Raw genomic sequence first — 62,817 nt, 5'->3', positions numbered from 1 at the left:
AACGTGAAGTAAGAGAGCAATATCTTTTACGTTGAAGAGTGATTCCCATTGTTACTTAAAGTAATTTTTAGGCATGTCTGACAACTTTTCACAACATATAGGAAAAAGAGTATTCTTAGTTTCTACAATTCCACAAACACTAGCAAGAAAACCAGATGTCTTTCTAATAGATCTATAATGGTCATCAAAATCTACAATGATACGCAATCCATCAGGCACATCATGAATTTCCTTAGCCTTCACTTTAAGTGCCTTAATTATATTGTGTTCTTTATCTGCACAAAATAAATATTGATTACATATTTGACATAATCTTGAAGATGACTATTAGTTAATTGAATCATATGTATATAGCTATTGCCTTTATCCACCAATAGTGGGTTGAATCTTGATCAACTTCAGAAGGTTGAGTCTCTGCTTTCGTAGGTTCTGGTACTGATGGATCTAGTAATGTAGGTTATGCCTCACCAACTAGCTAATCAAACGCGAGCCCCTCCTCGGGCGGATTCCTCCTTTTGCTCCTCAGCTTACGGGGTATTAGCAACCATTTCCAACTGTTATTCCCCTCGAAATAAGGATTCTTCACTTCTTTCTCTCATTCAAAACTGTGCATGAGACTTTCATCTTACATGACTCCTATGTGATAAAAGAAAGAAGATGAGTTATTCTTTCTTTTTTGATTACCTTCCTTGCGTATGTATAAGACCAAATCCAATTGATTTTGAATTTCAACCTTCATTCTACGAGCCATCCCCTCATTTTCCATCTTCACTTCTGACTCTGTGTCATTTGACTCGAGGAACTTATTTCGGGAAGAGTATTTATTGGTCTTTGCTCAAAGGTATTGAAGGTTTAGGAGCATGTGAGGAGCTCCCACTAATTGATTTAAGCAGATTCCTAAATCGCTTTTGCTTTGCCATATCCGCACACATAAATTAAATAATCAATCATCCGACATCGGTACGTAGCTGCCTAGATCGCCCACAGGGTTGAGGTGGGTCACAGAGGCAGTCTTGTCCACGTGCTCACGACGCACTACCTCCTCCTTGATGATCGCATGGTAAAGGATACGATAGTGTACCGAAGAGGAAGCAGGAAGATCCTCCTTCACCGCAGCGGTAACGTAGCAGGCTTAGCCAACATAGGTGAGTCGCTCGACATTGTACTCACACTCAAGGGTGAGGGAGTCGAATCCATATACACTAAATCCATCCAAGGAGGAATGGCCAATGCATTGACTTGACAGGATACGAAGGATCCTCTACCATCATAATGAATCTCCTCTATTCTCTTGAAATAAGACAGACGACGAGAGTGGCGACAGAACTCCCACCCATACCGAGATCTAACGACCAGAAGGTCAAACTCAACCTCGCCTGAAGGCCAGATTGACATCTAGGGTTCCTTCAGTTTGTCGCCCATCGCTAAGAGAAAACATCCTGCGTACGTACACGACCATGAAGAAAACGCAAGGGTCAATTCTTCAACAAATTATAATAAGACGTGCACAAACAACAAGCAAGGCAACAACCAAGATACATAAGCTGATACATGCATAAAAATATGCATCCTTAAACAGCTGAAGAGGAGAATGAGGATCCATTTTCATAAAAAGATATGGTAGATGGTGAAACTTGAAATGATAATCGTTTTTCATAATTGAGAGGATCTATTTTCCTTTTGAACTCTCATTAATTGCTTATTGAAATTTATGCGAATCTCATTAACCCCACATAAATTTTAACCAATGAAATTGAGGCTGTTGGAAAACAACAAGTGATGCTAGCATTTTTTATATTTCAGCTAATTAAGGCTAATACGATCAGAGCTAATAGGTTGGCGTGGGATCAAGGCATCCGAAGACTTTTTTGCGAAGTAGACTGCCTTGACTTGGTTCAGATTATAACAACACATATGAGAGATCAAGATATAATCCACGGTGTGATCCTGAGGGAAATCTAGGAAGTGTTGGACCGTGGTTGACCAGTGGATATTGCATGGTGTGGTCGCGAATGTAATTCTGCAGCTGACTGGTCAGCGAAGCGTGGATCCTTCATGCGTGGTCCCGGTTTTAATCTATTGGTTTATCCCTCCCGAAGCTAGAGGTCATTTTGTTGAGGGATGCTCTTAGGGCAATGTAGTTTGTTTTAGCTTTCATTTATTTTCCGATGTATAAAAAAAATGCAATTCAATTATATGATGTATTTTTTCTTTCCTCAATGATGAAACGCTGCCGTTTCCAACGTTTTCTGGTGGGGCGCCAAAGCTAATAGCCGAAATCAGACAAGTCCCTTTCACTTCAACCCTTCCGCACCCAACCCAATTTCCTCTCTCAAACAAAAACCTCTCTTTTGGATCTTTTGATTCCAATCTTCTTCCCCTTTTCCCTGAAACTCTATCTCCCATCACAAAACACGGTGTTGTTTTCCCTTCAATTTCCATTTCCTTTTCTCGAGAAACTGAATGCGGTGTTGTTAGGGTTTCGATTCTCCGCACCTCTTCCACCGTTCGTTCGGGTTCCCTGCACCTTCTTCCTCCGCGAATCTCACACACTCCGCTTCCGTTTCCGCTCTCCTTTGCTTCGAAATTAGGGTTTATAGGTTTGGGGCTAATTCTTCTCTCGGTTTCGAACCAGTTAGATCGTAGAAGATGTATGCTGATCGGGTGGAGAGTGGAGCAAGGAGGTCCGTCAAGGAACGACTGAATGGGACTGATGCCAGTGGCTCTACTCGCCAGCATCGCCAAATCACCGGCAAGAGGTTCGCAATTCTCATTCAATCATTCTTTCATGTTATAGTGATAATAATTGGTTGAATTTTGATGATTTTGTTTTGGTTTTACCGTTTTAGTGTATTTAGCTGTTAGCTGAATGATGTATTAGGGATGGATTGTATAGAGGTTATGTAATTGTTAATTGTGAATTGAACATTTTTCATGGGCATTTGTTTACTTCCCCAATACTGAAGTTTTTAGAAAATTTGTAACTAGAAATGTTAGTTTTAGTCAACTTAAAGAACATTTTTCGTGTTTGATTAACGTTTATATGTTTTGGTCATGTTTCTCTAAATTGAAATGTTGGGAGGAAGAAGTGGGAGTGGTTTTAGTGAATTATTCATATCTAGCTGCTGAATAGACCAACATTTGGTGACGGGGTGAGAATAACTCGAATTGTCACTGGTTGGATCAATAGAGAAAATGTCTATGTAATTGAATTAGGGCTGTTGATGGAATTCCTGATCCACTTGATGGGCTTTATGCTCAGTATAGAACCATTTAGGCTTTACTTTACCTGAAACACTCATTTATAGCCAATTGCAGTTATGTTAGAAGGTAGAGGGACTAAACCAAGTCTGATCAGCCCAAAAACAGGACGCTCTTATTGTGATACTATTTTTCAGTGGGTTCTGACCAGTGACTTTTAACGCTTGAGGTTCCCTTGTTAGTGATCACAAAAGTAGGATGCAGTTGAGGCTTAAGAATGTATAATTTGAAGCGAGTTTGCATGGGGTAGAAAGAGTTAGACTGGAGTGTGAGAGGTTATGTAGGACTAGAAGAAAAAGTGTGACTGCTAGCAACTGATGACAGTAAAGATAGTTGAGCGGAATTTCCAAGACTTGGGGGAGTGTAGATGGGGCAGAAAAAGAAGGGTTGGATAGACCGATAGAGGTACAGAGGTTGGAGTGGGAGAAAACAGAGGGGAGAATTGGAAGAGCAACAGAAATAGGGATGGAGGAGAGAGGGGCAATGTGGTAGAGGATAACCATTCATTTGTTTACCATTCAGACAGAGATATTCCCAAATATGACATGGGCGAGGAAGGGGTTTAGTGAACTACGAATCTAGAACCCATACGAGGAGTTGGCGATGCATCAACAACGAGGTTGTCTAGAACCAACTATCCTAGAACTAGAAGCTTAAGCTGTTGGGTGACGACACATGAATGATTTTATATTATATTTCTAACATATCCCTTCACACAAGAGCCAATTGAACTTGAAGCGTGAACAATGCATCGGTGCATCTACCATGTGCTGAAATTGAACTTTTTATTAGAATAATGGGGGCAACAAGGATCAGACTGTAGATCACTAAGGCATACACCTAATACCATTTAATCTAAGCTTTTGGGATGGTTGGTACATCAGAAAGGCATAGCTCAAGAGTATGCGCCCTAAACCTTAAAACCTGAACAACAGTCTATGTGATACTCTTTGAATGGTTTGACGGAGAAGATTCGCTGCTGGGTACAAATTTGTAATTGTGAGGCACCTCTGCTGGCCATGCAATTGGTTTAGAGTTGGCTATAAAGATAAGGTTAATGCTACAATTGGCAATAGTTTTAGAGTTGGCTATAAAGGTAACACGTAGAATACATCCTATAACGAGTGGCCAATGTGGATTTGTGGGAAAGGAGAAGGAAGAGCCTCTGCTATCACTGGGATTTCGCTAGACAAATGCTGGAGAGGATGAGGTTATCATCTAGGAAGGAGAGATATTCGCGGCAGAAGTTACAGAGTTCAAAGATAATGAAGTCTCTCAAGAAGGTAAAGTTAAGATTTTTGTATATTTATGTGGTAGATTTATTTCAGAATTAGTACGGGAGTTGTCATCCTTGAAGGCTGATGGCCGAGTTGGTGGGATTCCCATTATTATTTAATAGACAGTGGTGGTGCCTCTCAAAATTTCATTTCTCTCAGGCTTAGTCAATATTTGGGACTTGCTGCTCAGGAAACTAACGGTGGGTATTAAATTAGTTCATGGATATCAGGTGTTTCTCATGGGATCTGTAGTAAACTCAAATCAATGTGGTAGGCTATAGTTGTACCACTGATGCGTATGTTCAGGATGTAGGTGGCCTGGAGGTAATTATAGACATTGCTTGCTTACAAACTTTGGGAGAAGTGCTAACAAACTTGAGTACGATCACCATGTAGTTCTACACAAATGGGGGTGATGTAGAATACAGGGGACTCAAATGGGGTGATATAGATACCATGTAGTTCTTCCCTGCACACCACTTTGAGGACTCAAATCCCCTACTTCGTAGCGGATGTGGAGAAAATTGGAATGCCTTTTTCAGACTTGACTCCATCTCAACAAAGAGCGTTTAAGGAGCAATAAAACTTCACTCGGGACAACGGCTTGTAACTGTGCGTCCATATAGATACCCACATTTCTAAAAGAATGAAAATTGAGAGACTGGTGCAGGAAATACTGCAAATGGGCATACAAGGCCTAGTAGTACACGGCCTATTAATAATGCTTATTCAAGTTCGGTTTTACTTGTGAAAAAGAAAGATGATACTTGGAACCTGTGTTGATTTTCGGGCTCTCAAGAATGTCATCATTCTTGATTCATTTCCATTCCTGTTGTAGATGAATTTTTCGATGAATTACATGGAGCTGCTTAATTTACAAAGCTGGATTTGAAGTCAGGGTATGAAGACATTGAGAAGACAGCTTTTCGCACACATAGCTGTTATGAAAACTTACTAATGCCTTTTGGCCTCACAAATGCACTTCCATCCATGTTTCAAGCTACAATGAGTGAAATATTTTGGCCTCCTCTTAGAAAGTATGTGCTGATAATTTTTGATGATTATTGACATATAGTATGGATTGGGAGTCTGAAAGGTGCTTCAATAGAATCAGGTTTTTCTAATCACAAAAAGTGGGTTTAGGAATGACATTGTACCTCTTCTCTGTCCAATTCCTCCCTTCCTTCTCTCTCTCATTATCTGCTTTTAAGCATTTTTTCTTACTAAATTTTCACCGTCCTCACTTCTCTCTCTCCTCTGCTTCCAAGTGTCTTGGTAGTCACAAGAAATCCCTTATTCATATTCCCTTCCAGCTCACCTCTCTTGCTCATGTGAGTCAAAACCCACTGCCTTCCTTTTATTTTTTGTGGCATCATATGCTGTGATGGTTATCACCAACTCCTTGGGGTTATCCTGCACTTGGAAGAAGAAGTAGAAAAAGGAAGAACTATAGTGATAATTTGATTCTTCGTAGAAACATTGTATTCGGAATGCACATTTTAATGTTTTGTAGTTTTTACTTATGAGAAGTTGAAACTAAGGATCACCCATCTGTTGAGTTACTGCTTTTTGTATACTCGTAAAAAGCTACTGTTTCTGTACATCTCTTATGTATCGTGTTCATCTTAGGTGCTTGAATGCCTATTGAAACAAAACATGATGATAAATTTGAAGTCTTTATTTGTTTTTCCTTTTTTTGCAGATCGAGGCAAGATGACAAGTGGGAACATGATCTATATGACAATGATGAACCCCGGATCACTAGTATGGGTTGATTCTGTTATTCTCATATCCAAGTATAAGTTACCACTATTGTTGGGTTCCATTAGTTCTTTTTAATGGGTTCTGATTGTTTGTTAATGGCTTGTGAAGATCGCAAAGTTACTGCCCAAGATCTTCGTCATAAGCTTCAAAAGAAAGGTCTTCAACCAGCAGCTCCAAGTGGAAAGAGTTCTGTTCCAAACATGCGGGATCTCCGTGAAAGGCTATCAGGGACAATGACTGCACAACCTAAAAATTCTGACCCTCCAAAGTCAAAAGTGATGGGTAAACCAAGCAATAAAAGCGTCGGTGTCGAGGCTCCTGCAGCAAAGATTAAAAGATCCACTAACCCTGCTCCTAAAACTTTGGCACGAAAGGTATTATTGTTATTATTTGTATTTAAATATTTAACTAGAACATTTTTTTAATGTGGTAGGTAAGTGACATCAGTCTCAGTACATGTCATGTCATATCATATCTGTACATGTGTATGTTCTACTGTATTTACTGTCAAACAGATTATGACTATTTAGTGCTTTGAGAGGGTATATTGAATGGTCAGCTAGTATATGCAATGAGTCTGTTTATGAAGTAGAAATATTTTAATGAAGTACTAGAGTACCAAATTTGCAAAGATGTGTGTGTATTATAAACATATATGTATTTTTTTATTGATTTATTATTATATATGAACCAATGTTATCATCATTTATCAAGTACATTGGCCCAATTGGTCCAACTCCTAGAATACCATGATTTCAAAACTGAGGCATTGGTAAATTGATTACCATGGTAGCTATGTGCTTATCATAAAGAAAACCATGGCAGTTATGTGAAAGATGGTTTTACATATAATGATTACTGTCTGTTCCAACTGCCAAGTTATATGGTATAGCTGGTGAGCTTAATATTGCTAAAGACAACATTTGCTATAGTAATGGTGGTATTTGAAAATTTCTAGTTGAAAAAGCTGAAAGGGAATCTAGCGTTGGTTTAGAATTCAATCCACATCACTGGGTTGGTTATGATATATGCTTTTAGATTCCTGTAATAGTGATTTCAGTTGTTAAACTATTAAGATGATCGTTGGTGGCCATTTTGTGTTCAATTTCCTTAAGTAGATGAAATTTTCTTAATTTTTAGTCAAAAGAATGTTCTTTTTAATTTTCTTGTTTTGTTATTATTTTCTTTACTGAATAGAAGAAAATTAGAAGGGAATAAATTCGTATTCTTGTTTTGCAGGCTGAGACTTCAGTGGATGAATTTTTGCAGTCGTTGGGTCTCGAAAAGTATCTCATATCTTTCCAGGCTGAAGAAGTATGCTGTGCATTACTTATCTTTTTCCTGCATTAGAGAAAATTCATTATCTTAACTGGGTTTTATTTTGAATGTCAAGTGATAATATTTGCATCTAAAAGCTGTTATTTCAGGTTGATATGACAGCTCTCAATCATATGACCGATGAAGATCTCAAAGCTATGGGTATACCAATGGTACGCATAAACCTACCTAGCCTTGGATTTGTGTACTTTTTTCTGTTTTCGTCAGTTATATCTTGCAGTTCTATTGGTATTGTGACACATGTTCAATATGGAACGGGCCCTCTAACTTTTAATGGTGCTATAGTCTCTGCATCTCTCAATGACATTTGATATATTAAATTGACCCTTTTATTTTGACATTGAGCAATATTTGCTACGCTTTGGTGCATCTGGATGAAGTGTAACTCACAGTTTTAAGATTTTTCTATGGATAAACAGCTGCTTTGGGATAAGATTAGGTATTTGACTGCCATATGGTATAATGCACATGGCAGTTTTAGGGAGAGGCTCTTTCAAGTTGAGAGTTTTGGAGCCTTGAGTTCGTTTATGGTGTTTATTTTACCTTCCTCTTTTTTAAGGAGGATTTTTTATCATCCTTACCCTTTTATATAATTCTTTCTCTTCCTAAATTTCTTCTTTTATCAAAGAAGAAAAATGAATATTATTTCTTACTCCCTCCGTTCCTAAATATAAGACCTATTCCAAAAAATTGCGCTTATTAAGAAAGCATTTAATGTGACTAATTAGTGTATTGATTTTTTAAAAATGCATACATTCTTCCCTATTTACCCTTTGTCATTTTCTCTCACTAATAATCATTGCATTTATACCAAAAGTCATAGTTAGTTGGATTAGTAGTAATTAATGGTAGGTGGTAACTTTGGAATTGAAAACATACAATTAATGTGAGGGGTAAATATGGAAGAGTATAAAACCTTTTGCTAGATTATTTTAAGAGGTCTTATATTTAGGAACATGAAAATTTTGAAACAAGGTCTTATAATTAGGAACGGAGGGAGTATTGTTTTACAAGAAACAGCAAATATATGGTCAATAGTCAGTGAACTAACATTTCTTCATCCATTTTTTTAACCACTCACTAGGGAATTGTTGGGTTAAGGTGGGACATCGATTGGTTTCTATTACCATCACAAGCTGCTTGTGCTTGGATACTGTGTACCAAGTTGCTTAATGTTTTTGTCCTGAATTTCTAGTATTGTGTATGTAGTTTATAATTAATAAGATTTGGTAGTTTGTGTTGACACTCCGACATGTCCCATTTATCTCCTTGTGTTATATGTATGTTATCAATTGTGTATAAATTTTAGTTGAATGGCAGTAAACTGAGATCAGACCTTGTGCCTAAGTCGATGAGATCATGACCCTGTTAAAAACACAAAATTGGAAATTCCCATGTCGGCAAGACGTAAGGTCATGAGTGCACCTTCCAAACTCATGGTTGGTGGCCCAAATCTAAGAATCTGACTTTAATTTCCCTTTACTCTTGTCTTGTCCATAAAGGGTCCCTGAAGTTTTAATGATGTCACACAAAATGATTTTCCTCTAAAAAAACTAGGTGTGTTAAAAAGGTTTTGTTTCCCACAATACTTCAATACTTCTTGATGGCTAAACTTACCCTGACTATCGTATGTTATTAACTTATCTAATGTGGGGGTCTTGGGTCCTTGATTAGTACGGGAGTTTACACAGGGTTTTTTGTGTTTTATTGATATGGTAACTTGTAAGTGTGACTAATATTTTCATGTTATAACTTGTAAAACATTTCAGTTTCACCGTACTTTTGCTTCGGTCAAGCATATGCTTTGTTTTTGTTTGTGATCCATTCAGTATGTTCCTTTTTGATTTTGTTACACATCATGAATATGTTTTGCTGGTTCCAGGGGCCAAGAAAGAAGATACTTTTAGCGTTGGAGTCTAAAGTCTGACATGTAGTTTTGGAATTGATATCATTAGCTGGATGGACCAGTTGTTTATGGACAGTGGTGGAAGATGGATCAGCTTCTTAAAACAAAGTGTAATAGCATAGCTCTTTTGACTATCTTTAATTGTTATTATTTTCTTTTGGCTTAAATATACTCTGGAGGTCCCTAGAATTGTATGACGTACGAAAATAATTGTTATGATTAAATCTAGTTCAGGCTCAAGAATGTGTAAGTTTCCTACACAGGTTTGAATCAAGTAAATACCCAAGGGGATCAACCTAAGAAATAGCATGAAGCATAAGAGAAAACCATTGATTATTTAACATTGAAACACTGAGAAATAGATTATATGAGTATCAAAACAATTAGTTCAAATCCCAGCAAATGAGAAATTAGCTATCCATTTCCATGGATATCTTTACAATCATAAAAGAGAAGAAAGATGAAAAATTGACTGTTATGGTTCCCAAACGATGAAATCAGCTCCAAAGGATCTAGCCTCCTAGGTCTCCCTTGATGTTTTCCCTTGTGTTCTCTTTGTTTTTGGGTGAGTTTCAAAGTGATAGAGATCTGTTTTTGTGTTTATAGTGCTTCAGATCTGGTCAGAGTGGTTAGCACTCCATTATGTGCGCTTAACACCTTGTTTCTTCAAGCTAAGGAAACGTCCACTGCCTTAGGGCGCTTAGCATGAAAATGGCAGCAAACATGATTTCTTTCTCTGTTGAAAAGGTGGTAAGCACATTTTTTCCAGCAAGCTTCAAAACCTCCATTCTTCACCAAATCTTGTGCATTCCCTTGGACCTTCATCCCTACAACAAAAAGCAAAGATTAATTATAATTTTAACTATATTGAAACTTGAAAGCATAGCAAAGATTATATTTGTGCTACTTTTACGTTGATCGACTTGATTAAATTGGTACATGTTTAATTCTAGCTTAGTGAGATTTCAGTTTGGAATCTTATTATTGAAAAGTCTTTGTCAAGAGAGCAAACTCTATAACATGATATTAATGATCCTAATTTCAACAAGATTATCTTCAATCGAAAATATTGGTATAAGATAATAAAAATAAAAGAAGTTTGTACATTTCCCAAAAGGGGTTACACATGAGAGGTGAAAATAGGTTAGATCTCGTAGTGATCTATTGCCTAATATACATCAAATCTAAGACTAGTTCGGACTTACTATTTAATAATCATGTTAAGACTTCTTTAAATGCCTATTTGAATTACAATATTTTAAGACATTACTACGACCTTTTACACGAAACAAATTGGATTTTTGTAAGGATATAAATAATATGATAATTTTTTTACCGTAATATCTTAAAATTATATATTTATTGACTTATTTGAATAAGTAAGATGATAGTTTATATAAACTTTTTTTTTATGGAGATAGTTTACCTTAAATTTTATTTAGATACAAACTAACTTATAATCTATTTAAATAGATTTCCAGGCGAGACTAGCATTTTAAAAATGTCAGTAAAACCTTAAATGATACTTTAATTTTTCGTATATTATATTTAAGCCACATATTTTCCGTTGCAAAATACATGTCACTCTTTAATATCTATGAAGCGGAGGTCCCTGAAATTGTTCCCCTTACGAAAATAAGTTCCTGTAAATTTTTTTTTTCCGATTTCGAATCCCTGAACTTTTTTTTTAATCAGAATAGATCCATACTCGTGTTACCAGCTTAGGTGTTCAATTTTTGCTGAGTCATTAATTTCATGTGGCTTTTAATTTTTTTTTTAAATACAAATGGATTAAAAAAATAAAATTAAACATTTAAATTTAAAATTAAAAGCATGTAAGGTTTTGGTATGTTTTGGATTTTAAAGGATTGAAAATGGGTCTAGTTTGGTTGTAACATGAGTTACAAGGATGGTATTGACTCCAGATCATTTGACTACCCGTATCAATAGCACCATATATCTGAAACGGTGGGGTTCCAAGCGAATAAGTCATGAGGTAGTCACCATCACCTGGGATTAAATTTGATTTAGGCGAATTTGTATAGGTGAAATATTTTTTTTAAGTGATTGTCACGACTGAAGGAAGAACGCACTGCCTCTGAAACTCGTTGGAAGTGAGTTTCTGTAGGACGATGGAATGGTAACTTTAAAGAATCACGATGGATAAGCTCCAAGCCATTTCTTTGAGCCTCAATGAGAGAAACTCCACAAAAACAAAGCATAAGAAGAGCAATAGATGAGTAACATGTCATCATTTCAATTGATAAACTCTTACAATTTAGTATAGACTTGTGAACCACTGAGGATTTCCTTGTAGCTTTATGTAGCACCATATATAATTCAAGAGACTATAAAGCACACATGAAGAGTACAAATTCAAGAGTGCTAGGACATAGTAATCTTATGACAAAATCCCTACATCCCAAAAACTGAAACAATTAAACCAATTAGTAAATCATAATTTAAAACAAAGAAACCAAATGAGCATAGTAAATTGAAGAACGAATTGGTCAATAGTTTATCCCACATGTGCATCCATAGTAAGGAATTAATAAACTAAAAATAAAGCAATTGTTTTTTGACAGCAAAAGATTATATTTATTGATTGAAAAACAAACCTTGGGAACAAACTCTCCCAAGTGAGATTCATTGTGCCAGAAATACATGAACATGAAAAAAACCCATCAGCAATGCACTATAATCCCACTGTGTGCTAACTCCCCTCAACAATGCACATGTTTAGTCGAACCCGCCAACACATGAATTCCAAACCGACCCAAACATTAAAACAGGACATGCCAGACTAATAAACCTTTTCATGCCAATGCTGGATAAGCCACGAATAGTTTGTCTATATAAGAAAAAGAGTAGCAAAAATTGAATTTCTATGCACAAGCTCCTATGTGTAGTGCCAACCATGTTTCTTTAGACTGACATAATCATTTATCTTCTGGATGCTGCATGTTAGTATCTACAACTGGATTTATAGGTTCAGTCGTACAGGTCAGATAAGTTGTTCAACGAAAGGTGCTAAGTAAAACTGCTTGGCAGAAGAAAAGCAAAGTACAACAAAGAGAGAAGCAGTCCCCATGCTTATCTTTCATTATTCTGATGCTTTATGATCACTAATTTGCTTACTCTCATAGGCGGATTTACCGCCCGGCATACCTGGGCACGTGCCCAGGCTCCATGACCAAAAAACCTTTTTTGTTTGGGCCGTAGGGGCCTGTTTTGGAAAAAAAAAGGGGTAGCTTGGGCAAAAAAAACTCTCATTCTTGTTCTCTTTCTCTATCGTTCACCGAAGACGTGGGGCCTGGCCGGGAGAAGGGCTTGTTGATGGAGAAAATTGATGGGTTTGTGGTGGTTAGGGATACCACCGCGCCGTCATGGTGTGCATGAGGTTTGTGATTCTGCACTTCTGGAACATGATTTCCACTTCGTTTGCTTCTGGTTTCACCAACCTTTCCATGGTGGTTTGGTACTGAACTAGAGAAACAGAGAAAGGTTCTTTGCTTTGTGTTCTTACTTGTTATTCTTGCTCTTTCTGTTCTGACTTTGGATTTATCAAATCAATTTATTATGGATGAAAATAGTTGCTTGCTGGAAGGGTGCTGTTCTTTCTTTCCTTTGAATCATTTCCCTTTTTTTTTTATTGATGTTTACAATTTCTTTGTTAATTGATTATGATTATTAGAGTGACAAGGTGCTAATTAATATATGGTTGTGTAGCATGCTAGTTTGTTGGGTTGTGACTTTGACAGGGAGAATGGGAACATTGACAATGAGGGAATGGAGAAGGATGTGAATTAGTCTCCAACTAATGTTAAGCATCCTTGCAAATTTCCTTTTTAAAATTTGTTAGGAGGTTAATCTGATTGCTACTGTCTACTGCTTGACATAAGTGCATAAGCTTGAAATGTATCTCATTTTTCATGTTCTTGTGAATGTATCTTTGATGGTTAGCTTGTATTTCAAGTTTTTGCTTTTTTTCATAGTCCCTTTTGGCATCTAAACAAACTTGGTTCTTGTTGAAAGAATTTAATCTGATAAAATAATTATGCTCATTTATATATTTGGAGTTGATTTCACATTAAAGGAATTAAAGCCATTGAGAGTGAATCAGAGATATAGCTTCAGGGATCAACAGTATAATGGTTAATCCTTCATTACACTTCTTAGTTTCTAATTCAAATATATATAATTTTCTTTCATCTGTTTGAGTTGTTCATACGTTAATTATGAACTATTCCCATGTGGTTATGTGTTTCAATCAATAAAATCTCTGTTTTCATTGGTGTACAAACTTGCCCAGGCTCCACAAAATTCTTGGCTCCGCCACTGCTTACTCTATCAAGTTTCACAGTCAGGTTGCTAGTTAGACTGTTTTAGAATTCTCATTGGCTAGTTCCTTCCTTATCCTCCACACTTTCACTTACAACGAATAATTGGTAAAAATGAACTTCATTATAGTTAGGGAGACAAAAATAAACCAGGAGGGGTTATGACCCAGCATATCCATAAATAGGGGATTTATCTGAAGAAAATACATTTACCTGAATTCATTATAATCTAGTTCAAAGTAAAATTGCATTTGGCATATGATTATGAATTTTGTTCAAAGAGAGAACATAGCAGGCAATAAACAAAAATCTAATTTCCAAATGACAATGTAATGAAGAGAGAGACAGAAAATCTAATTTTCCTTGGCACTAGCAACAGTTTTCATGTGAAACATGAAAGGATTGAAATTCCTAATTAACATGCCCACCATTTCCTTTCCAGGTTTAAATATCATTCAAGTTTCAGCATACACATATAAACACCCACCTAGTCAGGTACAGTTAAGCATTTTTAACAAAGTATCCCTGATGCTGAGAAATTCAAATAACATAAAGACTATGATCATCTCTTCTATAATCTATGTACCAAGAATTGATAAATTCAAACCTAAAGATCTAATTCTTTCTTAAGTCAAACTTTTAATTGGAATTTCACTTGTGAAGTTATAAAAGTCCTAGCATATTTAGCATCTAATCTTCTATCTTACAAAATCCATTCCTATTCCTAATCGATACCCACTTAAACCTGAATCTCTCAAATGATCAATCCATGGCCTACGGTTCTGAAAAATATAAACTTTGTAAATTCGTCCTTTTGATTAGTCTTTTTTTTTTTTACATTTCAAGAGAAAAGGGGATCTTTACAAATTGACACCATTTCCCATTAATGCAAAAGCTTATGAAAAAAAAAAAAGAAGATACGGGTAGAAAGGAGTAAAAGTGTAAAACAGAGTCTCTCATAATTTTTCATTATTTATTTATTCCATTATTTTTATTCATACATCATTAATTCTTTAACTTCATGGTGGGGTGGCAGCTTCACCAGCAGCGGCAGGTGGGCAGCTCCGGCACAGAAACGGGTAGAGTATGCACTCCCTCCTCGGGTAGGGGCAGCGTCCTGCCGCTTCGCCAGCTGCAGTCGTCGGGACCGTGAGGCCAGCGGCAGGGGGGCAGCCGCGGCACATATATGGCACCAGCAAGCAAAGCCTCATCGGGTAAGGGCAGCGCCCTGCAGCAGTCGGGATCGTGGTGAGGATACTCAGGACAAGAACGAGCACAATGGCATTGGCAGCACGTGTAGGACTCGCCATTGCTTAGACTTAGAGTTGATGAATAATATATTGGAATTGATGAATCTATTCGAGTTGATGGCCCTATTTATAGAACAGGGTCTAGGCTAATAGCTTTTTAGTCCCTCTTTTTTTTTAACTTGCTTTTTAGTCCCTATTTTTTTTTATGAATAATATGTGTTTGTTTTTATGCTTAATTAATTCACTTTTTGTTTGAATTTTGGAAGCCAAATTCCACACGTCCTTACCAAGTAAAGATGAAAGGAGCCACTTCACTTTCTTAGTGATCAAACCACACCATAAATAACTTGGTAGTTGTAGACTTGCACTGACTTAATTACCAAAAAATTCAAACTCTATTCATATCCAACGAAAACGATGTTCATAGTGCCTAACCAAAATGAGGTTGCCTAAATAATCCTTGGTAAAAATTGGGTTAAATCACCCTTAATGAGGTGTCCCAATTAATATTGTAACATGTGGTTTAGTAAATTTCAACTCATTTCATTTTTTTTAATTTTATATTTTCATAATATTCATGTTATTAAACAATCAATTTGCACAATAAACCAATCAATTAGGATAATGACAGATAACTTCTTTTCCGAAAAGAAACAATTTCGAACCCTAATCCCCAATTCTTCCATGATTTCTGATTTGTTTTGTTCGTTCTTCTTCTTGGACTCCTTGTTGAAGGCATTCGAAATGTAAGCATCAAAGATGATACCAGTTCAATTATTGATGCCGTGCTTGAACAATTGGAAACGGTGATCATGGTCAGATGAGAACTCAAAGGCATAACCCAATTGAAGTACTATTATTTTCTTAAACTTAAAAATAATGATTTAATTGTTGTTCCATGACAATTATTCTTATATTTTATAATCATTTAGTGCTGCGGCTATGGCGGATTAGAAAAAATGGCAGAGCTTGGATAGCTTCCAAAATATCGCAAGGGTTCTGAGGTTTTTTTTTATAAAAAAAGGAGTTATGTGTTATTATTCAAATTGACTGGTTTATTGTGTAATTAGATTATTTAATAAAATGAATAAGATGAAAATATAAAATAAAAAGAATAGTGAAATGAGTTAGAATTTATAAAACCATATGTTATGGTATTATTGGAGACACCTCATGAAGGGTGATTTAACCCAATTTTTACCAAAGGTTATTTAAACAACCCCAACCAAAATTGGTCTAGACAACTTAGGTAGTGTGTATCATCACTCCTTTCTATATTTGCTTTAAGTACGAGGATTATCAATATTTTATTACCAAAACTATGCATTTTTCAGATTAATTTTCAAAAAGTGTTGTCCATAATCATACACTATTTTAACTTAAGCAATTATTCAGGGGATGAGGAGGCTGTTGTTAGGAGAATGGTTGAGATGGAGCATAAAGAATTAACTGTAAGTCATTGTCTTACTAATCTAAGAGAAAAATTTAAAATTGAGGAGATTGGTTTTCAGAAAGTTAAGGTAGCTGGAATAGAATAGCGTGTGGGAACCAATGACCAATTTAAATATACTCCATACGCATTTCTAAAATGGATTAAATTAAGAAAAAATTAAAAAAGATACCAAAATTTGAGGTTGGCACATGGGAGTATTAAGTACGTGGTTTCCTTAGTTTTATATATATTATGATGCGCGCCATTATGCAAACTAAGCTTTGTCCCATCGGGAAGTTTCTGAAGAGATAAGTTTGATGTTCAGGGTTCGAATCCTCTGAACACATTTTTGGAATTTTATTAATTTTGTCAAACTTTGGGCCTTTGCTGTTTCTTCCTTTTAAAAAAACCTCTTTTTGGAACAACTTGGGCTATTTGCTATTTCTTCCTTTTAAAAAAAACTCTTTTGACCATTTTTTAGCCTTTTTTTTTTGAATACTTCACATAAATTGTATTTAAATATTTTTTCTCAAAAGGTTAAGGTGACCTGCTATATCAGGTCATTTTGCTCTTTCATGGGCGAAAGACCTATCTTGCTCTTCAAAAAAAGTTGTACATTGCTGAACTTTTAATATTAAGAAGCTACATTAAAAAAATGTTAAGAAGCTAGTGCCATATTAATCATAGAAATTTGTCAAACCGAGTCTCTTTGTTATGAGTTCAGCTCAAAAGATGTTAAAGTCATGAGTAAGGTTATTAAACTCGAGTTTACGATCTTTTAAGCTACGTTTAAGTTCCTGCTTGATTATTTTCCATCATGGTATGTTGCTTCTGTTATCCCCCACCGTGGTATACAAAAAAGTGTTTAATTTTTTACTGTTATTATTAGAGTAAGCTGACTTTAGTTTTTTGTAAAATAAAAATAAATAATAAAGATTAAAATTAATCAACACTTGTCATATTATATTAACGGATTTTATAATTAGAATATAAAAAAATTTATTTTCCGATGAATCAAAAAAGAATATAAAAAAAATTTATTCTCAAAAGCAATTTAATGTTAAATCGTTAATTTCTAATTGTAATTGCTAGATCAATACTCCAATGAGAATAAATGGCGTAGCATGCCACGAGGGATATGGGCTTGAGAAGGGAGTTGTTCTTCGGACCCCCACATCTATTTGAATCCCCTTTTAAAATGCAAAAACACTTATTTACACACTTTCAAAGTGCAACCATAACACACTTTAGAGGTGCGTTCATAACGCACTTTCAAAAGCACTTTCAAAGTGCGAGCGAAAATTAAAAATAGATGTGGGAGGGGGGGGGTCCGAATAACAATTACGTACCTATGGGTTTCCTCCCCGGTGGGTTGATCTCATTATGAGTTGAGTATCATTTGTTTTTTTTTTCAATCTTCGTCATGATCAATATGTAGCCATACTTGGATTTTAGGCCTCATAGGGGACTCTCTTAAGGTAACCTTGTCGTCTTATCTCTTTATCTTGTGTGTGAATGCCTTATATGCTATGATCCATATAAGGTGTTAGCAATGGGTGATTTGAGAGGGATAAAGATTGCTCAGAGGACACTGGTTGTTTCTCATCTGTTCTTCACGGATGATAATTTTATTCCCATCTAGCAGTGCCTCCCTCCGGGGATTGTGGAGGAAGGTGTGGCATGCTAGTGCTCTTTTAAGGTGTAAAAATATGATTTGGAGGTCCTGTAGAGGTATCCTTCCAGTCAGTGACAGAACATGGAGAATAAATATAGGGGAGTCAAAATAGTTTGTGAATATACAAATTAGAAAATATTTTGAATATGAATAATGAAAATTTATGATAAGTTACATTAATTAGCTTTAAATTTTTGGTAAATTTTCTAGGAGTTTTTCCTAAGAGTAAGCTATAGTAAAAAGGTGGAGCTACGTTATATTGAATTTATAAGAATTATTCTATAGTAAAAAATGGAGTCTGTTTTTCAAAATTTAAATAATGTGAAAGTGTTACATCAAAAAAGTGGTGGGCAGGAGTAGAATACAGTCCCTTCGGGAGAATGCAAAACTGCAAAACCACAAAGACACGACCAAGAGTACTAACTCTATGCAACTTTAGTTTTATATAATGTTTAAGTTCAATACAGAATTAGTTGATTTTACAAGATTTTTCTAAAATTTTGAGGGAGCCATGGCTCCTCCCTATCATCACCAAGTTCCACCTCTGCTTTCAGTTCAAACGAAGCTGCATCGATGAGGCATGGACATTGATACGGTGTGCTAATGTGCGGGGGCCAAGAGAAGACAATTTTTCAATGCTTTGGTAGAGTGGTCGGTTTTTTTTTTTATAAGCAAAGAAGATATATTGATAAGCACAAGGGGTGCTAACCCATATACAAAGAAGGGAAAAGAAAACAAATTACATAAAACAAAAGATATTATCCTCCACTGTGTATAGCAGCCCCCACTTTAATTTCAAAGGACACACATAATGTGCAATCAGGGAGTGAATTATAAACCAGAAACGATTGCAGCACCACCCACCCAACAGCCATGAGAAAACATGAAAATGTTAAATAATGGCTAATAGACACAGAACCTTCAAATGAAAAAACCCAAGCACTAGAGAGAGTGTATGCAAGCATTTGGACAATTTTTCGGATCAACCCTTGCAATCAGACCTAGAGTGGGAAGGTATGAAAATTTTTCAGACTAGATTCTTGATATTTTAGGATCGGCAATTAAATTGCTTCCTACAGGCTGGTTTTCAACATCTTATGGGCTATATGGAAGCGTAAGAATATGTGGGGTTTTTAAGGAGTTCGCTGGCTTGTAGCCAAGGTGTGGAAGCCTGCGTGGGCTACACCCTTTTTTTTAGTGGGAAATAACTTTCATTCCCAAGAAAATATAAGATTCCCACTCTTTGAGATGGAAATAAAATTTAGGGTTAATCGTCTACTTGGCCCCTGTGTTTGTCTCACCGTCTGAAATTAGTCCCTTCCCGGAAAATTTACAAATCTGGGTCCTCTCGCTTGCAATAAGTCTGGAGCAGGCCCTCGCCGGAGCCCGGAGCTCCGGCGAGTGATGAATGGGCAAGCTGACTGGATAAATGAGGCTGACGTGTCAAGGAAAAAAAATTAAAAAGTAAAATAAAAAAACAAATCAGTTTTAATTAATGAAAATTTCCTATTTAACCCTAACATCTAACTGATCCTAATCAAAGTCCAAAAACTAATCTAATTAACATAATCTGATTCCCCCTCAAATAACCCAGAATCCCAAAATTGAACCCTAATTCAATCTCTTGCTCTTGCTGTTCATCCTCTTTCTCTTGCTCCATTGACATCAAGCTCATTCCCTTATTGTTGCTCCATTTATTCAACCTTTTTCTCTTGCTCCATTGACATCAAGCTCACTCCCTCAATAGATTGCATTGTTGTGTGGTGGGCAACTGTGTAGTCGAAGAGTGAACACGAGGTAAGTGCCATTTATGCATCTTTGAACACGCGTTTGAGTGGGATTGCATGGGGTTTTTATGGGGTTTCGGTTTCTTTTTCTGCCAGTCGATGGTTTTTATGGGGTTTCTTTTCGTGGTTGCTAATTTAGGTCATTGTGTGACTGAACAATGTTTGTTTCAGGGATGGAGTTTACTTTGTCTGTGCGACATGGTGGGTGCTTTGGGACTGCTCCTTGTTGGCATTACTTTGGTGGTGGTAAAAGTGATGTAAGTGGTTTGGATGAGGATAGATGGTCCTTCTTTGACACTGTGGCAATTATCGAGGGAATGAGTTACAAAGACTTTGATTTATGGTGGGTAACTGCTGAGGATGCTGCTGCAAATGTATTCAGGAGGTACAGGACTGATGAGGATGCTATGGAAATGGCTAATTATGCTGTCAGTAATGGTCACAAAGCTTTGCTATTTGTTGAGACAAAATGGGGGGAATTACCTTGTTTTGTCCTCAAGGAAAAGGAGAAAAAAAATTGCAAAGAAGAAGGTGCAGCAAGGAAAAGCCAAGTCTGTTAGGATGTCACATCGCCTGCAAGCAGTAGTGAGGAAGAGGAACAATGAGGGCCAGACCTGCACTATTGTCCTATCTAATGATGACAATAGGCAGGATGAGGTTGCAATGGAAGGAGCTCAAATTGGCTCTACAGAGTTTGTTCCTGGGATTGAAGCTTTGTTTACTGACAATTCTGATTTGCCTGAGGTTGAAGAAATTGATGTTCAGAACTCTGATGTGCCTGGCATTGAAGTTGAAGTTGTTATTGTTCCTGTGCCCAATGTTGATGTGTCTGAGGTTGAATTTGTTGATGTTCAGAACTCTGATGTACACAATGCTCATGTGGATGGTCCTGAAGTTGTTGTTGTGACTGAGAATCAAGTTGTCCATTCAAACAATGCTGATGTGGCCGCTCCTGAGGTTGTTGATGCTCCCAACACAAATATTAGTGGTCCTGAAGGTGCTGATGTGGCCAACAAAGAGGGAGAAAAGTCTGACAGTGATGCTTCTGAATAGGGGTGGCAATATGGGCTCAGCCCGTTGGGCCAGCCCGCCCCGCCATCATTTTGGGGCGGGCTGGGCTAGAAAATGAAACCCGCCAACCAATTTAGCCCGCAATTTAACGGGCTGAGAGCGGGCCGGGGCGGGCTAGCCCGCGGGTTCATGGTATTTTCAAAGAAAAAAATGCTGGAGAGATGGAGTGAAAATACATTGTCATAATTCATGATATATAAATAAAAAAAAATTCACTACAATTCTTGTCAAATTGGTCTCGCACTATCATGGAAAGTGCATGTAAATCCTTGTAAGAATTTCAAATTGAATATTATATGTCCATGGAAAAAAAAGAACAATGAGCATTTTTAATTTATTATTAGCACATTTAGCAGGATATAGTTTTTAGTGTTTCAGTTGGGAAATGAGATGATGAATCAATGTTTTCCAAGAAACACAATTCATATCAATCCAAGGAAGTAGAATTCTTTCACCTTTTATCATTGCTTCATCAGTTCTCACAACTTCTTAAGTTAGTGAGTCAAAAGCAAAGTATTTTCCAACTTTTCATTGCCATCAAACAACTCTTTCTTTTTTATTTTTATTTTTCTATCAATTATGAAAGATTTGATACACTGGTTTGTTGTAGTATAATTTTTCCAAACCAGCTGAACTTTTTCCAAATAATTTACATTATCTTATATTAAATTTGATGCAAAACTATTTGCCAAAATAAGAATATAGTAACTAGCATAATAAATTTTACAACATTTTAGCAAATCATTTTAAAAATAAAATACGAACAAGAGGGGAATCAGGGTGTGAAGTTTAGTTTACAGTGGCCCATGGGCTGGCCCGCCAACCCGCTAGCCCGCCCTTTGGCGGGGCGGGGTAAGATTTGTAGCCCACTCTTTTAGCGGGTCAGCCCAACCCGCCCCGTTTATGGCGGGTTATGAGCGGGGCGGGACGGGTTGGGGCGGGCCAACCCGTATTGCCATCCCTACTTCTGAACAACCTTCAAGGGTTGAGGACAGTGATGAAGAAAGGGACCTTGCAATGAGGATAGATTTCCAAATTCAGCTTTTGTTGAAGCAGAGACACTACTGAATGACCACATCAACCAAATGTTGCATGATAGAAGTGTAAAAGGAAAAAACATTAAAGGTGATGGGGATAAGGGGGATGACCCAGATTTTGAAGGAGGTTATGAGAGTGAGGAGCTTGAGAGTGTTCCAAGTGATAGTGATCATGAAGATATTCCTAGGAGGAAGTTTCCAAGGTTCAAAGAAGATGAATTGAATGCAGATTTCACATTCAAACTAGGCATGGACTTTTGTTCACTTCAACAGTTCAAAGAAGCTCTAACTGATTATATTGTTCCCCATGGTAGGCATTTTAGATTCAAGAAGAATGACAGCAAGAGCCAAGAGGTATAGGGTGGTATGCAGAAATGAAGATTGTCCATTTGTTATATTGTGTAGTAAGGTTGGGAACAAGCAGACATATAGAATCAAGACCCTTGTTGAAGAACACACATGTGCTAGGAAGTTTGACAATAAGTCTGCAAGTGTTGCATGGGTGAAGAAGAATTTGTTGAACAAGGTGAGGATAGCAAATAAAATCAGTACAAATGACATTGTTGAAGACTTCAGAGTCAATCTTGGGACTGGAATTACAAGATATAAAGCATGGAAAGCTAAGAAGTTGGCTACTGAAGAGGTTGATGGAGTTACTGACTTGCAATACACTCTCTTGTGGAGATTTAGCAATGAGCTGAGAAGAAGGGCAGCAGGTAATACATGCAAGATGAATTTTGAAACTCCAAGGACTACTTTGCATCCTAGATTCAACAGATTTTATATGTGTTTGGAAGGATGTAAGAGAGGGTTTTTGGGTGGGTGTAAACCATTCATTGGATTGGATGGATGCCATTTGAAGACCAAGCATGGAGGGATTCTTTTGTCTGCAGTTGCTAGAGATGCTAATGACTAGTACTTCCCCCTTGCATTTGGTGTGGTTGAATAATAAAACAAAGACAGTTGGATGTGGTTTATGGAGTTATTGATGGGTGACATAGACCCTACTAGATCATCTAGATGGGTCTTTATCAGTGATCAACAAAAGGTACAATTGAACCATCTTCAACAGTTTCTATGTCTTGTATTGTGTGCAATTCATATGCATATTGTTTAGCTTCTATGTCTTGTTTTTTTCTTCAGGGTCTGATGGAGGTGTTCAAAGAAGACATGCTCCAAGGTGTTGATCACAGGCTTTGTGTGAGCATCTATATGCAAATATGAAGAACAAGTTTGGTGGTGGAGTGCTTCTTAGGAACTTGATGGTGGCAGCAGCCAAAGCTACCTATGAAGAAGCTTGGAGGGAAAAAATGCAGTTGATTAAGGAGAGCAATGCTCTTTCCTATGAATGGTTGATGGACAAACCTACATCATCATGGTGCAGACAAGCATTTACCTACTATGCAAGGTGTGATGTTATTATGAATAACCTATCTGAGTCATTCAATGCAGCTATCATGATGGTCAGAGACAAACCTATCTTAACTATGATGGAGTTGATTAGAACATATGTGATGAAGAGATTTCCAATGATGATGGACAAGCTCAGGAAGAACACTGGACAGATTATGCCAAGACCCTTAAAGAGAATGACATTTAAAGCTGATAAGACTAAGAATTGGATCCCTAGGTCCATGGGTGATGCCATTTATGAAGTTCGCCATTCTAACCATTTGGAGAGGCATGTTGTTAACTTGAATACCAAGAGATGTTGCTGCAATTTTTGGGAGATCAATGGCTTTCCATGCAGACATGCAATTTGTGCAATTAATTTCCACAACCATATTAAGGCTGCTTTCAGGGCTACATATGAAAACTTTATCACACCACTGCCTGGCCCTGACCAGTGGATTGTGACACCAAATGACCCTGTATGCATTATGCCACCATTGTATAAGAGAGGTGCAGGGAGGCCCAAGAAATTGAGAAGGAGGGATCCTTATGATGATCCTAATCCAAATAAACCGAAGAGGGGGGGAGCATTTGTAAAATGTAGCAAATGCAAGAAGTTTGGACACAATAAAAAAGGATGCAAGAATGAAGCTGTTGATGAGGGAGATGATGATGAAGAGCCAGAAATAGAGGGATTAATGCAAACATTTGGAGAAGCAATTGCTACAGAGCAAGATGCAGCAGGACTAGGAATTGATGAACCTGCATCTGGAATAAATGAGCCTACAACTGACAAGAAGAAAGAAAGGGTAAGTCATGTTATTCTAATTCCTATTACTTTGACTGGCATTCCATGTCACTCTAATTCATGTTCTATTGTGACTATTGTTGTATTTGTTTTTTTATAGAAAAGAGGTTTTAGGAAATGCAGTAAATGCAAACAATATGGCCACTACAAAAATAGTTGCAAGAACATCCCACAGATCCAAAGCACTCCTCTGCCGGGGATTGTTATAAGGGAACCTGTCAATCCTACTGCCCCTACAACACTGCTTGTCAATTCTGGAAAACAGGTATTATTATATCCCTATATCTATTCAAGTCATGAATTGTACTTATTGGCATAAACAAATGTTCTCAAAATAATCAAACCTTGTTCCATGTTTGTAGAAAGAAAAAGTTGTAGATGCAACCAGATCTGAGAAGGGAACTAAAAGCAACCATTATTCTGGAATCACTTTTAATGCAGGTGCAAGCACTTCTGCCTCCAATTATCAAGGTCAAATGGAGAATCATGCTGGAAACACAGATCCAAGCAGTGTAGCAGTAGCAGATCCAAGCAGTGTAGGAGTAGCAGACCAAGAGATCCACATGCCCATAGAAGAAGAGGCTATGCTTGATGAAGATGCTCTACCTACACAGTGCAGTGTTGTTGTTGACAAAGCCCTTGGATGAAGGGATAGCTTTAGCAGAGTGGGAAAAAGCAAGGAATATTAGCAGAATATGGACACCACATGGCCACTAGGGTCGAATTTTTTGTAATATTTATGGGGGGTGGAGATTATGGACCACAGACTATGTCCACTTATATTTTTATAAGTGTTTTTTGCTGGAACCTTGTTTTACATGTAATCTCAGATATGTCCAAACAATGAGCAGTGTTATTTTGTTCAATCTATATGTCATTTGAATTCAGTAATTGCCAATGTCCCTACTTATTGTCATGTTACCTAAATTGTCTGAATGAGCAATGTCAATTATATTCATGAGCAATGTGTTTGGTGAATAAAGTAGAAAGTCATATTGAGAAATAAATGACACAACAACTCTTGTTCAATTTCATTAAGATCAATTCATGATACATCAATAAGGACAGAATTGCTAACAATATGAAATCCCTAACACTCTTCAACAACCACTCAACAACCACTCAAAACAATAGACAATTCAAACCCTACCCCGACATAAACACCACACTGTGACTATACAACACATCAAAGCAATCAAACATGCAAGATTCTTGTGAACTTTCTCTACTTCAAGTTTCTTCTTCAGCTTTTTTATCTTTTTCTTCAAATCTGGAACATGCTGGACAGAGTTGGTGTTGGATGAATTGCCAATCTCAGAACTCATAGTCTCAGCCTGTACCTCTACATGTGGTTGTCTTCCCTCAACTGGATCATCAATCCAAAAGAAAAAGTCACATGTGCCTGGAATCTGAAGCAGCAAAGAGAGAAGATTTGAGAAAAAAAGTCACATGTGCCTGGAAATTACATAATAGACATTCATCCTACCTGCCAATTTCTGCATCTAAGGAATCTCCTATCTTGATTCTCACGAGTACCAACAGTGTATAGCATTAGAGGAACTCCACATTGACATTTTTCCCTTGCACCTGTGTTGAAAGATTTTTACTTAACCACTTTCGAATCCTTCAAGATTCAATCGTAGTATAGCAAAGGGTTTTTATCGTCCTCAGGGAATTGGAAATACAACGCCTTTCTTTAGTAAAACCACTTAAGCAATGAATTTAACAAAGTTTTTGATTGATTGTTTCGAAATACGTCGTAAATATAAAGGAAAGCTATAATAACAACGGGTTTAAACAGATTGAGAAAACTTGTTAGGATTGGGTTTCGCACCTTATCTGTTATGAATCCGTTAATTCAACACATATGAATCATTCTATTCTTGATTCCATCACACCAGTTCTTATCTAACTTATTAATCCCTTACATGAGAAGATTAACGGTCTGCTCTCCTAATTACCGATGTCTCGCATAACTAACAAAGCGAAGCGTGATTGATTCGGGTGTTTAACGACTAACAAACCTAAATCTATGTCTAGCAATTAGGATTATTAGATGATATAACCTAAATCCAATTCAAATATGTAGTTTTCACTCACACATCAAATCTCTAATCAAGTTCTAATTGATCAAGTTAAAACAAGCTTTAAGAACAAGATTATACCATTGAAATCAAGAGATAGATAGATTCATATGCATAAGAACTAAATTAGATACATAGAGTCAAGGTACTACACCAAATCCTAACAAAGAAAAGCTTAGCTATCCATAGACATGGAAGCTAGACAAGCTTACAAGAGAAATAGGATGGAAGTGATGATCCGTGCCGACTTCGGCGTAGCTCCAGCTCGATGGAAGCTTACCCAAGCTCTAAGTTCCTTCCCTTTATGTTCTCTGTCGAATTCTCTCTCCAAAAACCCAGTTATCCCCTGTTTTGATCTGAAAAGAGCCTTTTATAATGTGCTGTCACGGGCCTGGCCGCTGAGCGCCCCTTTTTGGCCGCTGAGCGGCCAGTTACTTCAGAGAGGGGTAATTGCCACCGCCTTGGGTGCTGAGCAGCCTCTGCATACCGCTGGGCGCCCTGGGCATCTTCAAATTCCTATTTTCTTGCCAAAATTTGTCTTCTTCATTGAATCTTCATTCCTTAAACACAAATCAAGATCATAATCAAGTTTAAGCATATTCTATCCTAAAGTACATCTAATCAACAGTTCTAAACAAAAGAAATTAGATTTGGTCAAGGTTTCTCATGAATTTACAAGGATAAGTGTCTATATTTCTCATTGAAATTAGGTAAAATTGACACTTATCAACTCCCCCTGACTTGGAACTTTGTTTGCCCTCAAACAAAAGGTATTAGCTTTCAAAACACATATATACACATGTTCTTGAACAAGCATGAGTTCTGAATAACCATTTTCAAAAGCTCCTCAAAATGCATGAATTTCTTTTGCAAAACATTTCCTCAAGGAAGATCATGTGAAGCCCACAACAATTAACCAAAATCATGATAAAAGAGCATATCAATCATGAGATTCTAAGCACACTTTGAATTTCCTACTTTTCAATCAAGGATTCAATCAAAACCTTACATTAAATGCACCACTCAAGAGATCAAGGGTAAGTGTTTCACTCACATCTATCAATGAATCACACAAATCTAACTTGCTACCCGTCTCAGTTATCATCAAACTGCATGGTTAATCAAGAATCACATAGGTCTTTCTAAGGGTTGTAATGAGGCCTGGTTTCAAAAGAATATTGGTTTTTCTGGACACTCAAAGACTTTCAAGCTAAGAGAGCATAAAATGACATCTATCACAACTATAAACCTTTCACTCTCTCCTTACCCAAGAGTCTCTCTTTTGTCACCATTCCTTTATCATTTATACTACACCTCAACCCTTTCATTCCCTTACACTTCTCAATCTTTTTTTTTTTTTTTATATATAACATTTCTTTTTCATCAATTTTTTTTGTTTTTTTTATTATTATTTTTTTAAAACAAAGATTGAGAAGTTTGGCATTGATCACTACACAAAACAAAATAAATGTTCAATGGTTTCCATTCCCCCTAACTTACACATTTATACAATCTCATTTTCTCATCATTCATGCTCTCTTAACTAAGAAAGTGAGGGAGAGACATTGTTTTTCTTTTTAGACCTTGGGGTCATATACAAAACAAGGAAATTTTCAAATTTTTTGGCTTAAGTGGGGTAACAAAGTGATTTCCTAAGTAAAGGTAGGCTATATGGCTAAGTAGTTACTTACACTAAAGAACAAAATGCCTTGATCATTTTCTTTCATTTCCATGCAATTCCACAAAATTAGAGACTCAAGCAAGTTCAACTATGTAAAACAATGATGATTCTCACATTCTCTCTAGTGTTTGGTCACACTCCCTCACCCGACTTAGGTATGTATCCTTGATTTCAAGCATTTTCAAACAAATTGAGCCTAAGACCTCATGTGAATGATGCATTAATATCATGTCATGGCATCAAGTGAGTGCAAAACACAATGATCATGAATTTAAAAACACAAAATCATGCACTCAGTTGGTATTTCATAGTTCATGCTTGCTCTCAAACCAACCAATTCCAAAGTAATCAAAAATTTGAGCAAAACAAAGCTCCCATCCCAAAATAAACATAAGCATAGTACCAACATCAAGTAAAGAGATAAAACCAAAGCACAAAATTAAAGTACCAACATACTAAAGTATTTAAAATACTAAAACTGAAATAAAATGCAGAAAACTAAAAAATCACTGAATAGTGGAGAGTCCTCAATCCTCTACATCATCATCCTCATCCATGTCCTCTGCATCATAGTCATCTCCATCATCATCATCAGGTTCCTTCTGAGCTCCTTGTCTGCTACTGCTCTCCCCAACTTTAGTAGTTGGCATGTCCTCAGGCCATTTATTGTTCTGGAGATACTCTGAATATGGCAGGCCCACATAGTCAGGGTGTGAGCCATAAATGCTCTGAAAACTCTGATAAAATCCAGTAATGGCTGTATAGCACGCCTTCTGCTGCTGATTTTGGCGATCCAGCTGAGCCTGCATCTGCAATAACATTTCTCTATCTGATAGTGCTGGTGGTGACTCTGGTTCTAGTGCTGACTCCTTTGGTATACGGTTTTGGTCTCTAAGTTTCTTCAACACCTCAGTCAAAGGCTTAGGTGAGCAATGAGTGGTGATATATGGACCAGTGATGGGACTCCTAAGCTTTGTCTCAATTGTGTCATCATCGGGGATATAAGCTCTACGTTCCCTACATAATGAAGTGATAAGGCAAGGAAAAATTAGAGAGTTCCCATTGTGAATACAATCAGCTAAGGCATTGGAGATGATTGCAGCAACATCCACAGACTCCTTTTTAATGATACTCCACATCAAGTAGCATTTGCTTAGTGGCAAATCAGATACATGGCAATTCGGATGGATGTTTGCAAGGATGAACGCATTCCAAATCATGGCTTCTTGCTTCATACAGCACCTAAGAAGTGAGGTACCGCTACTCATTTGATCTGTAGGAACACCATCAACACACAAATCTTTTCTTACCTCATACTCTGAATGAGAATTTTCATTCACCCTAGTTTGATACTTGCACAGCTTGCCAGATGCTTTCCATGGTTTCCCTAGGAACTCATTAATTGTCTTCTTATCATAAGAAACTTTAATTGTGTTAACCTACGTGTACCTCTGTCTTACTGCATCCAGAAAATGGGAAGCATTAGCATAAAATTGATACACAGTTCTGGATGATAAGACGGATGTGGTTCAGCCACCTTCTTCCAACCCCTCCTATTGATTTGATCCTGAAAGACTTTGAACTCATGATCTTTGAGTTGGACTACCCTTTCGGGTGTGACTCTCTTTTCAGAGATAGGGCCATAACCCAGTTGAGCAGAGAACGACATGAATTTTGATTTATCATAATCTTCTTCATCCTCAGACACATATGAGTCTAGACTTGGTGCTCGCTTGTTTGCTGATTTCTTACTTCTTGACCTGCAAAACAATTAGAAGTTCCAAGATCCGATACTCAAAGAGGTTAGTTTTAGAGAATCAAGAAATTCAAGTTCCTATGCGAAACAAGTATCATGTCTACACATTCTTATCAAAGCAGTTTGCATTCATTGTTGAACCACTTTCATGCTCAACTCATATGTACATATCACACATGCATGACAAGGAACCAAAACATATTCACATGCCCCTTGCTTTCCATCATTAAGATTACTAAACAGTACGAGAATCACAACATTCTCATCACTTGTTCATTTTTACTCATTCAAGCATTTCATCAAACACTTTTCATGCATAACCACCTCCCTTAAATCTAGGTCCAATCATGATGCTCCAAATTGCACAATCAAACACCCATAGTCCATGTTTTGCACAAGTAAATCATAATTCTTAAACACATACAACCTTAGAGCATCATTTCTTTCCATTATCACAACTTGAGTTCAAGACAAAGTTTCAAATACTCCTAACTTAGAAACTCCAAAGCAAGAGCTTTCATGTAATTTATGCTTTTCAACTCAAAACTTGTACAATGACACCCAAAGAGTATCTAGGAATCACAAAATTCAAAAACCCCCAATTTCTAATCCTAGGGTTCAATTGAATTGGAGACAATTCTAAAATCAAGAACCCTAACTTAAGAGGCATCATGAAATTCATCCCTAATCACGCAAATGAAATCATTCATAGTCCATTAACCAACCATTAAACATGAAATTTCGAAAACCCTCTCTTTTGAACCTAAAATTCGTGCATATTAAGAATGGAAGAGAAGAAGAGAAAAATTGGAACTTACATGAGGAAGGAGAACGAAATTCACGTAACAAGATGGAATTTTGATGTGATTATGGGTGAATTCTTGCAAGAAGGAGAAGAAATTGAGAAAGGGGATAAGAAGAAGAAGAAGTATGCGTGAGAGAGGAGGAGTGAAAAAGTAAAAGAAAAAGTGCTGTGTTAGTGTAGTGTGTGCGTGTGTTTTTAGGTGATTAAAAAAAAAGAAATTAAAACTTTTTTTTTTGGGCCGCTGAGCGGCCTCTGGCAACCGCTGGGCGTTCAACCCAGTATTTGAGACCGCCGGGCGCCTCTGCATACCGCTGGGCGGTGAGCCCAGTACATATTTTTGAGTGCAGGACGCTGGGCGGCTATCTGATAGCGCTGAGCGCCCTGTACTATGCAGAAATTGAAAAAAACTTAACTTAAGCATTGTTTTTCTCCTTCCAAACAAGTCCAAGGTAAGCCATTTGACTCATTAATTTCAAAAAATCATATGAAACATGTCTAAGTGTTAAAATTCAACATTCATTATAGATTCACAATTCACACTTTAAGACAAGTTTCATCTAAATCACAACTTAGCATGCCAATTTTTGTAATTCTCGCCCTCCTCTCAAATTAGGATTCAAAAATCATTATAAGCATTATTCAGGACTTGTTGAAAGCCTCAAAGCATCCATTCACACACTACTTCTCCAAATCACCCTTCAAGCTCCAAAATTGCACTAAGTAAGAACTAAAGCATCAAACCATTTTGAAAACTCATCAAGTGAACATGGAATTATCCTAATTTACACATATTAAGATATAACAACATAATTGAGCTTGTTTAAAGAATTAGATGTAATTTTTCACTGTTTATGCAGAAAAAGGCTAGGTAGGACTGATTTATTTACTTGGAACGCACAACCTCATGCATCAATTTTTGCTAGACACACAATTCATGCGAATCAATGATTCACATGCATATTAGTACACAAAATGGATCTGTTACAACATTCAAACACAGATTTTTCACAGCTTCAACACAGAATCCATGTTTCATCCCAGTTCTCAAGCAAATCACAAGTCACAACCTTATATTTGCAAATCTATTAAATCATTGATCCTTAAGTCTTTAAACAAGCTCAATATGGTAATTAAAAGCTGTGAAGCACATGAAAGCACATATTTAAGCAACACTTCACAAAATCACCATACTACTTACTAAAACTAGTTAAAAACTGTAAAATCTAACCGAACACTGGGTTGCCTCCCAGGAAGCGCTTCTTTAACGTCACTAGCTTGACGCCTGCATTGTTTTCACTGATCATCCAAATAGGTCACTGCTGCAGTAGACCTATGCACATCCTCACCTAGGTAAGGTTTCAATCTCTGACCATTCACCACCCAAGTCTTCTTAGTTTCTGGGTCCTCTAACTCAACTGCTCCATAAGGCTTGACATCTTTAACCACAAACGGACCTGACCATTTGGTTTTGAGCTTTCCAGGAAATAACCTCAACCTGGAATTGAATAAGAGTACATGTTGACCTGGCTTGAAGGTCTTCTTGATGATCTTGCTGTCATGGTACTTTTTCACGTTTTCCTTATACAATTTTGAAGATTCATAGGACTGAAGCCTCATTTCTTCCAATTGATTCAGTTGATTCTTCCTATGCTCACCTGCAAGACTCAAATCAAAGTTGAGAAATTTAAGAGCCCAATAGGCTTTGTGCTCCAATTCAACCGGTAAATGACAAGCTTTGCCATAGACCAATTGAAAAAGGGCTTAAGCCTATCGGAGACTTGTATGTAGTCCTATACGCCCATAAAGCATCATCAAGCTTCTGAGACCAATCCTTCCTGGAACTTGACACAGTTTTCTCCAAGATCTTCTTAATTTCTCTGTTAGACACCTCTGCTTGTCCATTGGTCTGTGGATGGTAAGGTGATGCTACCTTGTGCTTGACTCCATAATTCTCTAATGCTTTGGCCAGTTGAGAGTTAACAAAGTGAGAACCTCCATCACTAATAATCACCCTTGGTGCTCCGAAACGGTTGAAAATGTTCTTCCTTAAGAATTTAATTATAGTTTTGCCATCAGCTTTTGGTGTTGCCACTGCTTCCACCCATCTAGAAACATATTCAACAGCTACCAAGATATACTCATTAGAGAATGAGGACGGGAACGGTCCCATGAAATCCATATCCCAACAATCGAAAACCTCAACTTCTAAGATACTTTGCAAGGGCATTTCATTGGCTTTAGTAATGGAACCTGCTCTCTGACATTCATCACACCTTTGTACATGAAAATGAGCATCCTTGAAGAGTGTAGGCCAATAGAAACCAGATTGGAGGACTTTCACAGCTGTCCTCTGTCCATTGTAGTGCCCTCCATAAGCAGAATTGTGGCAATGCCACAAAATTTCCTTAGCCTCATTTGAGGCCACACATCTTCTGAGTATCCCATCAGCTCCTGCTTTGAATAGATAAGGATCATCCCACACGACTGAGTAGCATCCCTGAGAAACTTCTTTTTCTGATGATAGTTAAATTCATCAGGGATGTTGCCTCCAGCTTTGAAGTTGGCAATATCAGCAAACCATGGCCTTTCCTGAACTAGAAAAAGCTTCTCATCAGGGAATGCATATGTTATATCCTTTTCCTTTGTGGTCACTTCATCATTCACCAGCCTTGACAAATGGTCAGCCACCAGATTTTGCTTTCCGCTCTTGTCTTTGATTTCTAAATCAAATTCCTGCAACAACAGAATCCATCTTATCAATCTTGGTTTAGAATCAGGTTTTGTTAAGAGATACTTGATAGCTGCATGATCAGTATATATGACAACTTTTGAGCCTATCAAGTAACTTCTGATTTTTTCTAATGCAAACACTATTGCCAACAATTCTTTTTCAGTTGTGGCATAATTTATTTGAGCTTCATTTAAAACTTTACTAGCATAGTGAATTGCATGGAAGATTTTCTCTTTTCTTTGTCCTAACACTACACCAACTGCATAATCGCTAGCATCACACATAAGTTTAAAGTTAAGTTTCCAGTCAGGAGCAATAATAATAGGAGCAGAAATCAAACTTTGTTTTAATTGTTCAAAAGCTTTTAAACATGCACTATTAAAGAGGAAAGAAGAATCCTTATTTAAGAGATTGCTCAATGGTTTGGCAATCTTGGAGAAATCTTTGATGAAGCGTCTGTAGAATCCAGCATGACCAAGAAAACTCCTGATGGCTTTGATATTTGTTGGTGCTGGTAGCTTCTCAATAACTTCTACCTTTGCTTTGTCCACTTCAATTCCTCTTGATGAGATATTATGCCCAAGGACAATTCCTTCAGTCACCATGAAGTGACATTTCTCCCAATTAAGTACCAAATTGGTTTCCACACATCGCTTCAGTACGGTATCCAAGTTTTCCAAACACAGATCAAATGAAGCACCAAATACAGAGAAGTCATCCATAAAAACTTCAATGATCTTTTCTACCAAATCTGAGAAGATAGCTAGCATGCATCTCTGAAATGTTGCTGGAGCATTACATAATCCAAATGGCATTTTCCTATAAGCAAAAACACCAAAGGGACATGTAAAGGCCGTTTTCTCCTGATCGTCTGGATTGACTGTAATCTGATTGTAGCCTGAGTATCCATCCAGAAAACAATAGAATGCCTGTCCAGATAACCTCTCCAACATCTGATCCATGAATGGCAATGGGAAATGGTCCTTTCTAGTGGCCTTGTTCAGTTTCCTGTAATCAATACACATTCTCCAACCTGTAACTGTCCTGGTCAGAATCAACTCATTCTTGTCATTGGTGATCACAGTCATACCACCTTTCTTTGGAACTACCTGCACAGGACTCACCCAAGAACTGTCAGAGATAGGATAAATCATACCTTCTTCAAGTAGTTTCACCACTTCCTTTCTGACTACTTCTTTCATAGTCGGATTCAATCTTCTTTGTGGTTGTGCTACAGGCTTGAAATCATCCTCCATCATGATCTTGTGCATGCAGTAAGAAGGACTAATGCCTTTAAGATCAGATAAGGTCCAACCTATAGCTTCTTGATTTGCTTTGATAACTTCAATCAGCTTCTCCTCCTCCTCTGGTGATAGAGAACTGCTAATGATCACTGGCTTACCTGTTTCACCCTGCAAAAACACATATTTTAAATGAGCAGGTAAGAGTTTCAGCTCCATCTTCTGATCATCTTTCCTTGTATCAGCTTCCACTGGTTCCTCTTTCATGATATTCTCCACTACCACTTTCTCGGAGGGTATTTCCTTGAGAAGATTAAGTTCTTGCACACACTTCTCGATTTCTTATTCCTCCAGTTCATTGAATTGTGAGCAACATCACATGTTGATGAGAGCTACCTCCAAAGGATCAAACACACAAGGCTTCTTATCAGCTTCTCTGCAAACTTCATCAATTGCATCAATTTTGAAACATTGTCCTTTGTCTTTTGGATGTTGTATGGCCTCATAGAGATCAAATTGAACTTCATCATCTTGGACTCTCACTTTCAGCTTCCCAATGTCCATGTCTATTGCCATTCTTGCTGTCCTCATGAAGGGTCTCCCCAGGATGATTGGAACTTCTTCATCCTCTGGAATATCAATAATAGCAAAGTCAGCGGGAATTAAAAATTTATCAACTCTTACCAGTACATCCTCTACTATGCCAACTGGATATTTGATTGATCTGTCTGCAAGCTGTAAAGACATCCTGGTTGGTCTAAGCTCCATACCACCTGCTTTCTTCATTATGGAAAGTGGCATAAGACTTATACTGGCTCCCAAATCAATCAGAGCTTTTCCCACTGCTAAAGTACCAATAGTCACTGGAATTGTTACATTTCCAGGATCATCCATCTTCTCAGGTATGAAATGCTGAATAAAGGAACTGCAATGAGCTCCCAAGTGAACAACTTCTTCATCCTGAAACTTTCTCTTCTTTGTCAGCAACTCTTTCATGAATTTTGCATATGTTGGCATTTGCTCCAAAGCCTCTGCAAATGGAATGTTGATTTGAAGCCTTTTGAAGATATCCATGAACCTAGTGAATTGTCTTTCCTTGTCCGCCTTGGTAGGAGCATGTGGATAAGGAAGTCTCTTCTCAAGTGGGGGTTTTTGGATAACTTTCTCTTTGTCTTTAAATGCATTCTCTTTTCCTCCCACCTTTCTTTTCTCTCCACTATCACCTACCTTTTCCTCACATTTTTCTTTTGTTTTCTCTTCATCACTCTTTTCTTGCCTATTTACACTATCACTCTTATTTTTCAACACCTCCCTCTCAATCTCCTCATTATCTCTCATTTTCTCTTTCTCTTCACCTCTATCATTTTTTTCACTCACTACCTCATCAATATCTCTACCAACCGCCTTTCCGCTCCTGGTGAAGATCGCATTGCACTTCTGATTTGGATTAGGTTCAGTGTTTGCTGTGAATGCTCCTTTATGACTCTCAGCCACCTGCTTTGCTAACTGGCCCATTTGGATCTCTAAATTCTTAATAGAAGCTTTTGTGTTCTTCTGATTGGTCATAGTCATCTGCATGAACTGATTCATTGTATCTTCTAATGTTGGATTCCTGCTCTGTGGCGGCTGTTGGTATGACTGGTTCTGGTAAGGTGGTGGTGCCCTGCTGGTGGAAGGCCCTGCATCTTGCCTCCAAGGTTGGTTGTATTGTTGATTACCTCCCCTGGGATAGTTGTTCTGGTACCCTTGCCTCTGCTGGTTTCCTAGGTAGTGAACCTCCTCTTCCTGTAATTGACAGTATTCTGTTGGATGATCCTTAGTACACACATCACACCTGTTCACCTGCTTCCTGGAAGAATCTTGCATCTCCCGAAGTTGTTTGGGAAGATCACTCAGAGTCTTTTTCACTTCATCCAGTTGTTGCTGCAGTTGCTTGTTTTGGGCCAAGATAGCATCACTTGATCCCAATTCTAGAACGCCTCCTCTTCTTGGTGGTCCTCTAATATGTTGATCTTGGTGGTCATTTAGAGCCATAGCCTCAATGATCTGAATGGCCTCAGTTGGAGACTTTGTCATCAAAGAACCTCCTGAAGTTGCATCCACCATTATCCTGCTCTGTTGTTGAAGACCTTTTCTGAAAAGATGGATTTGCGTCTTGGCATCAAAGTCATGATTCGGGCACCTTCTCAGCATGGATTTGTATCTTTCCCAAGCTTCACGCAAACTTTCACCTGTACTTTGGGAAAAAGTAGAAATAGCAGTTCTACAATCTATATATTTTGATTCAGAAAAGTACCTGGTCATGAATTTCTTTTCCAATTCATTCCAATCAGCTAAAGTTGTCTGTGGTTGATCCAAGAACCAATCCTTTGCTTGCCCAATCAAAGTTAAAGGGAAGAGCCTCAGAAATACAACTTCTTCCTCAGCTTGGCTAATTCCAGCAGTACAACAAAGTTCATAAAACTTTGTCAGATGAGTGTAAGGATTCTCATGATCCAAGCCAGCGAAAGGATTAGCATACATCAGCTGCACCAATCCAGTCTTCACTTCAGGTGGCCTTGCAGCACCTGCAGGCCTACCAATCCTGGTTATGTTCCTTGGAGTGAAGTTCACAAATCCTACATTTGTATCCTCATTTCCACCACCAGCTGGTTCTGCAGCTATGGTCTCTGTCTGTTGTCTTACTGAAGAAATTGAGGAAGACAATGCTTCTTGCTCCCTCCTGTGCTCAGCTAATTGTTTTCTCCTCCTTGTCTTGCTATTGTTTCTCCTAGCTGTAGCTTCAATCTCTGGATCGAACAATAGTAGATCAGCTGGAGTTTTACCTCGCATAAACAAAGTGAAAATACAACCTAGCCAAGAAAGTCAGTCAACAAGATAATAAAAAGATAAAATAAAACTATATACTATATTCACAATTGCTCAAGATGAGAAACTAAAGCAATGCTTTTGTATTGACGCAATTCCCCGGCAACGGCGCCATTTTGTTGAAAGATTTTTACTTAACCACTTTCGAATCCTTCAAGATTCAATCGTAGTATAGCAAAGGGTTTTTATCGTCCTCAGGGAATTGGAAATACAACGCCTTTCTTTAGTAAAACCACTTAAGAAATGAATTTAACAAAGTTTTTGATTGATTGTTTCGAAATACGTCGTAAATATAAAGGAAAGCTATAATAACAACGGGTTTAAACAGATTGAGAAAACTTGTTAGGATTGGGTTTCGCACCTTATCTGTTATGAATCCGTTAATTCAACACATATGAATCATTCTATTCTTGATTCCATCACACCAGTTCTTATCTAACTCATTAATCCCTTACATGAGAAGATTAACGGTCCGCTCTCCTAATTACCGATGTCTCGCATAACTAACAAAGCGAAGCGTGATTGATTCGGGTGTTTAACGACTAACAAACCTAAATCTATGTCTAGCAATTAGGATTATTAGATGATATAACCTAAATCCAATTCAAATATGTAGTTTTCACTCACACATCAAATCTCTAATCAAGTTCTAATTGATCAAGTTAAAACAAGCTTTAAGAACAAGATTATACCATTGAAATCAAGAGATAGATAGATTCATATGCATAAGAACTAAATTAGATACATAGAGTCAAGGTACTACACCAAATCCTAACAAAGAAAAGCTTAGCTATCCATAGACATGGAAGCTAGACAAGCTTACAAGAGAAATAGGATGGAAGTGATGATCCGTGCCGACTTCGGCGTAGCTCCAGCTCGATGGAAGCTTACCTAAGCTCTAAGTTCCTTCCCTTTATGTTCTCTGTCGAATTCTCTCTCCAAAAACCCAGTTATCCCCTGTTTTGATCTGAAAAGAGCCTTTTATAATGTGCTGTCACGGGCCTGGCCGCTGAGCGCCTCTTTTTGGCCGCTGAGCGGCCAGTTACTTCAGAGAGGTGTAATTGCCACCGCCTTGGGCGCTGAGCGGCCTCTGCATACCGCTGGGCGCCCTGGGCATCTTCAAATTCCTATTTTCTTGCCAAAATTTGTCTTCTTCATTGAATCTTCATTCCTTAAACACAAATCAAGATCATAATCAAGTTTAAGCACATTCTATCCTAAAGTACATCTAATCAACAGTTCTAAACAAAAGAAATTAGATTTGCTCAAGGTTTCTCATGAATTTACAAGGATAAGTGTCTATATATCTCATTGAAATTAGGTAAAATTGACACTTATCAACCTGCACTTCTTTGCCTGGAACGAGAGGAGGATGCGGATGAAGCATTCATGACGAAAAAATCGGAGGAGATCGAGACGAAGGACAACAAAAGAGGAGAAAGACGAAGGAGATCGATGAGAACGAAACAAAGCTAGGCGATTCGAGTCCAGGGAAGGAAATCGATGAGAGAAGGGGGTAGGGAAGACAGGTTCGAGTCTAGGGAATTTGGGGATAGCAGGAACCCTAAATTGATGTGAGAAGATTGGGAAAATTGGGGGATTATACAAATAGATATTAGTTTTTGGACTTTGATTAGGATTAGTTAGATGTTAGGGTTAATTAGGGAATTTTCATTAATTAAAATTGATTTGTTTTTTTATTTTATTTTTTTCCTTGACACGTCGGCCTCATTTATCCAGTCCGCGTGCCCATTCATCACTCGCCGGAGCTCCAGACTTATTGCAAACGAGAGGACCCAAATTCGTAAATTTTCCGGGGAGGGACTAATTTCAGACGGCGAGACAAACACAGGGGCCAAGTAGACGATTAACCCTAAAATTTATAAACTTAAAAAACATTCCCAACCTTACATTCCTTAGAATGTTTTGAGATGCCTCTCTAAAAACTCCCCACTAAGACATTACGTGTCCGGGTCTAACTTCTAAATAAAAAATTAATTTATTACTATTAAATCAATATTTGTAATCAATGTTTTTCACTTAGTTGTGACACGTGATAAACAATAAAAATTAACTAAATTAAAAATATTATTATTTCAAAAATACTTTATATTTAAATTATTATATAAGTAGATAAATAATTTTAAAATAATAGGAGATGAAAATATTAAATTAGTCTATTATTATTAATAAATCAATATTTGTAAGTGAGTAGTCTATTTTACTATTTATGAATAATAGTTTTATTTATTTATTATTTTATTTAAATTAATATTTTTATATTTATTAATTAATATTATTATAAATTATAAATTATATAATATTAAAATAAATTAATTTGGAGTTATGATACTGAAAGAAAATATATAACTGATATCCTATCCTGCTCTATTCTAGCTCCCCCCTCAAGATAACTTTTACACATGATTGACAGGATAGGATAGGAGACAGGATAGTGTTATCATATCCTGCTGGTGCAACAAACAACAGATAACAACATGATATGATTATTATCCTGTCCTATCATATCCTGTCCTGGTCACCAAACGGCCCCTCAATGTGAGACATATTATAGCTCAACACATTCTACAATGGCTGACAAGAAAAAGGTGTAGTCCCCACATATATATCATCCAAAATTAAATACATGGGTTGAGCAATCAAAAGCAAAGAGGATGAAGGGAGAAACGGGTGCATAAAAATAGAATTATGAAATTATAACACCTACTTAAATGGACTATGATAAGATTCTTTTAATACAGCTTCCTACATGATGAGTTAAGCACAACTTGAACACAATAGAACTCGATTCACAACCCATCAACTCTTTGGAAAAGAATTATATAACTAATTTCTCTTTTTATAAATACAATTAAGTTGAATCGTAAAAGCATAACAAACACGTACGACAGGAGGCCAGAAATAAAAGAAGATAAAAACAAAGAAATTTCAGTCTTGCATGCAAAATGTCTTTGCTGAATATTTGAAAGAACGATAAAGACGAAATAACGGAGTTACAACAAATGCACTTCAATGATGGCTTCCCTCGTGGATATTTACAAGTGCTACACACGTGATTACCATTCACAACACTATTTTTACCTCATTTATCAGTTCACAATGCAATTCAAATTTTCAAGAAATCATCATTTCTTGCTAAACCCAAAGCAGCAACACTGAGAAGCAAGGAGTACAAAGCCTCTTTTTATGCATACTTCACATAATTATTTTTTTACCATGGCCTTTAATAAATGTTTATTCTATTCTTCTCTAAATATTAAATTGATACTTCATCTACATCTTTTTACTAATTACTAATATTTAAATTATATTAATATGATAAATTTACTTTCAAAAGAATGATATATTTATCAGAAAAAATGAATAACTAAAAGGAAAAGAATATTCTTTTTTCAAGAGAAAGGTTTTTGATAGTTAAAAAGTGTAATTTAAAAGTAAGAATCCAAAAATTGATAAAGAATATAAAACAAGTTTTCAAGATTATTAATATCATTTATAATAGAGTTCAAAAAAAATATCATTTATAATATAGTTTGAGACAACGTTATTGTATCATTTTAATATAGTTTAAAACGTCATTGCTCTTTAAAAATTTGACTTACTATTTGAAAATGTGTGCACGTTTTGGGTTGATGACGAAGGGGCATGTGGATTTTAAAATTTTTCTAGCAGGACAGGTTCGTACTTTAATTTCTAAGGGTGTGGGGTGGGGTCTGATTGAGTAAAATCCCTTCCCTACATAACAAGATCAATGATTTGGATGAAGGAGTTGAAAGCATTTAATTTAACATCAGCACCCCTAAAATGTGCAGTGATCACAAGAACTGGACTAATTCACTTTAGTAGAAAATGTTCAATTTTTTTAGTATGACCAAACCAGAGCACAGTGTCCAGGGAGGGAAATCGAGTCAAACGAAGGGCAAGGCTGTTAGTGATCCATGCCTTGAATCCCATGATGCCATGCCAGTGCTCATGAATGGATACCAGTAAAGGAAATAATTCAAAAAATAAGAAACAGAGGAAACAGGGGACCAAACAAAAAAAAAAATGCATAAGTTCACTATGGGGAGCAGTGGAGCATCATCCGCGAGTTGTCCAGCCCCATTAAACGGAAGAGCAGAAGCTATCCCCACGACATCCCCTAATTTTAGTGTTTTAAATTCTGTTCAATTGCTATACAATTGCCTCAGTTTTTTATTTCTCATTCTCATTGCTGCTAAATCGTTTATTCAATCAAATTGGTCCTGGTTTTGTGTCGCCGTCTGATCTAGGTCCCTTGCCGGAAAAATTATTGTAAATGGTCCTCATCTTTGAATTTTGAGTAAAATACACTCACCCCCTTAAGGTTTGTAAGAATGACACTCCACCCCATTCTTTTTTTAAATCTACACTCCACCCCATTTTTTATACAGGCAAAATTTAGTGACGAAAACAAATTCGTCACTAATAAAAAATAATTACTAATTAGTTAAAATTTAAATAAGTTTAATGCATATACACTATCATACATTAATTTATGAAAATAATTTTACTGAATTAAATTTAAAAAAGGCTTAAAAACACTTTTGGTCCCGCACGAATACACTTTGTGCAAGATTGGTCCCTAAACTTTAAAAATAGCACCCTGAGTCCCCCACGTTACCCTCCGTTAACAAAAGTAGTCACTCCGTCAAATTTCTAACGTTTATATCATATGTGGCACACTTTAATTGATGTGTATGCTTATTAGGAGAGAGATTATCCTGTGTGGCAGATTGCTTCTTAGAAAAAATGAATTTGCATCAGTTTCATCTTCTCCATATGCATCATCATCTCCTTGTCCTTCATCATCATCTTAATCTTTCTTCTTCATCGTCATTAAATCTTGAAATCCCATCGTTCTGGTAGCCATCTAAATTCAAATCATAATCTCAACCCAAAAACCCCAAACCCATAAACACCATAGCCACCTCTATCAATCAGCGTATGAATAAGATTTAAACCGTTTGCAAACTTGTCCTCTAGCTCCATTGATGATTGGACTTGGTATCATTTACATTAAAGAAACATGATCATCGTATCATCGTGTCTGGAAACTAGATTGTTGACATTATTTGAATTAGCAACATCCCTAACCCCTAACCCATAAACACCATAGCCACCTAAATTCAAATAGGCATTAGGGGTTAAAGTTCGATGATTTAACAAAATTTTTGGGCGAATTCTTCTCCAATTAAGTTCGATCAAATTTCTGGGCAATTTATGGGTGTTTGTTCAAATTGGGGGTTAAGGTTCATCTAAATTCAAATCATCTTCACATACGTTGCTGCTGGGTTTAATGTTTCCTTTCTGTTACTTTGGGAAGAAGAAACAGTAATTAGTTCAGAGAGAGAGAAAGATTAGTTATGTGATTTGGAAGCTTTTTGGGTTTTTGGGTTTCATGATAGAGAAAATGATGAATATGGTGGAAGAAGAAGATGTGGAATTTCCTGGGTTTCTTCATTTTTTTTTATTTTTTCAATTATTTTTTAAAATTACATCTTTATCCCTAGAACCGTTAGTTTTTGGACGGAAAGACCAATTTTGTTGACGGAGGGTAACGTGGGGGACCTAGAGTGCTATTTTTAAAGTTTGGGGACCATTCTTGCACAAAGTACATTCGTGGGGGACCAAAAGTGATTTTAAGCCTTTAAAAAAACAATCCACTCTGTCTGTTAAGTCCACGTCCCATCTGTCTCCAAATCATATTTCTCACCACAAACGGTCACCACCAAGCCTTTGCTCCCTTTAACACGACGGCCACTGTCCCAGAATGTGAAACCCCATGGCACCACCATGCATCAAAGTTTTGTTGCGACCTGAACCACAGAACGTGAATCGCACATTCCCAAAGCTACATGTTCAACTACTTCTTGTGAACTTCACCCCCTTTAAGTTGCGAGCGAACGCTCTGTTGGTTTAAGATGTCGTTGGATTTTGTTAAAAGCGGTGCTCCACCGCATCGTTGGGTTCTAATAACCTCCGATCCACTTCATATTTCTTAATTTTGTTTCTCTATTTTCTTCACCCATTTGTCTTGCTTTTTGGGTCTACAATCCAATTCTCAAAATTTGAGGTATAAAGAGATTATTTTGATTAAAATTGAATTATTACCAAATATGAAAACACAAGCATGTTTCCCTATGTTCGAGATATGGTTTGTAAACCGATCGGGTGTGCTATTGCAGAATTTGCATTGTGAATTTATGGAGGAAGACCGCGATTGAGAGAATGAGGAGGACTGTGATGTTTTCATTTTTAAATTTATTGGATTATATTGAAAATATTTTTTGAAATTATTGATTAACAATTTAAATAATAACTAATTATTAATGAAGAATATTTTTCGTCACTAAATTTGCATCTATATAAAATGGGGTGGGGTGTAGATTTTAGACAAGAATGGGGTGGAGTGTAATTCTAACAAACCTTGAGAGGGGTGAGTGTACTTTACTCTTGAATTTTTTTTTAGAGCGAATCCTCGTCGGAGCTCGGAGCTCCGGCGAGTGCTTAAATGGCAAGCTGACTGTGTTAAGTTGGCTGATGTGGAATTAAAAAGAAAATAAAAAAATAAAAAAAATTACAAGTCAGATTTATTAAACAAAATTAACCTACTTTTAATTATAACCCTAATCTAATCAAGTAAATTAATTTCCCCCCAAACTTATCCCAATTCACCCCAATTAACCCAAATCCCCAATCATCCAAATTAGGGTTCATATCTGATCCCCCTTTTTCCCCTCTCATTCTTCTTCCTCCTTATTCTTCCTCCTCCTCTGGTTAAGCTTTTCTTCGTCCTCTCCTCCTGCCTGTTGGTGTCGTTTCTTCTGCTCTGCTCCAAAACCTAAAATCTCAAATCACCGTCCTCCATGGCAAAGAAGCAGCAGAAACCCCCTTCTCTTCTCCCAGATCCGTCTTCCTCCTCCTCCGATTCAGAGGAACAACATCAACCTCCGTCAGCAGCCGAAGAAGAAGATCAAGTTCAGGTTTCGTCTGAGTCTGGTTCTTCTTCATCCAGATCTACTTTCTTCTCCATCTTTTTCATCTAGATCCGAGAGAAGGACGGTGAGATCGAAGATCCCCAACCATGTATGTCGGCGTGGTGGCTGGGATCTGTCACGGTGGCTCCATGAGAATGGCGGAGGTGCGAGGAGGAAGTAAAGAAGACCCAGAGATTGAGGGCTCTATTGGGGTTGAGGTTGTAGGTGGTTGGGTGGATATGGTGGGAGAGGGAGGAAGATAAGAAGATGGAGAAATTTTGTTACAGATTAGAATTGATGAAAGATTCGATGCTCAAAAATAGACCTTGCTTATTACCTCTTTCGCAGCATCAACGGTTTTGCAAACAAATGTTGAACCAAAAACATACTCTATTACAGTCTAGAACGATGTCAGTTTGAGGGGGAAAGACATTTGCAGTCTTGAACCAAAGACATACTACAACGAAATGTTAGTTTGAGGGTGAAAATTCCTTGATGTTTTGGAGTTAGAGTGCAAACTGTGGAAAAATTTAACATACACAAGTAAAAGGTAGGAGCTTTTTATAGCCAAAGTCTTGAACTGGTATGAGGGTTTGTTCAGGGGTTTGGATCTGGAGGTTGAAGTATGCTTCTTCTTCTTCTTCTTCGGGTTGTTGTGGGTTTTGGATCGGTGGGGGTGGTTGTCTGTGGGTGGGGTTGGTTTTTGGTATTTTGGGTTGCGGTGGGGTTATGGGGGTGGGTTCCGATTGGGTTCTGGGGATTGGGTTGCTTCTGCAGATTTGGAGGAAGGGAGGGAACTTTTTTGTTTTCTGATTTTTTTTAACAACTCCAGATGAAAAGTTTGAATTTTTTCCCATCTCTTTTCATGTATCCTGTGTGTTTTAAAATGGGTATTTTATTTTTGTAGAAAAAGATTGATAATAGCTTTTGAATAATGTTGTAGGCTTCTCTTTGCAACGAGAATAAGATGGGGTGGTGAGGCTGGGAATGCAGATGGAGAATTGGGGAGAAGAGATGGAGCAAATCATACACGATGCTGTCTAGTTTTAATTATGTTGCTTGTTGTGATAAGAGTAAATTTTGTACTTGTCATAGAAATTGCAAATGACCGAAAATTGAAAGACTGTTATTGTATGAAAGTTGCAAGTTGAGGAAGATGAAGATTGCAGGTGAGGAAGATGAAGATTTCTGGGATGGATCTGAGGTGAGGAATGTTGGAGGTTGGAGGTGAGGAAGGGATGGACAGTGTCAAATCAAATGGGTCATTATTTTGTGCTAGGATGAATTTCTGGGTTTGGTGGATGAATATATCCAATTAATAATGTATTTGGGGGTTTTTTATCTTGAGATTTTTTTTTCTTCATTTTTTGGGTTTTTACGGTTTGAAGATGGGATCTTTCTGGGCAGGTGGTGATGGAGGAGGAAGAACATATGGAATAATTAATATTTTTTTTACTATGAATAATTAACATAATTCTTCATTAACTAATTTACTAATATATATGTTTTTTGATTTTTTTTAAAAAAAATCTGCTAAACCTGCTATCATAGGTCAAAAGTAGCTTGTGTAATCTTACACAAGCATTCAATTGTGCACCGTAAATTCCTCCGCAAACTGTATGTTGCAATTTCCTAGTTCTTATCCATGTATCATGTTTATGTGAGTGTCACGATGTTAGTTTCAAAAAGAAAGACGGTAGAAGATGATGACGAAGAGGGTAGAAAATTTGTTTTTCTCAAAAGTTTGTTTAATTAATTTGGGTTCTTAATTAAATTAAATTTACTGACTTGTATTTTATTTTTTATTTTTTATTTATTTTTACTATCCACGTAAGCATTTTTATCCCAGTTAGCAATCTAAATCATCACTCGTCGGAACTCCAACCTCCGGCGAGGATCCGCTCCAAAAAAATTTCAAAGATGAGGACTATTTACAATAATTTTTCCGGCGAGGGACCTAGATCAGACGACGACACAAAGACAAGGACTAATATGACACTTAACCCTATATTTAATATATTAAATTGGTTTTTATCAATATTTCTGATTATGATTTTTATCACATCCTATTAGCATGTATCCTCTTTTATGCTTTTGTCAAATTTACCAGACAATGCATCAGACATCATATAAGTCCCCTCAGTTTTTTCCCTAAACTTTTCTAATCTATTTGATGTTGCAGAGTATAGGATATGTCAATTTAGCAAGACTTGATCATCATATCGTTCTCCTTAAGAACAGCCATGGAAGACCAGTGACCTGGCAACAAGAACAACTTGTCTGTATGCTTTCTATTAGCATTCAACTATGACACTTTATATATTAAGATATACTTTCATATGTTGCCATGGTGCTCCACCCTGTATTATATATAATCATCATTGATGCCTTATAAGTTTGATTCCCACTAGGGTGGGGAACTTTTTTTTTGGTCCATGGGTGGACCATTGATCAAATACCATTAGATCTAAGATTCTTAGAATATTCCTTGAATTAACGGTCAAGATTGAATGGAAGTTAAAAGGGCATAAATGTGAATGGATGTTCAACCTAATCCAACACCCAGCCTCTCTCTCACGCTGCTTGCTTCTGGAAAGCACTGTACTGTCGGTGGCTGGGGAAGAAGGCACCGTGAGCCTCCATTTCTCCGAGTGGCCCCTTCACTACCGGCGAAGGTGACGCGGAGGTAGCTGAAGGCGCCGCCGGCGACAGGCATGTCGACGGCGAACTCGGTGTAGCAGAAGGCGGAGAGGAGGGCGCACAGGCCGGAAATGGCGTAGGATCAGCAAATTTCCTATCCCAAGACCCAACTGTCGACTCACAATAGTTATTCCAATCCTCCACACGGTATCCAGAACCTGATTTTTTTTCCAGAAACCATTAATTCGAAACAATTAAAAGAAAGAGGGGAAGAGGAAAGAGGGGAAGAGGATGAAGCTAAAACCCAAAATCTGATTTTTTTTTCCAGAAACCCTAGATTCGAAATCATCAAAAGAAAGAGGGGAACAAGATGAAGCTAAAACCCAGAATCTGATTTGTTTTTCCAAGGGGATTTGCGCCGCTGGTGAGGGTCGATGTGGAGAAGCGGTGGCATGGTTGAACAAGATCGGCGATGTGGGGAAGAAGGTGACGAGTGACGACGCTTGCTCTTGCTCTCATCTGGGTTTTCAGAACTAGTTTAATCTGGTTCTCAAATCTGGGTTTCCCTATTTCTGGTTGAAGATTGTGTTTTTAGTTATTGGGTCCTCTCTCAAAAGGACATGATGATCACAAACAGAGACAACATGTTTGGCACCACGTTAAATCAAAGCAAGAAGGTGGTGGTTGCTACTTCTCTTCTCTGGCAGGGATGGGGAGGGGAGAGTGGAAGGGAAAATGAGAGGAAGGGGCAAAGTTTAAAGTACCCCTGGTGCACCGGTGGACCAAAATAATAATGGTCCACCCTAGTGGCCACCTTATAGTTTCTTTTAAACTTCTAGATTGATATTTGAAATTTTCGAATGCTATTAATAAAATTGACATTTTGATTTCCTCTCACTAATGTGATAAAAGGAAACATAATTTCAGAATACATATTTAAAATTTTATGATTGTGCTATTGTTGTGTATCAATATAATAGTTGCACTTTACTCATACTTCTGACATTTTTTTAATAGAAATAAAAATATAATAAAGTTGTAAATTAAATTTTGTCAGAGAACAAAAGAATGAAAATAAATGTTAAAGAACTAAATTTGTACTTACTCAAAACTACATGCCGATAAGGAAGGTAAAAATAGGCAGTATGCATATTTTCATGACTCATTGGTATTTTTAATAGAACAAAATTTATCACATTAAACTTTATAAGAAAAAAACACTTGGTAACTAGGGATGGCAATGGGTCGGGTAGGGTGCGGGTTTTGCCAAACCCAAACCCAAACCCGAAATCAAAAACCCACACCCGCACCCGCACCCGAACCCGAAATGGGTGGTGAACTTAAACCCACACCCGAACCCATTGGGTTTCGGGTTCACCCGACCCGTACCCACACCCGCACACAACCTCAAACAAACAGTTGAACTCGGAAACCCGACCTGAAAAAGACTGTGAAGAGAGCTATATTATGTAATGTAACATTGTAATTGCCATGTTACTGTTAAATTAATATGCAAGATGCTGCATATATTGTACTGCATAAGCAGAATACTTAGGTTTCACTTATACAGATCCGGGTTCGGGTAGGGTTCGGGTGCGGGTTTGGCCAAACCCAAACCCGAACCCGAAAGTGATCGGGTAAAACCCGAACCCGAACCCGAACCCATTTAACTCGGGTTTTCACCCAAGAAATCGGGTCGGGTCGGGTCGGGTGCCCATGGGTTCGGGCTTCTCTGCCATCCCTATTGGTAACCGCGCATCGCGCGAAAAAAAACTACTCAAGCAGCCAATAATTATTTGTCCACATCTCTAAATTGAGGTGGAAAGAGGTGGAGGAGGAGGAGAGAGATAGGAAGAAAATAAAAAGTAAAAGAGAGAAAATATAAGATGTGATAAAATATAAGAGGAGAGAGATAGAAATAAAATAGGTGGAAATAAATTGTATAAATAAGGAGGTGTGTATATATCATTATTCTATGAGTTTTCAAGTCCCAATTAACCCTTGATAAACTTACACACCATCTAGAATAGCATGTGATATCTCACTAGGCCCCATTAAACTACAGAACTCCTCCTTCCTACTATTCAATTCAGCAAATAAAATTGGATTTTTCACTTTTGCCAATGAAGTAAGGATAAACAAATCTGTAGACTGTAGTTGGCCTTCAGCACGAATAGTACTGAAATATGATGATTAGTAAATACAATTGTGATCATTGAATATTCAAAATTACTTGTAGCATGGCTGGAAATTAAATAACAAACTTCAAATCAAATATTTTTAATCCCTTATGCCCAGTTTGGAAGAACTTATTTGAGCTTATCTGACAGCATAAACTCTTATGCCAGTGTTTGGGAGGGCTTATGCAAACAACTTATGACCTTCCATAAGCTATTTTCAGCTTATTTGCATAAGCTACTCAGGATAGTTTATGAAAAACAACTTATGCTTATATACAGCTTATTTTTAATTTATTTCAATAAATTTTTTAAAAAATAGCTTATGAATAATCGCTTATGACCATAAATACTTAATTAAGCTGTTTTTCCAAACGGGGCCTTACCCACTTCATGGGCTTTATACTCATTTATAGAACCATCTAAGTTTTACTTTACGTGAAACACTCATTTATAGCCTATTGCAGTTTTGTTAGAAGGTAGAGGGACTAAGAACCAAGTCTGATCGGCCCAAAAATAGGAAACTCTTACTGTAATACTATGTTTCAGTGAGTTCTAACAGGTGGCTTTTAATGCTTGAGGTTCCCATGTTAGTGTTGGGGTTGATTGTCAAGTCCCACATTGCCCAACTTTCTAAAATAAAGAAGGAGGTTAAAAATTAGCTATTGGAGAAGTCCCACATCGCTTAGTGTGGTGAAACAAGGGGGAGACCAAGGCTATATATTGGACCTAGGTTCTTTGTTTTTAGATGCACCAGTCAGTAGCACTTTAAGCTTATATCTGACTTAGTTTAATATTTGCTTTGTGAGAGTGTGGTTGTACTGGGGCATTGGGGTGAGAGTGAGAGAAGTCTATGTGTTGTAACAATTTTCACATATTGTCGGTTTAGACAACGGTCGTGGTTTTTTCTCCGGTTTTGGAGTTTCCACGTAATTTTCTTGTGTTGTGATTGTGTTTTATTTTTTTTCTTCAGCTCTGTTGTTTCCCAACAGTTAGTGATCACAAAAGTAGGATGCAGTTGAGGCTTAACAATTTCAAATTGGAAGAGAGTTTGCATGGGGTAGAAAGAGTTAGACTAGAGTGTGAGAGGTTATGTAGGACTAGGAGAAAAAGTGTGATTGCTAGTAACTGATGACGGTAAATATAGTGGAGAGGAATTTCCAAGACTTGGAAGTGTAGATGAGGCAGAAAAAGAAGGGTTGGATAGAGATACAGAGGTTGGAGTGGGAGAAAACAAAGGGAAGAATTGGAAGATCAACAGAAATAGGGATGGACTGTGGAAGGAGAGAAGGGCAAACATACTATGTGAGGCCACGCCCTTGCTTTCAATCCCCTCCCACTCCTTTGAATCAAACATAGTGTAAATAAGACATCCTTAGTTCTGAGGCCACGCCCTTGCTTTTCGGCGCTTTTGGTTGGGTTCGCAGAAGGTTTGCTGTTTCTGGATCTGTGATTCTAATATGTATTATGAACGGGTAGTAAAAGGTGAATCACTACCACTAGATTTTCCTTGAACCATTGAGCTGTATATTTGGTTTCGTTTACAAATTCAAATGGTAGTTATTTGCTAGACTTTATAAGTATGTTATTTACTTAGTGTTTCTTCTAGAACTCCATCTTTGAAATAATCATGGATAGGTTTATTTAAGTTCAGCCATATTCAAATTACACTATATACCTATAATTTGAAAAATATTGAATCACTAGCTGTGATTTTGATAGCTAATATGGTTGCTTCTAATATGTTAAGTATTTTGAAAAATGATAATATTTTGGGGTTGAACCTTCTTTAGTTAACATTCTTGATTCCGTGATGTTTGTTTTCTATATATGCATACCAAAGTACATTTAAAACATTCTCCTGAAATCCTAAAAAAATAAGTGAGATGGTATCATCCAAACAAGATAAAACTGATGGGATGATTGTACGGTATAAACCACTTGTTGGTGAAAAACTAAAGCCTGTTGTTTACTTGACCAACTTAGATAATTTAGGTGGAGAAAGGATTGATTGTCATGTTTAATGTTCTCATCTCATTGATACTACTTTGTTGAATATTACTGATCTCATAGTACTTACACTATGCTTTTTATTTATTTGAGTTCCTCGATGCGGATAGGAGCAGATAGAGTGGTTCCTTCATCAAAAACTTTGAATCCCTTGCAACCAAGTATTAGTATCTGCTAATAACATTCGAGACTTCTAAGATTGACAAGTTGAGAAGAGGCTAAGTTTCAGCAACATAGAAGAAGCCCAATTGTCTTTATAGGAGAATAGATTATTGATTTTTGAGGTTGGTTTCTTAAAAAGTTTCTTGCTTTTTATGTCTGTCAATAGTGATAAGTCTATTTTGGAGAATAGCATAAATTTGGAGTCAGGATCCCATCTCTGTTGTAAAGTTTTTCATTTCTCCATCTAGATTATCAACATGATTTAATCATATTTTTTTTATTCTTCTGTGATACAAACAATAAGGATTGACCAGATTGACCAGTGTCTCGGATGTGTTTGCATTTTGATATTGACAAACTGAGAATCAAAGGAAATGAATCTAAGAGCAGAATTGATAAGTTAAATGGAAGCACGAAGGAAAGCAGAGGCATCAAGCAACTACAAAAGTCAATTCCTTGCCAACATGAGGTTGGTTTTTCAAGTTCAGTTTTGGAGATACATAAAAAAGTTGGAGCTTGCTTTATCTAATTTATGATCTAATCTGTAATATAGAGAGCAAAGAAAAATTTATCCATCAGCTGATCAATGGCTTGAGCCTTCAAGGAATCTAAGAAACTAAATTTACATATTTTATGATTTCAAAAAAACTGGTTGAGTTTGAAACATCTTCACTGATTCGCTATAAACTAGAGTCTGTTCATAAAGCTGGACACAAACTACTTTATCTTTCCATTTAATATGATATTTCATTTGAGCGTTGACATATGTGCTTCATGGTTTTCTCTTTCTTGTGTGTTACTTACAGTCATGAACTGAGGACACCTATGGCAACAGTTATTGGGTTGCTTGATGTCCTTATATCTGATGATTGTCTCACAAATGAACAATATTCAACAGTTACCAAAATAAGAAAATGCTTAACCGCCCTGCTCTGTCTTCTTAACAGTATTTTGGATCTGAGCAAGGTGAGATTAGGCTGTTTTTTGTCCAAGAATATCAGAAAACAAATTCCAAGTTTCTTTTCCACTGTTATAATACTGCACTTCTGCAATTGAGTGATTTACTAGTGTTTTCTCCCTTTCTCTGTATGGCTACTGTTACTTTTCTTAGTTTATATTATATATTTGTTGTTAAGGTTAAGTTCATCTTTCGTATTTACATGAAACTGAAGCAGAATTGAAATTGAAAAATGTTTAGGAATTGACCAAGGCAGAGTTAAATGCAGCCTTAGCAAATGAGAAAGCAGCCCAAATTGAAAAAAATGGCTGAAGCAAATATTAATGTGATCTGCTAAAATAAAGGATGGGTAAATACACCAAGAACACACCCAGATTTAATTAGTGCGGCGATGAACTTAATTACTTTATGAAAAGGATATAATTTTTAATATGTGACTTATCTATCTATCTATCTATCTATCTATCTATCTATCTATCTATCTATAAACTCTATAAAGGAAGAGTTTTAGCAGCTTTAGGGGTAAATATGTCAATCAACAAATAAATTTAAAGGCAATGAAGCTTGACCATGGATATTTTGGTAAAAGTCCATTTTATTTCACTTAGATTGAATCTCAGCCATTGATTCACATTAAGTTATTATTTACGGATCAAATCTTGGCCATCCAAATCCTCCAGCAATCTCCGTCTTTAAAAAGAATCATCGACTCTCTAAAATCCCTCACCGTGCGTTTCTATTTTGGAGCGCTTCGTCTCTAGCTTTTATTCTTCCTTGCCGTTACTCTCAAAGTCTCTAAAATAAAGTTCTCGCTGAATCACGCTTCAGCCCTTCCCCATGTTCGTCGAGCTTGCTCTTGCTGCCAATGGAGAAGCAGTGAACAACGACGGCTTGAAGGAGAAACCCAATCGACCACATTCATAACAGATCGCGAGTTGGATTCTCCTTTTTCATCTGTTTTCATTCCGCAATCAAGGCTTCCGTTTCAATTCCACCCCCTCTTCAAACCCCCATTCGTTTTGTTCCGGTATAAAGGTGAGTGATCGTTTCATTCGCTCTGTACATTCCCCTTTGGTCTGATTGTCTGCATCAGAGAGATCAGCTCCGGCGGCATCAACTACTTTGTGCTTTGAAATTTTGATGTTGAGAGAGATGTCCAAGACGACTTCAACATTGTCGCAAGGTATCGTTTTTTTCCCTGTTTGATTAGTCTGAATCCTTTACTCCGATGGTGGCACTGTCGGATCCTCCGCCTCCATTGGCTTTGCATTGAATCCATGCCTAATTTGCAGGTTTTGGAGCATTTTCTTTTCAGACAAGCTTGGAAATTGGGTGTACAGAACATGAATCCTCAAGGACTGCAATGGGTAGCAGAGTAGGTGTGGTTTCTTTCCTTTTTTTTCTAATGCAATCTTCTTAAATTTCGGTTCTTATGTTTTTATCTTTATAACTTGCATTAAGACTAACGTTTCTAATCAAATAATTACGCCGTTTCCAATCGTTGCTTCAGCTAGCGTTTTTTTGCCTTCACCATAGGCATCGCTGAAGCGACCAGAAAGGTTCTTCGAACTCACATTCTTTCGTCTCGGCAATTTCATTCTTTAGTGCTCGAAAATTAGGCAACCTTTAGCAGTCGAGATGTGTGAGATGGCTGTATATGGGATGCGCAGCCCCTGCCTGCGGCGGAGAAAGGAACAACAGGGGAAAGAGTAATAGAGAGGAAGCATGAGAGAGAAGTGCACGCAACTGAACAGACTCTCAAATTCTCTGATCTTGCTGCCCTCTAATACCAGGTTTCTTCAAATCCCTTTAGTGTTTGTTTGTCTTCTTCGATTTTAACTTAACTCTTGGTACTTATCTTTTATAATTCATATAATCTTCTTTTTGTCGCATTTGGATTCGAGGATTAGTTTTTTCTTTTTTCCATTTTCCTTTTACAATCAAGCAGGTTTTGGAGAATTTTTTCAAGCTCCGTGATGCAAGAAATATGTTTTTTTCAGAAACTATTATAAATTTTACCCAAGGTACTGCTCCTGTTCTTCCACCATACTTCCGTTTGGAGTTGGTGCAAACTGAAAAAAGAAGTCACTTCTGATTTTTACCAATGTTATCTACTTTTAAATGTTCCTGATCAATTTCACATGTAATGGAAAAAAGGCATAGTTTTCTTGATTTTTATACTTTCAAATAATTTTTGTTGTTTACATATTTCTTTTCTTAAGTAACTTCTTAACTGTTGCAAAATAGCTTAGAAGATCTATTCAACCTCTTGCATTTCATGGGGGCTGATCCTTGGTGCAGCTGGGCATGGTATGGCCAAAATAATTTTGATCTTTTTCTTTATATTCAGCCTCTGATACATTTGTATTTTAATTCTGTGTAGGTCGCACTCGCACAGGCCGACTCAAAAGCCTTATGAGAATGGTGATCTATGAATTTAGTCTGTTGTGCATTTACTTATTAGTACACAATTCTTTTCCCCATCCTCTGGTGTGACCCACATTGATGGCCAATTGTATGGCAACAATCAACAGATATGAGCCAACTATATTCACATGGTAACCTTTTTGCTGGGCAGAGTCAAATGAACCCCAGTATCACAAATTTTCATTCTACTGTTGAATAAGGATTCAGTCCTTACTTATCATTTCCACAATTTCATCAACATTTCTGTCAAAACATGTACATGCTTGGATTTGCTTAACTCGCTCCTGGATCTCTTTTTACAGACTCTACAGGTGAATTTTTAACATTGAGAGTGTGGAAAACCGGGGAGCCATGGTGCTTATTCATGCAGTATGGAGAGGATAGTTATTAGGTATCCATTTTTACTTCTTTTTGCCTCTTCGTTATGGGTTTTCATATCGTGGCTCTTATTTGGTGGGTATATATATCTTCTACACATTTTATTTCAGGCGGTGTCATTCATCACCATCATCACCTTCATTGTTGGTAAGAACCAAAGGGTTAGCTCTCTCTTTACCCACTTGGGTTGTTCATGTCGTCGCTGAATGGCCAAATTCCCCCCTCATCTCATCTCAACCATTTAGATTATCATTCATTCTTCTTAATTGACATGCAAATTTCACATGTGTGGTGTCAATAGCCGATCTGAATATGTTGTTCTTTTTATATGGAAATAAGTTGTCTATGTAGTAGAATTTTGTTATAGAAGTGGGTGTGACTTGGTCAATATGGTAAAGGCAAATACTAATGTCATATCATTTTTTTGTCCGATATGTTAGATTGTTGCTAGGACCCGGAAAAGATGAATGAGGGCCATAACCAAGAGGGGGGTATAATGGCTGATTTGAGTACCAAATGCAGAGCTAATTGGTAAAAATATAAAGATAGAGAAATTTGTGCCACAAGTAGAGGAGCTAAAATATGAGGTATCCATGGCATTTTACTCTCAGTTAGATATCTCTAAATTAAGTACTTATAAACCATAGATATTGATCTTTCATAATTATATGATTTTGCCCCATTTAATATGACATGGTCAAAGACAATGGTTTTTCCTATGGTTAATTTCCTTTTTATCATGTTAGTTGGAGAGGTTTTTCAGAAGCTGCATCACCAACACTAAGTGGCACAACCGATCCTTCTCTCAGGGGAACTTGCACATACAAATCATTGAAGACTGCAGTTCAGATCACCATCAATTGTCTCAGCAATGTTTCCAGTAGTCACCCTTCAATAGAGGATATCCTCTTGAATGTACAGTATGGTTAATTTTATAATTCAATCATGAAATAGTACCCCAGATTGTGTCGTAGCACTATATCTACATGAAAGGAATCACACTCCAATTTTTGCCAAGGTTAATATTCTCTTTTTTTTTAGGTACAATCATGTTCTGTAACTTCTTCTTTAGCGACTAACATGTTATTTTAGTTCAAGCCATGTATGGAACAATGTTGAGTTTCTTTGAAAATGTCTGGGCTATGGGATTTGGCCTTAACAGAGGACAAAGATTTTGCCCCACCTTTTCATTTAGTAGCTGCACCAGCAGCTGCTAATTTGGCATGATACTGGCTGATATTCCATGGTGGCAATATATGATGCTGCTACCTCATTTGTAGCAGCCAACGGTTGTGATTCAATGCAACATATAATTGTGAATCTGAATTGAGTATTGACTGTTTTAAAATAAACATTGAAGGCATTATATTCTATTGGATAGGCCTATTTATTAACCAATGGTGAATGAATTGGAAAGGAGAGTACTGCACAAGATTTATGATCATGCAATTTGATTTAGTCTCTGCTAATGAAAATAGGAACGACAGTAGAAATTTTGATGCATTATAAACTCAACTTTATTTAGTGGATATCAGAAAATTACCGTCAAACTAACTTTCACATAATGAGTGGCCAAATTGTAGGTTGGATTGGGGATGGTTTGTACTTCACCTTCAATTGTTCCACATTTTAGTAGTAGTAGTTTCAAAAAAGTATGCAGTGATTTACATTTTGAAATTTATCCTTCCCTGTACTCTATTCTCTCTCTTCCTTTTGTAAAACCATCAAATCCACCTGCTTTCTCTATAACCTGTGTTTTATGTGTTGATTCAGGTTGGGACTTACTTTGTGGGGCAGTACTACCATATGCTTCAGAATCAGCCAGAGATCGTATTGAAAGCTAATGGAAGCTGTAAGTTCACCTCCATACCTATTAAATCTATTACTCCTATATATGGCTGTTGCATTAAGAACGTGTTTGTCCAATTGTATAGCTACAATAATTATTTCACAGTATAATAAATTATACTGTGAAATAAAATGATACATTTAATTAGATAGCATTACTCATTTCAGAGTAAATTATACTTCCAAATGAAAATCAGTTGAGGTATTGATCAGCTTATCTTTTAGGTAAGATCAGCTTGAGTAAGTGGAAATTGGGAGGTCAAAAAAGAGGGGTTAGAGTTTATTAAGGTCTAGACACAGTTTTGGATAAAAAATTACAAGAGGCTATATAGAATATACCTTATATTAGTGGTGTCTGAATTCTCAGTAGTTTTTTAAGTTTGTTTCTTAAATTATGTCATATATACATGTTTGTTTAATTTGTTTAATTATTCTGCTTATATATCTTTTATGAGCAAAAATTATAAACTCTTACCTAGAATCTCTTTTTTATTTTTCTTTTGTGTTTGCATTAAATTAAAAAGGAAAGTAAAAGGGAAGTATTAATTTTTTGGAGAAGTGATCAAAGCCATATAGAGGCGGCAGCAGCAGGAAAACACTTAGATGATGCTATTTGTTTGTTCAATTGTCGTACGGTCCATGCCTACCTATGTATATGAGCTGCAAGAGAATATCACGGTTGCGAAAAAAGTGGGTTGATCTTCTGTGCTTAAACACTGGTGGTGCATAGAAGAATGGATGATGTTGAGGCCATGGAGTAGACACTTGATCACTTGGACCCTGCACAGAAAGAGTTTCACAACTGATTTTTTATTTTGCCCAAGTTGATATTTCTTTATTTTAAACTATATTCATATAAATGATCAGATTTTATGTCTTGGAGAAATTACTGACATAAATTCAGTTTATGTTGTTTATCACTCTCATTTGTATTTTTTTTGTTACATGCCTTTCTTTTTTTGTTACAATCACTCTCATTTGTTGAGCATGTCTTTTTTTTTTTATAAGCATTTGTTGAGCATGTTAATTAGTTTCCAGTGAAATTGTTAAATCCTATGAGTAATAGTAATGTGATATGTACTCCATTATTAAAGAAAGTTGCTAAAAATAAATCTAATTTTTTTCTGTACACTGCCATAGTCATTATCAAAGTAGAAAATACCCCACAAAATTCTCACTGGTGAGTTATAAAATTAATCAAATCAAGCGGCATCCTAATTTTTTCGGTTTTAACCAGATATCTTACAGTCGTGCCGGGGGACTATCTCACTGTTAGTGCACTAAGTGGTATCCTAATTAAACATATAATTAAGTACTAACTAATAGCAAGTTACAGTTATGGAATCTTAAAAAATTCTTTTCATTTTTTTCTTATTCCATCAACAAAATAAATTTTGGATGAAATTAATTAATTTATGTACATAATATTGGAGAAAAGAGAAAGAAGAATGTTGGTTTTCTATCTCAATGTATATGAAGTTGTGGATTGACATAAATTTTCAAGGTTGGTGTGTAGTAAATGGTAATTTACTCATATTAAGTTCCTTACCTCCATTTCATCAAGTTTATGTGTTATTTTTCAAATTTTGACAATAAATTCTTAATAAATGACATTTATTTTTAGAAATAGTTGCACATGTGTCATCACATGATTGGTAAACTTGATGAAATGGATTTAAGGAACTTGATCTAAGTTTCTCCCTTTACTTAATCAAATAATATAAGTATTAATTTATATTTTTCTTTGTAGGAAATATGGAACACCATTACCAATGATAAGTTTCACCGTCCATGTAATTATTGTATAAGAATTTTCAATTAAAATAATTAATGCAATTAAAAAAATCTTTTTAATCTGACTATTATTTATCCCTATTTATTTCAGAAAATTCGTCAAAACAATCATTATTCTGAATTTAATTCTCAATGCAATTATTCCATTTGAAAAAAAGTGAAGAATTCTTAGTGCTTATTATTAGCTCATAAAAGTTTTTTTTTTTTTTTTACATTAGCTTATTAAACACATTAAGAAGCCAAAGAAGAAGAAGTCTAATGCAGAAACCAAGGCAGCTGCCAAAGAATCAAGTAAGCCGGTTGTTCTTACTACTTCTGCTTCTCCTATTATTGATGTTGATGCAATTCCGACTTATGCCCCCACACAAACACTGCCTCCTTCCATGTAGCATTTACATATACAAGGGAAAACACATTCATCTCGAAAAAAAGATAACTCATAAATTTATGATTTCTTATATAAAAAAAATTGTTCTTTTAATTCATAAATTATCTTTAAAAATAGTGCAGAATTCAAAAATTCACAAAAAAAAATATGAATATCTCCATGCATCGCACGGGTAAAAATACTAGGAAAAATCTTCATTTTCGATGGTGATGACAGTAATTCAAATAGTACTTCAAATGTAGTTTACAAAGAAGTATTTCGCAATTTAATGTGAAGGAGATATTTTTACAAAAATGTGAAATATTACATTCTCAGTTTTATTCTCAATGAAATAATTACAATTGCAAAAAAAAAACCCCACCTATTCTTAGCGCAATAATATTACTTCAACTAGCTGAGATACATTAATCAATAAAGACAAAAATAATATTAATCTTCCATTCAAAAAAATAAGTCAAAAGATAAAAACAAAATAATTAAAAAAAATTATAATTCATAAACTAATTTTTTTATATCTTTTAATCAATAAAATATATTTAAATAAAAACAAATTTAACAAAAAAACACACAAAAAACCCAAAAATGAATATTCCCGTGCATCGCACGGGTAAAAAGTACTAGTATAAGAATAAAATAGCTGTTATAGTCTTTTTTTAGTATGAGAAATTTTTCGAACATCTACCAAGAGTAAATTTGGCATAAAGGTCCAAATTTTAGTAACAACTAAAAAAAATATGCTAAAAAAAATCCAATTATGATTTTAGCTTTCTTATGCAATCTTTATCCGATTACATTCCAGTAAAACTTTGCATAGTAGGTAATTGTGTTCTTAGTCATTACTTGATACAGATTTTCTCATCATAGAATCTATCTATAATCTATAATCTATCTATAATAATAATCTTAATCTATCTATCTATCTATCTATCTATTTATCTATCTATACTATATATAAAGGAAGAGTTTTTGCTACCTTGAGGGCAACTTTGAAATTTAATAATTCATTGTACACAACTCTCAAATTAAGCATGGACATTTGTGTAAATATACTACTTATTTTCGTTAGATTGGATCAGGGCCGTTGATTGCATCTCCAATGTTATTGGCTTTTGCCCTTCTTTCAAACGTTAATTTCTCTTCCTCTTCCACATTCAGCGGTTACAACTTCTCATCAACCTTTTGGACTTCAAAAATCTTCCACCATCCAAAAAATTTAATTCACATAGTATCTTCATCTTCCATCTTCTCAAGTTGCACCTTATCACCCACCTCTTCAGCTTCAACTACCTCCCTATAAAATCTCTTAACCAAGTTTTCCTCACATCAAAGCACACACACAATAGAGAAATATCATTCTACCAGCCCTCTGCATCACCTGCGTCGATTTCGACATCAAGGTATCACCCGGTCACCTATACTTTAGTCATTTGATTATTTCCAATTTTCTATCTCAATAATCTTCCTCACAACAAAACCATATTTGCCATCAATTGCATTTTTTTTGTCTTGGTTTATGTATTTCCTTTTTTAACTTCTTTGCTTGCTGAATTACTATTTTTTCCATTGGCATTTAACCATGCTTGCAAGCCCTACTCTCAACGAAGGAAGTTGTGGTTTACTTGATGATGTTCAACTTTAGGTATCACCTTAATGTTTGATAATTTTCTTTGTTCATTTCGTATATATAAGTATTAATGTCTTTCTTTTGTTTCCTTTATCTTTTGTCATAATCAAGTTTTAGTTTTACTTATTTCCCTTTTATAGCTTTTAATTTTCAATGGGGTGTATATACATGATGATGATGTGAAAAGTTGATGACATATAAAAAAGCAACTTGGAGGATGACTGATTCATGGGGTTATTTTTATACTTTCACTAAATTATCTGCTTCAACCTAAAATTAGTAAATTTGTCTTTCAACTTTATTGTGCTAAGTTCTCTCTTACACATGGTAATTGTCTGGCTTTTGGGTTTATTGTCTGGATGACAAATGCTGTGAGGAAATTATCTGTGAAAGTTGTATGTGTGTGTATTTCTAATCTCAAAATTCATATTTAATTTTGATTTTGGTGTTTGACTTATACTTGCTCATTTTCAATTTAAAGGTTGATTTTGTGTCTTTTGTAATTTATTTTCTCATTATTTTGGGTTTTACTAAATTCCTTTGGCATTAGAGTTGAAGATATAAATTTGTCCAAGTTGGGGCAGGGAGGAACCATACAGTGGTTGTTACTGAGGGTGTAAACTCCCTGATGGAACAAAACATTGACAGCTTGGTTTCGATTTTGCAACTATTATCCAATAAAGCACCCAAAAGTAAAATCTTTAGCATGGGGAACAAAAATACAGGTGAATATGAAGAAAACACATTAATATACTTTATGGGTTATAGAAGTTAGAAAAATATAAACTTTAAATATTGGATTTAAGTCTCAATTCAAAGGCCTAATGATAACACTAACATAAAGAATTTAAGTCACAAACTTTTGCACTTCTATAATTCCATTCACATACACATATAAATCTTATAAAATTTAATTTTCTTTACAAGGTACTCCATTTTGTTTATAAGTTAAAAAATATAAAATTCAAGAATAAATTAGTTTAAAAAATAACAATTTAATTGTTAGATAAAAATAAAATAAAAATTGATTAAAATATTATTAAAATTAGTCTTCAAACTTCACACACATATGCGTGCACACACATATATTTTAATTAAAAAATTAGCATAAAAATAGTGTTTACATATGAATTTATATCGTTTTTTACTAAGGAGTTATGTAGAAGTCGAAAATTTTAAAACATGAAAGATTGAGGTTATATCCCAATTCAAAGCTCTTAATGATGACCAAAAACTAAAGAATACAACCCATGGGCCCAAAACCGTTAGGCTTCTACAATTCTACTTACATGTGCTTACTATTATATAGAACTTATAAAATCAAATTACTATTCTTAAAATGAACTTATTTTGTTTGTAAAATAAATATCAATTCGAAAATCAATTAATTTAGAGACTAACGATGTTATTTTTAAAATAAAAAAAATTGATAAAAACATTACTATTATCATATCAACTTTTAAGGGCATAATTTGTTTGGAAACAAACTTGAGAGTATTTAAGTGATGGTAAACATATACGAAGACTTCTTATGCAACACAGTGGTGATACATTTTTAATCAAAACTCATAAAAAAGTAAGGACAAAAGCTATTTAAAAATTTATTGCGCTTATGCAAAATAAAAAAAATACATTCATCATTTGAAATAGAATGTAAATTTATGTTCCCTTATATCTAAAATTAATTTTGTTTTTTTTTAATTCATAAAAAAATTTCTTTCTATAAAAAAAAACACACAAATTTAGAAAGAAATAAAAATACACACAACAAAAATGAATAACCCCGTGCATCGCACGGGTAAAAGTACTAGTAATATATAAAGAGAAAGTTTTGGCAATTTTGAGGGTAAAACAGGAATTCAATAAATCATTGTACATGAACTAGAGT

General features: G+C 36.3%; 4 protein-coding genes, 1 long non-coding RNA gene and 1 other non-coding gene across 31 annotated transcripts; 4 read left to right on the top strand and 2 right to left on the bottom strand.

Moving 5' to 3' along the window:
* Positions 1 to 2,271: 2,271 nt before the first annotated feature.
* LOC130748084 (uncharacterized) lies at positions 2,272 to 9,789 on the top strand. Of its 4 annotated transcripts, none has more exons than XM_057601180.1 (6): positions 2,272 to 2,759; positions 6,241 to 6,308; positions 6,411 to 6,676; positions 7,542 to 7,616; positions 7,718 to 7,792; positions 9,523 to 9,789. In XM_057601180.1, exons 1-6 carry the CDS (start codon positions 2,650 to 2,652, stop codon positions 9,565 to 9,567), a joined length of 639 nt encoding a protein of 212 aa, XP_057457163.1. In that variant the 5' UTR covers positions 2,272 to 2,649; the 3' UTR covers positions 9,568 to 9,789. The 4 variants fall into 4 exon arrangements, with proteins under 4 accessions (XP_057457163.1, XP_057457164.1, XP_057457165.1 ...); XM_057601181.1 differs by having other exon boundaries at positions 2,277 to 2,759; positions 6,241 to 6,302; XM_057601182.1 differs by having other exon boundaries at positions 2,278 to 2,759; positions 7,730 to 7,792.
* Positions 9,790 to 12,136: 2,347 nt separating this feature from the next.
* Positions 12,137 to 15,462, top strand: LOC130749465 (uncharacterized). Of its 7 annotated transcripts, none has more exons than XR_009022924.1 (4): positions 12,137 to 13,050; positions 13,859 to 13,913; positions 14,329 to 14,381; positions 14,923 to 15,360. XR_009022924.1 is itself a non-coding variant. In XM_057602833.1 (4 exons), exons 1-4 carry the CDS (start codon positions 12,896 to 12,898, stop codon positions 15,037 to 15,039), a joined length of 276 nt encoding a protein of 91 aa, XP_057458816.1. In that variant the 5' UTR covers positions 12,458 to 12,895; the 3' UTR covers positions 15,040 to 15,362. The 7 variants fall into 7 exon arrangements, 3 of the variants coding, with proteins under 3 accessions (XP_057458816.1, XP_057458814.1, XP_057458815.1); XM_057602833.1 differs by having other exon boundaries at positions 12,458 to 12,946; positions 14,923 to 15,362; XR_009022927.1 differs by lacking the exon at positions 13,859 to 13,913 and having other exon boundaries at positions 14,923 to 15,358.
* Positions 15,463 to 26,484: 11,022 nt separating this feature from the next.
* LOC130749080 (uncharacterized) lies at positions 26,485 to 30,834 on the bottom strand. 2 transcript variants are annotated; one of them, XM_057602370.1, is made up of 3 exons: positions 30,678 to 30,834; positions 28,614 to 29,863; positions 26,485 to 26,982 (listed from the first exon to the last, which is right to left on the bottom strand). In XM_057602370.1, the coding sequence occupies exon 2, from the start codon at positions 29,369 to 29,371 to the stop codon at positions 28,631 to 28,633; it is 741 nt and encodes a 246-aa protein (XP_057458353.1). In that variant the 5' UTR covers positions 29,372 to 29,863; positions 30,678 to 30,834; the 3' UTR covers positions 26,485 to 26,982; positions 28,614 to 28,630. The 2 variants fall into 2 exon arrangements, with proteins under 2 accessions (XP_057458353.1, XP_057458352.1); XM_057602369.1 differs by having other exon boundaries at positions 26,485 to 29,562; positions 29,641 to 29,863.
* A 4,177-nt stretch (positions 30,835 to 35,011) lies between these two features.
* Positions 35,012 to 37,468, bottom strand: LOC130743565 (uncharacterized). Its single transcript, XM_057595812.1, has one exon. The coding sequence runs from the start codon at positions 37,466 to 37,468 to the stop codon at positions 35,012 to 35,014; it is 2,457 nt and encodes an 818-aa protein (XP_057451795.1).
* LOC130709624 (small nucleolar RNA R71) lies at positions 36,801 to 36,908 on the top strand. Its single transcript, XR_009010103.1, has one exon. It is a non-coding gene; the product is annotated as a small nucleolar RNA R71 (small nucleolar RNA).
* A 15,713-nt stretch (positions 37,469 to 53,181) lies between the features above and the next one.
* On the top strand, positions 53,182 to 58,077 carry LOC130748154 (uncharacterized). Of its 16 annotated transcripts, XR_009022607.1 has the most exons (11): positions 53,183 to 53,653; positions 53,763 to 54,263; positions 54,419 to 54,494; positions 54,718 to 54,780; positions 54,854 to 55,028; positions 55,200 to 55,288; positions 55,386 to 55,422; positions 55,716 to 55,862; positions 56,022 to 56,293; positions 57,049 to 57,127; positions 57,648 to 58,077. It is a non-coding gene; the product is annotated as an uncharacterized LOC130748154 (long non-coding RNA). The 16 variants fall into 16 exon arrangements; XR_009022616.1 differs by having other exon boundaries at positions 53,182 to 53,653; positions 53,786 to 53,849; positions 54,007 to 54,780; XR_009022613.1 differs by having other exon boundaries at positions 53,182 to 53,653; positions 53,786 to 53,849; positions 53,981 to 54,780.
* Positions 58,078 to 62,817: the final 4,740 nt, after the last annotated feature.

This window comes from Lotus japonicus, chromosome 3 (genome assembly GCF_012489685.1).
Source record: "Lotus japonicus ecotype B-129 chromosome 3, LjGifu_v1.2".
In the NCBI taxonomy this organism is placed as follows: Eukaryota; Viridiplantae; Streptophyta; class Magnoliopsida; order Fabales; family Fabaceae; genus Lotus; species Lotus japonicus.
Note: the sequence above shows the minus strand (reverse complement) of the source record. Positions and strands in the feature narration are given on the sequence as shown.

Excerpts from the sequence above, each read along its gene's own strand:
- LOC130748084 (XM_057601180.1), top strand. The coding sequence starts at position 2,650 with ATGTATGCTGATCGGGTGGAGAGTGGAGCAAGGAGGTCCGTCAAGGAA. Across the intron at positions 6,309-6,410 it reads ACCCCGGATCACTAGTATGG|ATCGCAAAGTTACTGCCCAA; the intron begins GTTGATTCTGTT and ends TGGCTTGTGAAG. Across the intron at positions 7,793-9,522 it reads AAGCTATGGGTATACCAATG|GGGCCAAGAAAGAAGATACT; the intron begins GTACGCATAAAC and ends TGCTGGTTCCAG.
- LOC130749465 (XM_057602831.1), top strand. The coding sequence starts at position 13,798 with ATGTGGTTATGTGTTTCAATCAATAAAATCTCTGTTTTCATTGGTGTA. Across the intron at positions 13,914-14,922 it reads CTATCAAGTTTCACAGTCAG|CTTCACCAGCAGCGGCAGGT; the intron begins GTTGCTAGTTAG and ends GTGGGGTGGCAG.
- LOC130749080 (XM_057602370.1), bottom strand. The coding sequence starts at position 29,371 with ATGAGTAGCGGTACCTCACTTCTTAGGTGCTGTATGAAGCAAGAAGCC.
- LOC130743565 (XM_057595812.1), bottom strand. The coding sequence starts at position 37,468 with ATGCGAGGTAAAACTCCAGCTGATCTACTATTGTTCGATCCAGAGATT.